Source organism: Equus quagga, chromosome 6 (genome assembly GCF_021613505.1).
Source record: "Equus quagga isolate Etosha38 chromosome 6, UCLA_HA_Equagga_1.0, whole genome shotgun sequence".
Taxonomy (NCBI): Eukaryota; Metazoa; Chordata; class Mammalia; order Perissodactyla; family Equidae; genus Equus; species Equus quagga.
In genome coordinates, this window is record NC_060272.1 from 8,739,079 (window position 1) to 8,811,167 (window position 72,089).

Sequence of the window (72,089 nt, forward strand, 5' to 3'; positions counted from 1 at the left end):
TTTTATCCAAATGGCCAGTCATTCAGTTCTTGAATAACCACGTTCTATCTAGAGTTTACCTTATCCTTCTGCCACAACTTCTCTTAAGTCATCAGGAATAATTTTATAACGAGACTCAGCAGCTGTCTCTCCTGTTGTAATTCTCACCCTCTCTGAAGTAGTCCCTCTTCATCTGTTGAATGTATTTAGATTTTCCGCGTTTTCATAATCTGTGTTTGAGCACTCACTCATTCTCCCTTTTTTTCCGGCTCCTGCAGCACCTCCCATCAGTATCCCTTTTGGAATGAATAGTTCATTCCAAATCTCTCTCTCTTTTTTCAATACATGTAGAAGAAATGGAGTGTAATTAGTTATAAATGTTTACGTATAAGCCAGTTATTTAATCTCCTAACACTATCTCGTATGCCTGTTATTAAATCCAACTCATTCCTGACATCGTTTATTTGTCATATGAACTATTAAGGACAGAAGAGAAATGAAGGTAATCCAAACCACGGAACCTGATTCCCACACTCCCAACACAGAAGTAGCCTGTGGGCTTTAGGCATCAGTTGACTCATTTCTAGAGCTCAAGTTCACAGGCACCAAAACAACAAGCCCCTTAGGTAGAGTCTGCATCTCTGTTTTGTACTGCGTGTTGAGGAGTGCACTTGTACCTCTGCCTTTGGTACGAAGGAGCATGTTAATTGTCAACCAGCAACAAGGCACAGGAGCACTGCATGAGAGGATGTGCTCTCTCTGAGTCATGCTGCTTTCAAGTGAAATGGCACTGATTTAAATCCGCATGGCAAACTTGCCTGAGCTAAAATTTGACCAGAACCCTAGGGTTAATAGCTTTGCTCTTTGAGAGAGCTCTAAGCTATTTTCATTCCAGATCACTTTTACATTTACTTAGTGCCTATCACTGAAGCCCCAAGGTGCTTTACGGACAAGAAGCTGGTATTTACTTACTCAAGTTAATGTATCTTCCCATTGCTTTCTAGCCTTTGTATGTTATCAGGTAACAAGGAAAAAATATATACATATGTAAATGGCCATTTTAATTTCTAAAATAGAAAGAATGAGGGGATATAACCCAAAGCCTAGAATTCTTGAAAAAGATAATTACAATAGTAGTTCCATTTAAAATCTCACGAGAATCCTTCTGTGTCTATTATTCCACTATTTTAATCCACTATTATTCCACTTAAAATAAAATAAAATAAAATCAGGAGAAACCAACCAGTGAGTAATAGCAATGTGTGCTGGGTGTGCAAGTCACTTAGGGACCACATGCACATGATAAATTAATTGAGGCCAAGAGATGTGAGCTTCTAACTTTTTAGAAGCCTTGATCAATAGCAATTATGGAGTGTGTCAATGACTGTGAGTCACTTAGGATGCTCTCTGTTACAAGTGAGAGAAAACCCAACTCAACTTTGCCCAAGCAAAACACAATACTTTATTGGCTTGTATAACTAAAAGTTCAGGAGTAGATCTTCAAGTGGGGCTAATTTAAGGGCTCAAGATCATCACCAGAATATGGTTGATCTCCTTTTACATTTATTTGTTAATTTTCACCTGTGTGAGCTCTATTTTTAGGCTCCAGCACCTACCTATGAGGAGTGCTGCTTTCCCAGTGTCCCTAACTAAAACCCCAGAATGCAGTCATAGAGTCCCTGATAAGCCTACTTTGTGAAGGTGCCCCCCTCAGAACCAATCGTGGTGGCCAGAGACATGCAACGTGATGATTCTCAGACTAGATCATGTCTCCAAGTCTATGAGAATGATGTCCTCTAGAGTCTTGAAGTTCACAGCTGCCTCCATCTCCTGAGGCTGGGCTGTAGTCAGCCTGACGTAAGCAGGAAGATGGTGCTTACCCCAAGCAGTATACAGGTTTTCTCTTGCCCTGAGAAGATTACTGCTGGGGCCAGAAAAACATCAGCATTCATTATAGACAATACTTAATGAAATATACTGCTACCTTCTAGCTCAGTTGGGCCTCAATTGGTTGCCATTCCTACTTCATAGAAATTAAAACAGTGACACATTCTTTGAGCACTAACTATAAACTGGGTCCTGTGTTAAGTAATTTATTGAGGTTTTTCTGATTTATTTCTCATAGCAATCCTGTGAGGTAATTGTAATTATTATTCCTTTTTAGAGCTGAGGAAACTGAAATACAAAAAATTTAAGTAATGTGCACAAGGTCACATAACTAGTGAAGGGAAAAATAAGTTTGAACACAAGTCTGTCTGACTCCAGAGCCTGCATCTGTGCTTATAAAGAAGAAATAGAGAAAGTTGGTTGAAAACATGGATTCAAATCTAATTTCCACCACTAAGTAGCTATACTTTTTTAAATCCTCCACCTAGGTTTTGGATATTTTCCCTTATAGCTAATGTCTAAATACTTAAAATTATGTTCCTGGCATGGCAGGCACCTTCAGAAACTTGTGATTAAAATTCATCATTAGTACTCTAATTTCTATCAGTCTCTTTTTGCAAGGAAGGCATGTTAATTACTGTAGGGAGTTTTATTTAAGTAAACCAACCTCCACTTCCAGCTCTTTCCCTGGAATCCTTTTTCCTTTTCTCTAGTTTAGCTTGGCTCATTTGCGCCGGGCTTCTTTAATGCCGTATCTTCAGTGCCTAACATACTGCCTGGTACTGAATACAACTATGTTCTGACTGTTCCACATCTCCCCTTGGTCAGGCCCAACTCTCCCAGCTGTAGTAGTAGAGTTAAGGACAAAGATCCCGGCAGGTCTAGACTCAGGCCTCTTCAAGGCACCAAGAGAGTGAGAGTCTGCCTTTTCCTAGTGCCTGGTTCCTTCCAGTTAGTGATTTCAACATGTGCAACTGGAGAGACAATTTGAAAATGCAGTCACATGATTAAATATTACCTACACTGACTTGATCAGATTCAGAGGGAGAAACAAAAGCTCAGCACCATCCAAACACAATGGCTCACGCTCATGCCTTTGTCCACAGCACAACTTCTCCTAAATTCTTTGCTGACCTTTGAAGGTGGAGCTAACTAACTCTGTGTAGATCTGTCTCAAATCGCTATCCACCTCATTTGCATGTAGTTGTCATATCATTGGGGTGGTGAAAGTCCCCACTTTAGCTTCAGTTGGATACTCTGCTCTAATTGCTCATGATTTAACTGAATTCTTAGCTCACTTCACTTTTGTGGTCTAAGATATTCTATTTATGCTAAGATTCCTTCATACCATACTCTTCCAATATAATATATTTCTTCTCTGATTCATTGATAATGCCTGTTGAACAGATTATGTTTGTTGACTGATTGAAAAGCAAATTAAAGAATCAAGTGACTATATGCAAGAGGAACATAAAAAATAAACAGGATTAGGACAATGACTTGAGACTCTGTTTATTAAGCAAGTGATTATTGGGCATTTTGTATGCAGTAGTAGATAACTAATATACCATCAAAACATAGTAGTGGACAAGGTATAAACAGCCTCTTCCTTCATGTTCTTGGTTCAACCATATGATATTACTGATATTCTACAGTTTTTGATCTGCATAAATGTCATTTTTATTTGTTTCAGCTCATAATAAGGGGTACTGATATCTAAACAGACGAGTGCAAAATGGAGTGACTCAGGAAGAGGTAATCACATTGAATGATTCATAAACAATATTTTAAGGTCCTGAGTGGCTCCCTAACTAAAGCTTAATTTAATTTAATCGGGCTCAGTTTCATAAGGAAGCAGGAAAGAAGGCAAGAGTCATAGCAGGGAGTGGTATCAAAACTATAAAGTCTAGGTATAAAAATGCATTTGCTAGTATATGGTTAAATCTGTAATGTCAATACTAAATTTGACATAGAACTTAGTGAAAGTGCAGCATCTCTCTCCTGTCAGTTTTAAGAAAATAAAGAATTTATTTATTAACTTTAATGCAAGGGGTTCTGAAGCAATTTAGCACACAGGTAATTGAAAATAAACATATTGCCTATTACTATTTCCAATATTTGACTTTTTGTCCAATCTAAATTTGGCAATGCAATGCTGACACATCTGACAATAAAGGAGAGTTGCTTTTGCTGCTTTGTTTTAGTTTTTCACAAACAAGTTTCTATGTGGACCTGAATCTTTACAAGGTGAAGTCTATTCGGTCGCAGGTAGGAAATATGTTTGACCTGAAGCAAACCGAGTTTTCAGAAGTACACCATTTTACATTACTGCCCAACTGCTTAATAAAACAGCTTTTGCCTAGTCAAGCCATAGTTCCTTTTCTAGAAGATGAGAATATTCCTCTAGAATTACCTCTGAAGAACAAGTTGGGGAAAAGCAAACAAGAAAATTATCCTTCTAGACTAAAAAGGGAAGGAAATATATAATCCACTTTGAATTGTCTCATAAATAAACGCATATTTTTCTATCTCATTTAATAACTATAAAGTCATCTGATAAGGTCATCCTTCCTTCATCTTTCCTTGTCATCTCTTTAAATGATAATAATTCTAGGATTATTGCTGCTTCATCGTTCAGTGAAAGTAAATTCATGAAGTCAATAATTATTCACAAATAATTTTTCTACATAATTCTCATACTTTTTCATACCCTTTGTTTCTAATTTATATTTACATCAAAAATTTATAAAGTTACTAATTTAGAAATAATTAACTGCGACTTTTTATTTTAGGGAACATAAACGAGGATGCACTTTTCCACAGAGCCTTTCCCACATTCTTTTAACAACCAAATAATTCCCAATTTTCTGGTGTGTAAATTCAATGTGATCAGTACAAATAAACAAACTGACAAGATTTGGGCAGTTGAAACCCATTGTTTTACAACGTCTTTGTTTAAAATCTCTCATAATTCATCCTCAGAAATGGCCTTCCTAGTAATTAGTTACCTTTAATGTCTTCATTTTCATTTAAATGTTCAATGATCAGGATAATTAGAATTAATTTGGGATTGTCATTTTATGGAAATCGAGCTTCTGCCACTTATCATGAGCATCCTGCAGGCAGTGTTAGCAGACAAATATGTGACTCCTTCACTTCACACACTGGGTTATAGTCTTTGGTTAAAGTGGTAACAGTAGGACCTGGCCTGATTCCAGTTTAAATTCATGCCATTTTTGATAAAGGATTGTGGGCAGTCAAGCTGGGAGCCTTGCCTGTTGTCGATGGCATTCCGTGTGTAACTCAGTTCTCCCTGACTAACACAGGAAACTTTTCTGTCTCCATTTATCTGGGAATTTTACAGCCTGAGACTGATCCCACAGCTAGAACAAAGGAACCCTCTCTGAATTAAGGTGGAACAAATGCCAATCCTAACCTTTTAAAAGACTTTGGATGGAATTCAGGAGAGCAAAGTTCAAGAAGCTTAGTACCAGAAAACCTATGAAGAAGAGAGTGTACCAGTGAATTTTCAAACTGCAAGAGACTTTTTGCATTAGTTGGTCTAGGGTTCTTCAGCCACAAAAAAGATAAATTTTTATTGTCATCCACATTCATTCCCTGCCACATAATGCTAGAGTTTTTCCGTCATTTTTCCATCGTCCTCTCCCTCACTCCTAGGAAATATTTAGATAAGGTAAGTGATTTACTTGAGCACAAATCTCGGGTGAGAAATAATGAACAAATGATCTAGATTTGTCAAATACTTTATTATTTAAGGCTGCACTGTGAAACGGCACCAGAATTAGAACCTGTTCTTCTGTGAAGCCAACTCTTTCCCTACCACACTTTAAACTTGATCTTTATTCTATATCTTCTCAGGAAGGAATATTATATTACCCATATCTATACAACTGTAAATTATGATCAATAATAAGATACTTTACAATTATATAGGAAAAGAAATGCTTGTGCTCAATAACTCCAATTGCTATGAGTTTGGAGAAATAAGATAAAAGGCCAAAATGCACTAGCTTAAAAAAACATTTTATTTTGCCTATGATTTTGTGGGCCAGGAAGCGAGGAAGGGCTTGGCTGGGCAGAGCTGGAGTTTCTCTTGTGGGTACAGTCAGACACTGGCTGGGATTGCAATCATGCAAATTAGACTGGACATCCAAGGTGGGTTGTTCACGTGGCTGGCAGTTAATGCTGGCTGTTGGCAGGGAGCTCAGCTGGGATGCCTTTGTAGCGTGACAGTCTGAGGGTACTAGAACATCTTATAGTACTTGGCATACCTTAGAAGTAGTGACCCAAGGAAATCCAAGGTGGAAGCCATATGGCCTATTTTTAAGCAGTTTTGGAAGTTATAAAGTATGATTTCTGTTGCATTCTATTGGTTAAAAGACAGTTACTAAAGTTGGTCCAGTTTCAAGGGGAGGGTATAAATCTCATCGATCCATGGGAGGTGGATCAAAGAATTTGTGGATATGTTTTAAAAGTGTCATAGAGTGGAAAAAGCTGAGAGGCTCTGTATTCAAGAGGAAAAAGACCTTGAAATTCCCAAGGGGCATGGCTGGTGATGATGATTTAGTGCAAAGCAAGTGAATTAGAGAGGCTAGGATGACACTGGAGAAGCCCAGTGAGAAAAACCTTTGGTAATGAGCAGTGTGTGCTGCAGCCTGCCCGCACTGGCTTGCAAGAGCCAATCATCCACATGTTTTCTCAATTTCAACTCTGAGTTCACTGGTGTCGCACTGATAGCTTGAAAATGGCCACAGTGGGATATTTATGCTACAAAGAAGGCCTTTTCCCCCACCAGAGACCCAGTTGCTAGACGTTTACTGGCACACTGCTGGTAATGGGCCAACCTAGGAGCTACTTTTGGGAGAAGTATACTGTCTCACAGCAATTTTATGTGAGCTGTGGGATAGAAAACACCTCTCCTGTGAAATCTTCAGTAGAATTTGCAAGGTTCACTATTGCTTTCGGATCACTGACCTCTTTTGGGGTAACCCAAAGCGGTTCTGAATTTGAGTCAGCACTGGCTGTTGCAGATTAACACTTATTGAAGCCGAAGAAATCATGAGAAGCTTTGATAATTAGCAGAAATCACAGGGAGGCTCCAAATATCAAATTGAGAGTTTGAATTAGGTTTGTCTCCAGAGCAGGAGCAAAGCCCTGCTCAACCGCGACCTCGGTTGTACGACTGTGTCTTAATTGCTTGTTTACTGTACAATTTTACACACATTATCATGTTTTAGATGGATTATTAATAAATGAGGGGCCGGCTCCGTGGCCGAGCGGTTAAGTTCTCGCGCTCCTCTGTGGCGGCCCAGGGTTGGGATCCTGGGCGCGGACATGGACATGGCACCGCTCATCAGGCTACGTTGAGGCGGCGTCCGGCATCCCACAACTAGAAGGACCTGCAACTAACGTATACAACTATGTACGGGGGGGGGGGGGGGGGGGTTGGGGGAGAAAAAAAAAAAAAAAAAAAAAAGAAGAAGAAGAAGAAGATTGGCAACAGTTGTTAGCTCAGGTGCCAATCTTTAAAAAAATAAAAATAAATGAAAATATTTAAATATTTTGTTTGGAATTGGAGAAATCACTTAATTTCTCTGATCTTCAGATTCCTCATCTCTAGAAATTAGCTAAAAGGATCTTTCCATAGTGTTGTTTCAGTAGGTACTGTGAGATCAAAAAAAGAAAAAAGAGATCAATATTAGCCGTGAATTTAGCGAATGTTGCCCAGTGTGGACGGTCACGTTCAGGTTTATAACGAGCTGGTGCTGATGGAAAATAAGCCATGATTAGCCACACACAGATGCTGCGGGGATGGGGGGGAAAGGTTACTCACGAAGGTCTACGCTCAGTATGAAAAAAAGGCAAGAGCCATAGTCTTGGGTTTTGGAAGAAAGTAGCTTTCACTAATGCCCCGCTTCTGCCTCAGCTCTGTTGCTCCTTGCCTCAAGATTTGTTCTCTCCGATTCAACCCAAGCCCGGAAAGATATCAAGGTGGCCTGTGAGATGGGGTAAGAAGTTATTTTTCATTTGTACAATAAAATTAAGGTTTTTACCTGAGTGTGGACGTGAGTAGAAATGGGATGTTTTGATAGCATCCCTCAAAGCAGTCCATTAGGGAACGTTTTAGAATATAAAGAAAATTCTCTTAGAACTAAATAGATTTCATTTTATGTCATATATAGGCCGGAATAAAATTGTGAATGAGTTCAGAATTGACATTGTAAATGAAAAATGTTTATTCCTAGTCAATTTGAGTGTGGGTCTTCATTACAGTTCATTTGAAATCAAGTTTTGGTAGAATTTGTTGATATTAAAAATAAATACCAAGAAAAAACATTTGTTTAAGTATTCCGATGTTTTATTTTTTTTGTAACAATGACAATTTGACTTTTTTCCCACATTTTTTAAGTTTGAAGTAAAGAAGCTTTATGACTATTTTCAGAGGGGAAACGAGCTTATTTATCATTGGCAACAGCTTATTTGTCGTGTTTTTTACTGTCATAAAATAATACAGTTTTTGAAAATACAGACATGTATGAAAAAAGAAAAAAAAATCACACATCTCCCACCATCAAACAACGACAGCTAATATTTTCTCATGCTGCTTCTATTTTCTATACACCCTAGATTTAGTCAAATAGATGAGTAAATGGATGAGTAGAAAAACTGATAGATTGATAGACATATAGAATATAAGTGTATAGAGGATGACAGAGTCAGGTTGTGCTGATAATTCTGTATATATGATTTTGTATTCTTTTCAACTCCAAATTAGAGAGATATATTTTCATGTTACACAAATTTTATGATTATTACTTTCAGTGAATTATATAGTCCCATGAAAATTTTACCATAATTGACTTGACTGTTTGTTCCTGCATTACTGTACATTTAGCTTTAATTTCAAAAATTTATCTGACATAATTATGTTGCAATAAAAATTTGGAGGTATTTAGGATTATTTTTTAGGATAGATTACCACTTGTGGAATTTTTCAGTGAAAAGGCATTCAAGAATTTTAAATGAACTTAATATAGTACTGCTTTATTTTTAACTATGCATTTATGGATAAGTTATTTTACTTTTCTAAGCCTACATATCACTGTAAGTATAAGAAGAATCATAATGTCTGCCTTGAAGATTGATTGAAATGATATATCAATTAATTTAAGTCAATATATTGATAATGCCAAAATAATTGATTACAGTTATTTATCTTCATTATTGTTATCATTATCCTGGATCTTGAAGCAACATCACCAAAGTGGTTAAAAAATGTTTGGATAAATCTAGATTCATGGAAGCAATGGGTGAAAACGCCTTCCCCAGCACTACCAAGATACTGTTTTCTAGATCACAACTAGAAAGCACTGGCTATATTTCCTTTTCAAAATCTTTTCTATCCCTTTCACTTTGTGCCAGAGTTATAGATGAGATTTCAATTTTTTATAGTATTCCTAGACTTCATAACTATCAAAATTCAGTGCAAACGATCATTCCTTCTCACCTAGGACCTTTAGCATGTGCTGAGCTCTGAGAAGGAAAACTCTAGAACAAAACTGCTTGAAAAAATTCTCACATACCGGGTAGTCACAGGTAAGGCCAACTTCACCATTAGTTGATTCGCCAGTTCCATAATGTCTGCAAGATCCCATCATTTCATTTCATCTTCAGTGTTGACTGCATCTTCAGGCTGGTAGGAAGATGACTGCGGCAATTTAAGGCATCACATTTAGTAACAAGAACCAAAGGCAGGAGCACAGCTGTGACAGAGGAAAGATGGCCGCAAATTTCCATCACCTCTGGGGTCTGACTTGATCAAGGCTCAAGATTTTCTCCGTCCTCTTCAGCTTCTCTCAATCTACCTGTTTCTTTTCCTCCAGACGTGTTTGCTACAGCAGAATCTCATTACGAATAAATGACCACAGTACTTCCTGGAAGACTCATCTCCCTTCACACTCTATCCCATAATTTCCCTCTTCATCTTTAGACAAATTGACAAAACAATTCTCTAGACTTCCTTTGTTCACTTCTTCACCATTCATCCCATTCTTATCCCCAATAGGAATCACTTATATCCCAATAATTTCATTAAAAATGCACAAGAAAATGTTATTAGTGTGCTTTCTCATTATTACATTCATTGACAATTTCTGTTGCTTATTTTATGGGCCTGCTCTTCTGCATTTGACCACACTTTTTAAACTGTCTTCTCCTTTCTGCTCTCTTAAAATCTCTATTCCCCTTGGATTTCTGACTGTTTTTTTCCAATTTTTAAAAAAGATTTTTTCTTTTTTTGGTTATCCATTCTCTAAACATCTTGTAAATGCTAGATTTTCCTGAAGTTTCATCATGGTCCTTCCTTCTTTTCTCCCCTTCAGAGATCTCATTTGCTCCCATGTCTTAAACTGCTATTTGCAAAATGAAAACTGCTGTGTGTCTATGTCCAGTGACTCTCTTTTCCTTCCAATGGAATCCTACTTAAAACTGCTTGCTATGCTATCTCTGCCTCCATGTCGTCCCACTGGTATTTCAAATTCTACGTCCCCACATTGAACTAATCCTTTTTCCCCTTGATCCCCCTTCCCCTTCTCCTGCATCCTCTGTCTCAGCATACTGGCCTTGCCCTTAACTTAACCCATGCGCTTCCTTAGGCTTGGAATGAGCTCTGCTCTCTTAAACACACCAAGCCCTACCTCGTTGTAGTGTACTCATCGCTTAAAATGTTGCTTAGATGTGACCTCCTCTGAGTTCTGATGTAACTGAGATGGAGTGGGGGTGGTTGGCATGAATGTTTTCAAAAGACTCTCCAGATCATTTCAGAATCCCTTTACTCTCCCATCAACACATGCCTTTCAACAGCCAACTTTCTTGCTAGAAATCATTGCTTTCGGCTTTTCTTTTCTCTACCCAATAAGTTGTATTGAATGAATGAATTAATGAATGAAGAAATAAGGGAAAGAGCAAGCAAATTGCATGACTCATTTTTTCTATGAACTGTGTTTTATTATTGATAGCAGTCTTATAATATAGTTAAGGAATTTAAAAGAAATGAAATTCTGCTTATTACTATAAAGGGCAAGCACAAAGTCATTATGTTTACACACTCAACAAGTGTGTATGAATTAATTAAAAAAGAGAATTTCTTATTTTAGATAATTATGAAAGCTCCAGTTTGTTTTAAAAGGGAAGGAACAATTGAGAATAATAAACCTTTGTTCTACTCTTGATAATAGTGAGGAAGGAGTTTTAAAAGTAGTGAGTTGGTTTCAGGCTGAAATTAGAGAATTACCTACTGGAAAAATATCTTGCAGGTATCCTACAAAAACCATCTACTGTGAGATAAACAAAGTCTAAAGATCAATGACTCCATTTTCCTACACAAAGAAAGGAGACTTAGAGATGAATTACCTTAGATTCTGACTCAGAAACCACCATTGTGTAAAGTGTATGAAGGCGTACTTTTTCCACAAACAAAATATTTGGGTCATTGCCCTAATGGGGAAGTAATTGTTTATAGTAACTGGTTGAAACAAGTTATTTTCCTTGCATAAAATATCTTCATATCTCTAAAATTTCCACAGGACAAAATGAAAATTAAACTAAATAAACACTAAGGTTACTTGCAAATTATGAAACTCTACGAATTTGAAAATATTTATCAAGCCCTTATGCACAATGGTCAAAGCACCTATCTTTCAGTATAATGTGCTGTTTATGCCTTCTAGCATTCTGAGCAAACATATAAAATCCCTGAGGGATTTTCACTATCACTAACAAAGAAGTTAATGAAACCTACCACAAATAGCATCACACAATTCTTTCAAATTAGCTCCAATTCCTTAAAATCAATTATGCAGTCTTCACCAGGATATAAAGTTAAGTTGCTGCACTTTAATAAAAAAGATGAGTTCTATTTTAAAATTACATTGAAGTATATACGTCAGGCTTTAAAAAGTTGAGTTCAATGTTCCATTCATTACTATGTTTAGCTTATAAAGGTACTCAGTAAATGTTAATATCAGATAAATAATGAATGGATGAAATATATATACATGTATACATTTTTGTTTCCTACCTACCTAACCAATTTTAACAGGTCGGTGAGTTTGTGAATACCAGCTTTTGAGTACCAGCTTTCACTCTTCTTCATACTGAGCTTACTTAATTGGGCTATGTAAGTTTTGTATATATTATTGTATATATGTAAACATTTTTATATAAATTTTGTACAAGTTGAAAGAAAATTTTATTGAGAGAATTCTTTGTCTCAAAACAGAATCCATTTAAACTGGAAAAAACATGAATGTTTATTGCTTTTTAATGAAAGACTCAAGAATAAACTGGACAAGTTCTTTCTCTAGTTGGGAAGTGCCAGAAAACTGCTTTCTATGAAAAAATAAGAGGTTAACATTGGCAACAAGGTTGGCAGCCGATGCTGCTTCAGGTACCAATGAAACAGTCAATAGACATGTGGAGCCTGAGGTCTGGTAAAAATAAAAACATTTAAATCCAGACTTTAGTCATTTCCGCCCCCTGATTTATATTTTCTTGGTCATTTGCAGGCGAGCCGATGGGCGAAGTGGAAGAGATGGCACATGTATGGCTGTGGCTGATTGTACACAATCAGAGTGATTATGTGGAAATCAATCAGAATTTTCTCCTTAGAACGTACTTGTGCTGACATAATGAGTGACATTTGAGCTAAGTTTTATTCACCATCTTATCTTCTCCTTTCACAGAGATCTTTTATCTCCCTTAATGTTACTCTGTCCCTCTTGTTTTTCTGAACCTCCTTAAAAATAGGGGACAATTCCACACATCTTATTTTGAGTCTTAAAGTTATTTACTAATGTATCCAGAAAATAATGCAATCTTATATATTAGGTTTTTTTAAAAAATAATATATAATAGAAAAACAGGAGTTAGGTACCACCAGTTCTTTTAGACATTGGTTGGTAAAATGTGATGAAATAAGAGACGTATTGCTAGAATTCACATGTGAAAGAAACTCTCAGTCAACTACAGTTTTCTTAAAATTATTTTGCAGTTTGGAGGACATTTTTAAACTCCAGTTTCAATGTTGTGACTTGTAGTAGGAAGAATTCTAGGAAGACCCCAATGATCCAGACCTCTCCATTTAACCTCTTAAGTGTGGGTGGGACTTATAATTTGCTTCTAGCAATAGAATATGACAAAGGTGATCGAATGTGATGAGTTATATGCAAAGGTAAAGAAATTTTGCAGAAGTAATTAAACTTCCTAGTCGGTTGATTTTAAGTTGAACAAAAGGGAGGTTTTCCTCACTAGGTCTGACCTCATCAGGTAAGTCTTGGAAAGAGGTCAGAGACCATTAAAGTGTGAGAGATAGGAAGCAGCAGAGGCTCTCTCTTCTGCTGGCCCTGAAGAAGCAGCTTATTATGCATTCGAAAGCTGAAAGGAATGAATTGTGCCAATCACTGAGAGGCAAGCTCATCATCACAGCCCTGGCTAATACCTTGATTTTGGCCTATGAGGTGAGATCTGAACAGAGGATTCAGCCTGGACTTGTGGCTCATGGAAACTTAAACAGCAAATGCATGTTGTTGAAAGCTGCTAAGACTGTGACAATTTGTTAACAAAATAGAGAATTAATGCATTACTTTTTAAAATTTCTTATTTTTAGGGATGAACAACTTCATTCGTTCATACATTCATACACAAGTTAACTCCATCTGGATATGCTACCTGCCCATTAGCTACTTGGTAGCCTTCTCTGTTATTAGATCTCCTGTCATGGTATTGCAGTGCCTATGTTCAAGTAACCATTATTTTACTTAATAATGTCCCCAAAGCACAAGAGTAGTGATGCCAGTGATTCAGATATGCCAAAGAGAATCTGTAAAGTGCTTTCTTTAAGTGAAAATGTGAAAGTTCTTGACTTGATAAAGAAAAAGAAAATCAAATACTGAGGTTGCTAAGATCTACCGTAACTTTTATTACAGTAGATCATTATAATTGTTCTATTCTATTATTAGTTATTGTTGTTAATCGTTTACCATGCCTAACTTATGAATTAAACATTATCATAGGTATGTATGTATAGGAAAAAACAGTAGACATAGAATTCAGTACTATCCGCAGTTTCAGGCATCCACTAGGGGTCTTGGAAGTTATCCTCTCTGGGAAAGGGAGATGTACGGCATTTGCTTTAGGAGGCCTTTGGCCACCGTGTAAGCACTTTGACTACCCTGAGGCTACCATGTTGTGAGGAAGCCCAAACAAGCTCATGTGGAGAGGCCCTGAGACTACATCAAGATACAGAGATGCCCCACCAGGTGCACCTGCTCTAGCATTGCTCCCTTCTGCCCGCCATACCTGGTTTCAGCCACCATTGAAATGCCATCACGTGAAAGATTGTGAGCTGGAGCCACCAAGCCAAGAACCTCTTCCTAGTTCTGGATCCACACAAACCCTGAGATATGAGCAAGTTATTATTTGTTTTAAACCACTAAGTTTTGGGAGTGATTATCTATGTAGCAATAGATAACCTGAAAAGGGCTGTTCTTGCTCACATTGAAAATTTTTGAGTGCTTAACAATATAAGTATGTAGCTTGCTTGCCTACAGTGGTGTCTGGATCACAGCTGCAGTGGTTATTTAAAAGATCCATCACTGGCTGAAGCCTGTTGCTTACTATGACACCTAGATGAACTAACATGTGTTGGCCTTGACACAATGCTAGACACATTGAAGACAGCCAAGAAATATTTGTTCCTTTCTATCTTTGGCTTATCTTAAACCACCAACTGGTTTATTCTCTTTTCGATTAACTTTGTACATAAACGAAGAAAAGCAAAATATCACAGGGTATATTTGAAGGCATAAAAATTCTTAGATGCAAAGGTCAAGTGACTATTAAGTATGCTGTTATTTCCTCCACATGACACTAAGCATATTTTATATCTCAAAAAGTTAAGTTTTTCACAAAGAAGAACTTTTTACTGAAATATCTCAATTTCTAGGGAGAGAAAATTATTATTTGCTGTTTTTGAAGGCTATAATCTCTTTAGACATTATTTTTATATTGATTGACTCATAACAAAATGATTAAAAATATAGTCTCACTTATCTATATATAATTTTATATAATTTTAACTTCCATAATCAAAGATACTGGATATATTACAAAATGTCAATTTATAGTCAAACTTTATATTTGGAAGGAATTTAGACTTTATATGCTCTCAATTCATTGTTTTATATGTCATTGAGGAAATTGAAGTCCAAGATAGTAACTGAACAAAAGCCTTACATCTAGTCTGCAGTAGAACTCAAAATTTCCAGCACATTTCTCTTTTCACATGGTGGTTATCTGTCTATTTTGACTTTCTGTTTAGATATCTAGACACTATCTCTGACTCCTTTCACTAATGTGTTGAACTCTTTCTACTAACCTGCTCTTGATTTTTCTGTTGCACAATCAATTTGTACCCTGAACGTATGAGTCCTAAATTTATGAGCTGCTTGGCCAAGTAATCTAAGTTGATTAGCCTGAGTATCCCTTTTTAAGGCCAAAGTAAGTTATTTTGTATTTGGCTTGTGGTTTTTCAAAGCCAAGAAAGAGAAGAAGCCAATCTTGAATCAATGAGAATTCCAGTGGACATAGAAAATCTTTATAATCAAAACCCATTGGCTAATGAATGAGCAAACTTAGGCAGTTGACTATATTAAATATCTTGTTACAAAAAGTGTAAGGAAAAACAATACAGGGAGGAACCATGAAGCATCTAACTTATAGTAAAGATTTAAAGAAATAAGTAATATAAGGAAATCCAAGTCAAAAAATAGGTTATGGAATTCTAATAAATGTAAATATGAATAAAGTATTTTGTCAATATTCAAATAGATTTGATAAAACTCTATTTAAATTCAACAAGTTGCCCATTTTTGCCTAGCGTTTGACTATGTGTAATACGTCAAGCACTGTGATGAATGCTGGAAATGGAGATGCAAGGAACATACAACTCTTACCCTGAGAGAGGGATTCACAGTTTAGCCCTGGAGGTATGGAAGCATCTCGGTGTCAGACTGTCCTCTTCTCAAACATTCGCACTCCTCTTCCTCACCAATATCTGCCTCTATCTTTGTCCTAACTTTGGTGTACTATTTATGATTCCTTCTTCATGTACCTGCCACAACTATTTTAGGTAGTAAGGAGTATCTAAAACTTAATCTAAGGAAAACGGTATCATAGACAGCAAACCTTCCCCAGCTGTATCTATTTAGTATTCGCTTTGGCTAATATTATTGAACTTCTTTGAGACATTGGGAACTATAAAAATTACAAGAAACTACTTGGAAAAATCATTTTATAAACTATTAAGTGCTACCTGGATATATTATTTTTGTGCAGCTGTTCTTTCCTTGGAGCCTGTAAGTTTTCTTTGAATGTTACAAATAGAATTTTAAGCTATTTTTTATTAAATTAATGTAACAGGGAAAATTATGCCTCAAAAAACAAAAAGAAAATTAATTTAGTTTTTCTCTCTTTCAAGAAAACCATGTGATACACATTGAATCATCTTTATGCAAAGTTTTTTGTGATATTAGTCTTAAGTCACAAATTTAATGAACATTTTAGGGTTTAAAATTTGCTTTTCCCTTCAATGTGGTGTGAGAGCGATTTCTCTAAATAAAAGTAAACAGTGAGACGTTTTCATCAAACATTTCAGAGAATATACACTATTCTAGAAATTACAGTGTCAAAATGACCACTGGGTGGAGGTTTTGGTGAATATCCAATAATTCTTATCAATAATTGATCTAATACCACAGGTAACTTATTGTTTCTCCAAACAAATGACTTTCTTACACTTTTTGGTGAAGATAAGACTTGCTTTGCATTTTTTTTCCATAATTTTGCAACCCAAATCATACTAACACTGAAAACACTTCACCACCCATTTGTGTGCCCCTAAATTTGTTACCGTGTGGATTCCTCTTGTGGTATGGCTGGGCCCTTCGGCTGGTTACGTTCCATTTCTATCCTACTGAGGTTAGCCAAAGTTCACTTGCCTTGTCAGTTAAGTTTCTAAACCAGATGAATTATATTTTCTATAATTGAGCTAACCACAGTTAATTGCCTAATAGACTATGCCTCCACTAACTGAAAAAAGGATTAATTGCTTGGAAAAGAATGCATTATATATTTCAGTCACATCTACACAATCATGCCAGAACAAAGTGACAAATAAAGGCATTTCAGTGGTGACCAGAGCCAATCGCAACAGCAGAGACAATGCTTAAATTAGATGTGTGCTAAAATCTTTTAACTTTTTGTGGGTGTTTTCTGGGTATGGATGTAAGGAAAACGGGTTATAAATTGAACTTATTGAAACTGAATGAATTATGCATTTTTATTTTTTCCTTTCATTAAATAAGAAAACAAGTTTGGGTGATCTTTGGCAAAGGTTTATGCACAATTTAAGAAAATGGTATTTGTAAAAGAAGGCTAGATTTTTTTAAATTGTAAGATTTTACTACTAATGATTTAGTCTTTCATTTGAGAAATTTATTTCCTGATCAAGGTATAATACCAAGTCTAGTATTTTTCTAAATTTACTCTGAAAACCTGAGATGCACATAATATAATTCAATATTTGCTACAGTCATTTTTTACTAGACTTTTTTCCCCTTACATGAAGAGGTGCCAATACCTTATTTTACTAAGCCATGATAATAACGCCAATGAATTCCAAATATCATTACTTAAATATAAGTGGGAAAGGAAAAGACCAAAAACACTGAGTATATCATCTCTCCCTGCTACACTTTAATGAATTTGCTACAATAAATGGAAAGTTGAAAAATGTAATAAAAGCTTAGGTAATCCATTTAAATATAATTGATAATCAGGTCAATCTCAGAAAATCTTGAGTTGGCTGTACTCTAAAATGAATATAAGCTTTCCAATGCCCAGAAGCCATTTCAACTGTTAAATATTTAGTCAAACATTTTCTATAGCCTACAACCGTAAATGAAGAATTCAAAACCCGATGCTTTAGAAAAGGCTAGAAAAACTGAAATATACTGGCTATTCTAAAGAACTTTGAGATATTTGATAAACCAGTAAAGCACAATAAGTATTTTCATGAATAGGATCCTATTCATAATTCTAAATGAAAGAAACTGCTTATAAGGAAGAATAGTATAAGAAAAAACTGTCAAGAAAATAAACCTTGTTTGTCACCTCCAAGGTCTTGCCTTCTTTTTCTCATTGTCCCACCTCTCGATCTTCCTCTTCCTGCTTCCCCATCAATCGTAGATAAACTTAAATTGATATTGGTTACTTAGGTATTTCTGACTTGTATTAAAAGTTTAACAAGAAAAAAAAATTTTATTGGTTAAAAGAAGGCTTAAAATTTACCTGTGGATTCTAATTCCACATATTCCTCACTCTGTTTCTTTAGGATCAATGGTTAAGAGTTTTCTGAACTTGGAAATTTTAGTGCTTCTGTAATATTTTTTTCTCTTAGCTTACCATGCTTGTAGATATAGTCTAGGCAAAATGAACTACAACTACAAGGTATCTGAAGGGAGAGTCAAGAGTGACTCCAAGTCTTTTAAGAAGAACAACTGGAAATATGGACTTGCTGTTGTACTTTGCCATTCTGATAGCTTGCTCCATCACATACGTTTATCTTGTCCAAAACTCTCTAGCCGCACTTCCCTCTAGGGCCTTGGCACCTTGCTAATCCCTCCGCCTGGATGTGGTTGCCCAAGATAACTTCATCAATTCTCTCTCATCTCCTTCGAGTCCTTGCTCAAATGTCACCTTCTCAGTAAAACTTGTCTTGCCACCCTATTTTAAATTTCTCCTCCACAAATACACATCTGGTCTACCTTCCGTGATTTTTCTCCATAACACTATCCTAATCTAACATACATATTTTGCTTGATTATTTTGTTTATTACCCATCTTCCCCAGTAGAATGACAGCTCTATGAAAGCAGGAGTATCCGTCTATTTTGTTTCTATTTACAGAGCCTGAAAAGTACTTGGCATACAGTAGATGCTCAATAAATATTGATTAAATGCATGAATCAATGCAGGGAATTAGCCAAGCTGTGGACTTTACGCTGGTCTCTGAGAAGATTTGCAGGCAAGAAGAAAGATTCCTTTATGGAAAATTTTACCAGACAAAGCAAAAAGTGCTGTCATGGTGTATCATGATGAAGAGTTGTTTATCATAACTTGGGTCATGATAAAGGCTTAAGCATAAGAAACATTAAGACAGAAGTCCTAGTATCAGATCTCCAGTGAACAGACAAATTACCATGAGCCTCTTGGCATGACTCAGTTTCACTAACTGGGAGATTGGTTGGCCACACCTCAAATTGAGCTCGCTCACTGAGGGGCACTCCTCAATAGCACAGTTTAGAAGGATGAAAGCAAAATGACGATGACTCTGTTTTGCTCCCTTCTATTGAGATTTCTCTCCCATCCTTCATTCTGTTGCCATAACCTTCTTTGCTGCCCACTGCTCACTGGATAATGTCCAACCACACAACATGATGTACAAGATCATCAAGATCTGGTTCCAGCTTCTGTTGTTTTTCTTCACTCTCCCCTAAATCTCCAGTGATTCTGAACTGCTATGGTTCTCCAGACCAAGCACGCTTCCGCCAACCCCACAACTAAACGCTTTTACTTTTCTATTCTGCCTTCTCCTGCCTCGTTTCCTTGTGAATGCTGATCCAATATTTAATAACTAGTTCAAGTATTTCTTCTTTTGCAAAATCCCTGGTAAACTCCCCACCTTCCCTGAAGAATGGACTGCTCTCTCGTTAATTCCCCATTTGCTTTTATAGTTATAAAATATTTTTATTACAATCACTGGTTCACATGGCTGGTTCTTGCTTAGGCTGTGATAAGTCTGAAAGCAAGAAGAATGTTTTATTTTCTTTGTATAAGCTGAACTTGTGACATAATAACAGCCCACAAAGTTTAATGGATAACTAGTATTAACGAATCAAAATGATCAAAACTGCTAAAGCTCCTTTTAAAGAGTTGGAATTAAGGCATCAGCCATCTAGTGGTAAATTTCCTAGGAAACTGAGCATTTTCTGATGCTTGAAATCATATTTAAAAAACTCATCTCCTTTTCTACTTATGTTTGCTAGGATAAAAGCTAACTGGGAAGATTTCCCAGAGGAAAGAAGATAGCCAGCATTTTGGAGAAGGTGAAAAATGTTTTCCTAGAACAAGTAGAGGTGGCATGCAGGGCCAAGAAATGGGATGTGTGATAAAGTGGATATAAGTGTTGGTGAAATATATGAGATAGACAGCCATGGGCTTTAAGAGACTGAAGGTGCAACTGGTAGGGAGAGGCTGGTTGTTGAAGTATTTAAAACTTACAATCAAAGCTCTCCTAGTATGATGCAATGCTGGTGATTACTAATTGAGGCTGCATTTGCTCAAGGTGATTGTATAATTACACCCAAATTGAAATTCCTGATTCAGTCTAGTCATCATGCCCTAGCCGACAACACGGAAAGATAAAGGAGACGGAGGCACCACAGAACGTTTTACACTCTATGGATGTTGCAAGCTTAGCTTTTCACTTGATTCAGGCCATAACTGTTAGCCTGAATTCTCAAAACACAATCCATTTTTGGAACTGGATTAATGAAGACATTTATTTCAAAAAGAATTGTTTGTTCATTCTCATCTGAGATAGAGTTTTCCACACCTTCCTGACGGCTCGTCAATGGGAAGGCGTTCATCTCTGCTTTATCTATTGCATATCTTCAGCTAAATATGAATCAAGTGCGGAGTAGAATGAAACACATTTAGGGTTGATTAATGTAAAAATACTCTTTCATGTGCTGTAAAATGCAAGGTAACTACAAATTTTCAAATTCAATATCTTAACTCTTCCAAATATCATATTATTCATATTTGCTGAAGGACTCTTTTCTAAGTTTCTACTTTGGAACATACAGCTCAGTGGGAAGATATGTGTTTATCTGAATAAACTGGCTATAGTCCCAAATGAATATTTGTACAAATCTATTCTCAGCATTGATATTAATTTATTAGACAATTAGAATATGGCAAATGAAGTGTAGGTTGTGACTTGCCTCATATAATTTTTTGTTTCCACTCACACCTCTTCCCTCCGTACACAAAATTCCTCACGTCTGTAGGGATATCTTAGTACATATTTATGCAGATGACTTTTTTATTTATGGAAGGGGATCGCTTGTTCCCTCAGGTGGTTGTAAAGCTGCAATTTCCCTTTGACATGATACAAATTGGTTTAGAGAAAACAAATTATTCTAACGTCTTCAGAAACTGAAATGATGCTTTTGGAGCATAGTAAAAAGATAAATAAATCTAGGAGATGACAATTTTTTTCTTTTCAGCGCTAGATGGGTTTGTCGTGGATCATGCCTCTGAATTTAGGTCACTGATTTTTATCCAGAGATGATTTTTGACATGGATAAAGAAAAGGAAACCAAGAGCTACTATAAAACAGGAATTAGTTTACAATATTCTGAAATGCGTATCTACACAGACCATGAAATAAAAATACTTCGCTCTAGAAAAAGTTGTCTTTTTGATGCTGCTCTGAAAGGCAGACCAAAAATAAAATTTTTAGGAGTGAATAGTTTTTTTGATTTAGTCTTCTTCCTAGCCTAGTGTCCTATAAAAAGAGAATATTGGAGCATGGAAGAAAACACTGTTTAGGACCTTATTTCATATTTTTAAGTAAAATTTTATTGAACGTTAACATGTATACAGAAAAGTACACATATTGTAAACCATAAAAGTTCAACAGATTTTAAGTGAGCATAACCATATAACCAGCATGCCAATAAAAATGAAACATTAATAGGATATTACCAGATCCCAGAAGGCCTTCTTGTGCCCCATCCCAGAGAGAATTACTAGCCTGCCTTCTAACGCCATAGATTAGTTTTGCCCATCTTCTGAATGGAAACTCTTTCAAGTAAATATCAATTCCATTTTAGAACATCTTGCATGTGAGTGAGTTTGCATCCCCCAGTTATCAATTATTAGCAAAGAGCTATCAAGATAGAATCACAGGAAAATCAAATGCTTCAAGTCAGTTTTAACATGAGGACACTCTATGATTATTGAAAGTACCCCGGAAGTTCATTCATAATGCCACTCAGTTTATGCTTTGATGGCAGCTAAATCAGTGATTTCATAATTTTTTCCTGCACTGTTTTGGTTCAACATTAGATTTAACAGAGTAAAAACTTAAACCACTCCATAGTCCACTAACACGTAGTAAAGAAAAACGGAATATAGAGATGGGCGACGTGTTTTAAAGACTAGAAAAGAGAGAAACCATATTTAAGAATTATATGTGGTTACAGAACATTGTATAACAACATATTGAAAGAGATTCTTTCAGTCAATTCAGACACATGATGTTTACTTTTAACAATTAGTATTCTATTCTCCATAATCAAGTCCCCTGGCTTAAATTGCTTAATGAGTTCTTATTGGAAAGTGACTATTTCAGGAAAGTGTAATGGCCTTTAATCACTTCGCTAAGCTATTAGTTAGAAAGGTTGTCGGGAAATGTTTTTACTTTTGATATTAAATTAATTCAACTTCCAATTGAATGAAACAAGATGTTTGTCAATAGATAACCTCTTATGTCTTCATCCTTCTTTATGCTGTTTCTCTCTCTTCTTCATAGTGCATTATTGATGAATTTGAATAATTTCTGATTTTTCACTTGGTTAGAAGGACCTGAAAAGGAAAATAACTTCTCACTAAGCAACTACTGAGTTCTTACAGTAGATGCTATACTCACATTATCTCAATTAATTTACTTAAAAAATCATTGGGGCAAATATTAGGCCCATTTTACAATGGGAAAATTGGTGTTTAGGAAAGATATGCAATTTCTTCAGTATCATACAAGCATAACTGCTGAACAGGGAATTGAAACACTAAGGCATTTGACTCTAAATCTCTACTGAAAGATGCTTTTACCTAATATTTATGGCTAAGTATTAGATATATTATATCGTTTGATTAACTTTTATCTCTTCCAAAACAAAACGCAGTTTTAGTGTCTCCAGAGTGTAAACAGTAAATGCTCCCCAGGTTTAGGTCCTGGTATCTTCGATTATCCTCACAAGAGAATCAGCACAGGGTGTTTCAGTGCTCTCAAAGTGTAGTAATTGGACCAGCAGCAACAGCAACAACTGTGAGCTTCTTAGAAACACAAATTCATGAGCTCCACCTTGAATCTCTTAATTTCTGAGCAGGAGACCCAGAAAACGAGGTTTTAACAAGCTTTTGAGACGATTCATATACATGTTCAACTTTGAGAACCACTGACATATTTTTTAAACGCATGAATTATAGAGTCAGACTGTGTATGTCTATATCCTGATTCTGCAAAATATTAGTAATTTAGTTCATCTCTCTGAGTCTCAGTTTCTTCATTTATGAAATGTAAATTACAATAGTACCTCTATTATAGAGGTTTTTTGGGGTTTATGTAACACATAGAAAAGTGCCAGGCTCATAGTGAGAACTGTAAGTGACATAAATGTAAATATTTTGATAATACAAGTTAAAATAATTGGTATTAAAATATTCACTAAATAACAATATTTTTAAATAATTTATTTTAATAATGAAGTCTAATAAATATTGAGCTAGGAATAGGAATATTGAATAGGAATAAACATTCTTTTTGTAATCTGTCTCATCATTTAAAAAATATATGAAACAGAAAAGGAAAGCTGATAGAAAGGTTATAAATACGATACAGTAAATTACACTGTTTTATGAAGATGATTTTATACAGAATTCAAAGTAGATGCAATTAGTGCTACAAATTAGACATTGCAAATGATGATTTAATAAACACATGATTTAACAGACGAATCAAAGAAGAGAAAAAGTTTCAGATGAATTTATCTCTCCATGTGGATTTAACCTTGAGATAAGCAATTCTCAAGAGAAAGTCTGAGATGTTGTTCTTCATTCTGAAAAGTAGGACAGCGTAGAAGCTGAGAACAGTAATTGTAGAAGCAAGAGTTATCAATGAAGACAATTATTGAAGCCATGCGTATGCATTTAAATGTACGAGAATAACATTTAATGTTATTTGCTTTTCATGTACAATGCCAATTTTAATGAGTGATGCTGTGTGGTTGCATCTGGGGGGAATAATCACAATATTTGCCATGGCAAATTGGCATTGCAGATGATGCAAAAGATCTTAGCAAAGAGCAACAGATGGTGTGTAAATGCCAAAGCCATAACCATAACCTTTTTGGGGGTATATTTAAGTATCTTCATGTACACAGCATGAAGCGAGGACATCAGCTGAGAAAAACTTTCATTCTTCTAGTCCATATGCACCAGTTAATCACACATCATTAAACAGCAAGTGTGTATGTTGAAGCATGATATGTGGAGAAATGAATGGCGAAATTCAACAGACACAAATTTATTTCTCTTTATCAATTCAAAAGGAAATATAAAATAAAATGGCAACGCAATTTTTAACAACATTATACAGATAAAAAGTACTTTCCCATGCACTTTCTTCAACAATTCTCACAATGGTACAAGGAATGGATATTGCTGTTTCCCCGATTTAATTGCTAAGGAAACAAAATGTTTGAGAATTTCAATGACAAGACCACGGTTATACAGCTCTTAAGTGAGCCAGGTGGAAACGGGATACCTCCGTGGTTTTGTTCTTCTTATTGTGCCAAACCTTCTTTTAATTATTTGATTAGAATTTATATCCTAATAAAGACAAACTGGAGGGTATCTGCAATTAAGTTCAGAAATACCTGTTTTGCAATTATATCAGAAAAACAGACAGGTCTAAATCCACACTACAGAGAGAAATGATCTCATCCTTATTCTCATTTTTTTCTGGTCAAAAAGCTACTTGTCTGTTTATGGGTAGGTTCATGTTTTGGAAAGAGATAATCCTATTCTAATCACAAAAAAGAGTTAAAGCTTCCTGCCTTGAGAAGAGAGAGCACACGTGGGACTCAGCACGAGGACAGGACAAGCCTGGGGTGTTGCTCATAGCAGCACTGGTGCTGTTGAACATCATGTCTCCTTGGCAAGCAACCGATACGGGATATAGACTCTCAACCCTTGGGAGATGGGTGAAACCTCATGCTGGAACATCCTCACCCTGCTTTGGAAAGCATGGACTCCATGCAGGTAACTAGACCTTTTAGGAATCTGAAAGCCAACGCCCCTTCTCTTGGTGTCTTTCTCTTTGTATTTCTCTGAGGCCTGCATTTTTATGTCCCTGTGCCTAAGGCCTTGATTTAGGCACCTGAAGCATCCTGCAGGCCAGCCTGATGCTGCCTCTGACCTCCTGGTGCCGTTTGGTTTTGTTTGGTTACATCTCCTTGGGGAGACTGTTATGGTTGATGGGAGTGCTATGGACTGAATGTTTAGTCCCCCCAAAATCCATATGCTGAAGCTCTCATTCCCAATACAGTGATATTAGGAGATGGGGCCTTTAGGACGTGATTAGCTTTAGATGAGGTCATGAAGGTGGAGCCCTTATGAATGGGATTAATGTTCTCACAAGAAGAGACCTGAGAAATGATCTTTCTCTCTTTCCACCACATGAAGATGTAGCAAAAGGTGTCCATCTGGGAACCAGAGAGGGTTCTCACTAGGAACCAAGCATACCAACCCCTTGATCTTGGACTTTCCTCCAGGACTATGAAAAATAATTTTTTGTTTCTTATGCCACCCAGTCCATGGCATTTTTATAGTAGCCCAAACTGACTAAGACAGGGAGGGAAAACACTGTAGTGCCGGGAACCTTCTACTACCAAGCAAGCTTCCCTCATATCATGTTGCAGATAATGAGAAAAGAGGAGTAGAGATGAGGTGCAAGAAACCCTAGATCTTTTAAATTGAAAAATGATAACATGATCCACTTATATGAATGCAGCTTGTTCCACTCTACTCAGGCCGAATTACTGAACTTCTCTAAAGAACTGCAGCCTGACAGGACAGAGTGTCCTTAACCTTCTTTAAGACAAACCCTGCGGACAGGCAGGGGAGAGATGTTCCTAAGTGAGACGCCATGGGGATTTCAGGGCCGAGTGCTACCACCATCAGCACCACTCCTTCACACTGATGTCAGTCATTGGACCTGTCCTCTAACATTTCAAATCAAAGAATTCAGACATTTTCTTCTAAGAATTTTTTCAGGTCGAATGTTATGCTTTCTGAGGTCTACAAAAATTTTCTTCATTAAATTTAGCTTCGTGTGGTCTCAATTTTTACAGTAACAGCTTTGAGTTAACACATTCTTGCCAAAGAGCAAATTAACCTAGTTTGATCACAAAGTTTGGTTATTCTTAATTCCGATGCTAAGGGAATCCAATGCTTTTTCTTATTAGTGATCAATTAATCCTGTTGATTGTGAGGAGTAGTCTAGGAGGAATTTTAAGAAAGTTTTAATCAGATTTTACTTTGTACGCAACTTAGTTGGTATCTTAATAGCTGTATTGTAAATTCAATGTGTGTCCTGGACTCTTATAATGATCAGATTGCAATATTAAAGAAACGGCAACGTCTAAAGTTAAACCCAGATCTTTGCAACTCTAAAGCCCACGTTCTTAGCTACTGCCTTCCTACGCTGATTTGCCAACGTGAATTCTGGGAATTCTGAAAAGAGTTGTCATTTGTTACATCAGTTTGAAATATTCACATTATGAGTTTCTGGAATTACATGTTCTTTTGTGTAGGCAGAGAGAGTAAATCATGGAGCTTAGAGTCAAACATATTTGTATTGAATTCCTACTTGTGCTGCTTACAGGTGTGAACCTGGAGTATAACTCAGTAATCCCAACTGTGAAGGGTGTGCAAACAAGCTCATCGCAGACAAGTGCTGGAAAATTAGATAACAGACAGTACCTGAAACTTTCAGCCCAATGCCTACACCAAGAGCTGACAAAAACTGATTTTCATTTTTTTCTTATTATGTTTATACTTATGCAGAAAGGTAAAGTCTTCTAGTTATTTCCACCGAAAACAAAACAAAAGATGAAAAGTACACACATGTTGCTCTTGCTCAGTCTGGTCTAACTCAGGTTATACTGATGTTGTCCATTTGTGTGGAACCACAACCACAACTGGTCTACATGGAGTTAGTCCTGTTCCCTTGATTCCAGAGTCCCTTCCCCACTGTCTAATTTCTTTAAGTTATAGCACAATTCTTCCAGTAGACTGTAATAAAAACTTTGAAATGATATTTTGCTGGTTTTTTCTTCTGCCTTATTGTTTTCCATTTTAGTGCCAAGTCTTTATTTTAAGCAGAATGTCTCTTTTAATCCCACCCCTCCAAAATCTATTCACTGACTTTCCTGCCTCTTTGTCCGTCAACACACAGTTCAAATAACACTTCCTTCACCGTTCTTTCCTTTAACAAGCAATTTTTTAGCATCAACACTGTTATCTTTTGTTGGCATCTAGCAATATGCAGATTCCCAAAGGATTCACACTCTGTGAGTCTTCCTGTGTCCCAACCCCTGGTTGTCCTCCTAACTCCTTCTCAATAACTTCAATTTCACACCTCTCTGCCACCCAGTCTCCTGGCCACACCTGGTACCTTGTTAACACCTGGAAGTTCTCCATCTCTGAACTATAAAAGATCAATATCTGCAACCAGTAAATCACATCATGTGTTTCTCAGTTTTTTTATTCCCCAATGCCCTTATGCAACTTCAAACTTTGTTTTTTTCTTCTTGCTACTTCTTTTTTCTTTATTCAGCCAGCCCCACAATTTGATCCATTTCCTCACAGCATTCTTAGGAACATTCCATCCCCCTCCTGCAAAGCAGCTCCTTTCTTCCTCAGCCACACAGTTGTAAATCTCTTGAAAAATACACAATGTAGTTTCAGGGTTCCTAGGCCCACGTTGTTAAAGAGAGCTGAATAATAGAAAGCAACCATGCAGATTGGGGAGCACAAGATACCCAGATTTCCATCTCCAGCTGGCCTCTCATGGTTCTGCCTTAGCTATGGAATACAGACCAATATCCTTAGCGTTGTTCTAGTTTGTGCTTATTTCTCCAGACTTTTCTGCTACAGTTTTTCTCCACACATTCTGTTTTCTAGCCATCCCCTGGACAAGTCATTTTGTCTCTGCATCCTCTGCCTGCCTGTAACTCCCTTCTCCACTTTGTTCACCTGCCAGACTTTTTCTCGTGCTTCAGCACTCAATCGAACATCCTCTGTGCGATCTTAAGCTTTTCTCTTTGACTGTGGTAGAGAGCCTCTCTCTGGGCTCTAATACTTTCAAGTGCATATCAAAATTTAGAGCATGGCTGCATGGTCTGGGAATACATAGGTTTCAGAGTACTAAGCATTAGAGACCTAGGTGTGGTAGGTATTCAGTAAGTTGGCGGATATATTGAGGGCGTTGTAAGAGATAGAGATGGAATAGCTCCAGTGTTTTGAAATGCAAGTCTTGTGAACTAAAATGAACTTCGTAAATGCAAATTCAAATTCAAGTCTGTAGGCAGATAATACACATTTGTTTACTTACCTTCACAAATCTTTATTGAGTTTTAAATAAATTCTTGAAAAACAGCAAGCATGTGGGAGTTAAGATGGAAGTAGGAAGCCACATCTGAAGTGTGTGTGAGAGACTGAAGCAGAGGAAGTGAGGTCTGATCTTCTAAGTGGGGCCCCAGAGAGATGTGGGGTTCCTAGCCCCAGGGAAGCAGACAGAATTGGGTGAATTGTCGAAGGGAAACGATTGAAAAGTTGTGCCCATCAGTCTAGTCAATATGTCCATCTCCGAAGAGAGCACCTTGGAGTTGAGAGCCAGTCCAGTCCTAGAGAGTTGTTGGTGCTAGTGACCAAGTGAACAGTCTGAAGAGAGTCCGGCTGCCAGTGCATCTGTTGGACCCCAAAGTAAAATTCTCCTTGCTTTTGATCAGTTGGTAGAGGAAGGGGACAGTTCGTCAGCCTGCTGTACGTGTGACCTGACTTAGGTTCATTGTGTTCGTTCCAATTATTAGGTCATTTTTACACATGTTGTCAGCCTCCTGTCTGCAGTGGTAGGTGAGACCTAGTGGCCTCTTTTCTTATAGTCTTAGACCTCATTCTGCTCTACATGCAGACATGGATTATCAAGCAGGGACAAAATCAATTGTACTATAGTTAATGCAGTTGTCATCTCTGCTTTTTATGTTTTGTAATTGCACATGGTATAAAATGTTTACTCAAGCTAGAGGACAACAGATTCCAAGAACACAATTTAGCTAAATATGTGCTCAGATAATTGTACCCAAATCATTGAATCAGCAGCTAGATACAAAGCCATTGAGAATCCAACCTTGGGGACCATCACCAATTGTTCAGGTTCCTGAACTTGCTGGGTCCTTATAACATGTTCCTGAAATGGGAAAGTGTGTATGCAATATTTCCAGGCAATCCACATAGTTTGAACATTAGCATTTAATTAGCTAAAATACATTCCAGTTTATTAATTATGTTATTAAACCAAACCTCATCAGAGATGAAAATAGATGGCATGTTTTTGCCACTTCTGGTTCCAGGCTTCTGATTAGAAGAATTCCCTGGGATGTGTGTTCCTGATCTGATCAACTAGGACCCCAGAGTACATCTTAAAATTAATATTTAGTTGAAAATTATGAAATTTACTTTTTTAGGTGAAAGAATGTCAAATAGTGGCAGGTCATATGGTTCATACTTACATATATGTTGCCTATAATGAAGTTTTGGATGTAAGTCTAAAACAACATAAGAGACTCTATCAGCTCCACTGTTCCGGTTATCTATCGCTGAATAACAATTAACATCAACACGTACAACTTAAAACAGCAATCATTTTATCATAGCTCAAGATTTTGTGATTCAGAATTTTGAGAGATATCCCCTCATTATGTGGTAACTGAGGACATTATGTTTTATTCAGCTGACAAGTGAAGTCCTTTGTGTAAGGGAGGAAGACATTTCCTCTACCCACTGTGTGTCCTTCTGGCCAGACAATGAATTAAATTCACATGAGACAGAATAACAGAAGAAAATTAAACAAAGCTTTATAACATGTATACATGGGAGAGACACTGAAAAACTGAGCAACTCTCCAAAATGGCAGAGATTCTCATCTTGAATGCCCTCCTCAGCTAAAGGCAGAGGAGGATGTTGGGGTAGGGAGAGTCAGTTATGGGAGATTACCAGAAAAGCACAGTAAACAAGAGTAGGGTTATTATGCAGATTTAAATCCTTGACTTCTGCATTGACGACAGTTTCTAGAGATAAAGTCATCCCTCCTTCCTGGTACAGAGTGGGAGACACCTTTACAGATGGAGATTTCCTTTGCAAATGTAAATGTCTCTTAACAAAGGGTAAGTGAATTCTACTTTTCAGAGTTTCTGTCATGTCTGCAGTTTTTTAAAAGTAACCAGCCCAAAATAATCCTCATGCCGTAGAGACGTATCTTAGGGTGGCCAATGCCAGTCCCCCACATTTGTAAGGTTCAGTTTAGCTGCTTGCACACATCTGGCACCTGTAAGAATGGCTAGAATGCTGTGCTCAGAGGCACTGTTGACCAGTGTCCATGAGTGGCTTGTCCAGTATGGAGATCTAAAAGAGGTCAGACTTGACTTCCAGCATGGCAGCCAAGGATTCTGAGAGTTCTTCAAAAGAGAGAAAGTAGAAGTTGCCATTTCCTCAAGGCCTGGGCACAGAAACTGGCACAGCTTTACCTCTACCATATTCTGTCTGCCAAACCCTGGCACGAAGTTTGCTCATATCAATGGAAGCGACAATGGTGGACTCATCTTCCTCTCACACTCTGCTGCAAATGTATCAATCTTCACGTTCCATCTCTCTTCCAAGGGCTTGTCTTTCCTTAGGTTTCATGCTATTTTCTTTCCCTGAAATCTTAGCTTTCTGAGATATCAAGAATGAATATGATTTTATAGTATGTCTAACTTTTTCTTACTATTAGCTTGCTACTAACTTACTTTCAAATTCTGCATCCTAGGTGGAAGTAGAACTCCCTGGCTTTAGAATTCACATCAGCAATTCTGGACCCTAGACTTACTGAGGAACGGTGTCTGCAAAATGCTTAGAGAAAATGATTGTGAACCTAAAATTCTAGGAATTCCTTATTTAGCCAAATTATCATTCTAAAAATATCAGAACAAGAAATGACAGTTTTAGATTTACAAGAACTAAGTAAATTCTCTTTACATAATTTCTGAAGAGAAGTTTGAGAATGTACCTCAGCAAAACAAGGGGGTAAAAACAAAATGGGAATATATGGGGACCCAAGAAATAGTGGCTGTAACCCAGGAGATAGGAAGTTTCAGAATAACTTTCAGGAAACCCAGAAGTCAGTTGGCTCAGATTAGAATAATTGATCATATATTAAGAGGAATATCTGAAACAAAGCAAACAAAATATAGCAGGACTTAGAGGGTGATTAGGGTCATTTTATTTTTTGATCTGAGTTTTTAATGTTGAAAATAACTTGGCTAAAAAATGGCACATTAAGTGTACTTCTATTGTTATTACATACCACTTTTTACACTACCCTACACTTTATGGACTTGTTTTATCTTCCCAACCAGACAGCAAGTTACCTATTCATCTTCTTATTAATGTTAACTTAGTATAAAGTCTCTTTTGATGGTAAAGAAATGTAGCCCATATTTTGACTAAGCATATGATTTTATTGGCATGCTCTTTTAGGAAATAAGATACACAGTTAAAATTGGTACAAGTCGTATACTGCAAATTAAAATTTTTTTCTCCCCTATCCAAAAATTGGATTTTCAAGCATGTATTTTAATTTTATGATCATTAAAAATATTGGAAATGTTTTTTAACTGAATGTGAATTAAGGCTTTGATATTAGAATGCTGTTCGTTTGCCAATAGCAGTCTAAAACAGTAGAAATATATTTGTTGATGAAAATAATCCGTAACCAATCTATAAATGAAAATTTTGGTTAGTTTATTCTGAGGCAAAATGCAAGGACCATGGCCTGGGGCATTCCTTCTCCAAGGAAGGAAGGGCACCAAAAAAGTAGGCTGTACAGAGTGGTTATATACCCTCAAAGAGGATGTTTCACATATGATTGAAATGTCCCTTTTACAATAGTCCCAAGACTGCTGAGTCAGCATAGCGATTGATGGACACAGCACGCAGTAGGTCTGCTGTCTCAGTGGACACAGCAGGGTGTGGAGTCTGTTGTCTCCAGATGAGTGGTCACAGATGAGCACAGCAACCAGTTCCTAGTCTAGGGAGAGAAGGTTATCCTTAAGTAAATGTTAAAGTAGGGGAAGCTGCACCTTTATCTTAAGGGCCTTTTTCTTGTCTTTGGGACACAGGAAATGTTCAAAGCAGATATACAATGCATGTTCAATGGCCATGTCAGGCCCTTAAGGAAAAACAAAGTCATGCTGAATTTGCTTTTCACCAAATGGCTTCCTCATATACTCCAATCTATCCTATTGCTGGCCATTTATATGTCATATTTAATTTAGTAAGATACGCAACACGACTCATCAGAATATGTATGTTGCTTAAAGTCATTCTGATCGCTAGCCAAAATATAACCAAATTTAAAATTATCCTATAGATCTAAACAGTGAATAAACTAGACCGAATTAGCGTAATTACAATCAACATTAATGAGGGCAGGTGGATAACTGTGTGGCTCCAGTACAGATACTCTGAGAGGACACAGCAGCGTATAAGTAGTATTACGATTGAGGATGCGTAAACTGAACCAAATCTTTAGAGAAGATCACCCAAACCCAAAATGAAGAACACTTATTTTTAAAATTTCTTCAAATGTGTCAATGCCATGAAAGACAAATAAAAGGCTGAGGACTCATTTCAAGTTTAAGGGAGATTCAAAGAGACATTATAACCAATGCAATATGTGATGAAATATGTGGTATAAAGGATGTTATTGGATCAATTTGCAAATTGGATCAATTTGGACTATGGATAGTAGATCAAAGTGTTCTATCAATGTTACATTTCCTGAAATGATAACAATACTGACCTCAAGAAACAGAATGTCCTTGTTCTTACGACATTTACTACACTAGAGCGTTAAGAAGGATAGGGGCATTCTATCAGCAATGTGCTTTCAAATGCTGAGTGTGTGAGAGTAGAAAGACACACATACACACACACAGCACATGGAAATGCTGAAACAATCTGGGAAAAGGGTTTATGGGAGCTCTTTGTACTATTCTTGCAATTTTTCTGTGAGCTTGAAATTATCTCCAAGTAAAAGTTTAAAAATGTTACCTCAGGGAAGTTTGGCATCACACTATTTTAGGTCAATACTCATTTCCACATCTCCCTTTATTTATTGAAATATGCATGAGCACGCTGGCTTCTCACTCAGAGCTTCACCTCCCTACCTTAATTATGTACTTAGTAGGGGTAATCATGGGTGCCCGGTTTAAGTGATCTTGAGAAATGCACAATTCTAAGTACTAAACAGTTGCCTTTTAAAATGTTACATTTCATCAAGTCACACTGATTTGTGATGGCTTTGAACTATTCATAGTCCTTTAGAAAACTTAAAACAAAACACTCTTCTGAGTTCATACATAGTTAAACTAAGGAAACTAAGAAGATTTATGTCTTGGAGATTTATTTTATCACACAAGTCACTAGATTTCAGAAAATAATTATAAAATTGACAGAAATGATCATTATAAGTTTTATACAGATTTTTAGAGAAGATGTCTATAGAAAGGATTGAAAACAATAAAATGTTATTGGCTTGGAATTTGTGTACAATCTGCCCCTTAAATGCTGACTCTTTTCCAAACACCTGAGCACAAGGCATCCAAATTAACAAAATAGTGCTTTCCTGGCTAGAGGAGAAGTCTTTCTCTCTTGCTTCCCCTCCCCTCTTACTTACTTCTGAGGTCTCAATACCGACAGAAGACTAAAATTCATCTGCACTCCACTTAATATGTGTAACCAGCTGTGAATTTATTTTTTGATGCTGCCACATGAAAAAAGTTTTTTCTTTCCTGAGCTATAGGTGTTAATTGGTATCTTTGTATCTTGCTAATTAAGTTCTAGCAACACCTTTTCCCTCTTCCTCGTTTGCATTTAATGAGCTCCCTTGTTGTATTAATTTGTTAGATAATTAGATAAAACAAAAAAGTTGAGTTTCTTTAGGAATGGCTTTGGAAAGTACACCTTAAATATTCAAGGACTTATAAAAATGTATACATTACAAGAAAAAAAAAATCAGCTCAGGAAGAAATGTATTTACTGTTACCCTACAGACTCATACCGACACTTTTAATAATGTGATCATTAAGGTGTATATAAGAAAAGAAAAGATTGAGTCAAAAGCCCAGGCAATAGCAATTATTTTGGTGTAAGCAAAACAGAATAACATATGGTCCAACATGATGTGCATACCAGAAACCTTTGCAATATTTAGGCACAACAAACAAATTATCATTTAAGCAATGTGCCCTCTGGACTCTAATTACCATTTTTATTTGCATGTTCATTTTCTTTTAAAATTCTTTTTAAGCCATTGGCCAGGCATTATTATCATTTTTTGCTATGTTTGAGGATGCCAGAATTTACAAAGAATGGAAAAATCATTGACATACATTGAAAGTGATCATTGTTTAATATTACAATACTTTCAGTTCCTCAGCAGTCAGGGAATTTGGAAATCATTCTGAGTGAGAACATCCAGATGTTACTGATTCCATTCTCCTGCTCCTACTCAAACTGCCTCAGACTGATAGCTTTCTAACTTGTCCAATATCTACAGAAAAGTCAATGACATCTATTGCTATATTTTCGTCTTTGGTTGAGCAATGGATTCCATTGGACTGGCGTATTCTAGCTGACATTCAGCATCAAAAATTCACATCTCTTAAAATATCTGTCAATTCTTAAGGTGGACCAAACATCCAAAGATCAAAATATTGTTACATCAAAATATGGGTGTTAAGACTATACAGATAGGCATAAGTCCAATCAACATTGAAATTGTATTTAGTGAGCAACAAAAGATACTTTAAAACCGAAAGTCTTCATAATATGCAATCCTTCAGGTATTCTTCAATAGATATAATGACAGAAATGTCTACCTTTTCTGCCCAGTTTTGCTAATACAGAGCATCCCAGCTGGGATTAGCACATCTTAATAAAAAGCCTTAAAAAGTGAAATAACTAATCCCCCAGGAGAGGATCCTGCCAATGCCTCCTAAAGGAGTCGTACTAATATTTCCAGGCTGTCCACATTATACCAATATTTTGCTTATGATAGAAACAGGTTTGTAGAGAGGTGGTGAGCTTGAAAGCAAGATCAGTTTATCTCTGCTTGATCTTTTGGTGAAATTCATTGGAGTAAAAACTCTTTCCAGGGTCCTTTGTAGCTCAGGAATTAGAAAAGAGAGTTATTCTCCCCTGTATTCTAGAAGAACCAAAATTGAGTAATTGACAAAGCACCTTAAACTTCCATTGCTCTTGCTTTTGCTCTGCCCCAAATGCTAACTTAAATCCCTCATGACTATTACAAGTATAAAGGGAACAGAAGACCCAGAGAGGCAGTTGGAGACAGAGATAGCAGAGCTGTGAGAAGATTGTTTGCAGAAAATATTCTTCCCATGTGTGGACTTGGCCTTTGAAGCAAAGAATTACAACAGGAAATTAGGAATAGGCTGGCGCAGCCTCATAAACAAGTACAAAATTGTGTCAGCACACCAAAATATTTCACTAGACTGCCCTTCCCTAGGAGGTTCGCAGGTGGTATAATAAATGAAATCAGCAATCCTTCCTACATGTCTAGCATGTATGATTACTTTGGCTCAGTCGACCATTAGTTATTTGTAAGCTGGGGCATAAATACAGACACTAGTTGAATATTTACGTACAGCTCCAGAATCCACCTTCATTAATTTGTCTACATATGGGGACTATGGCTATGGAGGGAAAGGAAACTATTTACTCCGGGAGCTCTTAATGTGATGCCTTAAACGTGAATGTGCTGTTGGTGCGGGGCGTCCTGGAGCTCTTGGTAGATGCTGAGTCTCGATGGACTGTTCTATCATTTTCTCTCTTCCTACAAATGAAAATAAAACTGAAAATCTCCCTTTAACATTTTGCAAATTGTGATGCTGCCAGACTCATCCTATAAGAAATTCCCTAAGTTTTTATCCAGACATAATATTTTTTTATTAGCTCACTTGTAGCAAGTCTCTCCTCAGAGCTCAACTAAACGTGATACTAAATGTCCTTTTGCCTTTGTAGAAGAATAACAATCTGAGATTTTGTTTTCCACTGGACAATAAAATTAAGCAGTTATTGAATTTATACTGTCATTAGAGAGCCATTGTTACTGTTCTTTTAACAAAAGAAAATACTCAAAGAATAAACAAACATAAAAATTAACACAGAGAAGAATCTCATTTATGTGCAATTTTTTCTGGATACTAGGTTTGGAATGTATTCATAGAAAATGGCCTCAACGTCAAAGATTCAATGCTATAGGAAAAAGCTGTCATCAAAAGCACTCTGATTTTCGACTTTCTTTTCATTGATTGGATAAAGTCTACAGACTCCATTCTCCTTTTGTATAAAGAATAATTATAGTGATTTGTCAGAGTAAAGTACTTGAAAAGCATTTCCTAAAATTTTGTAGAGGATCTTCTTAAAATTTTCTTCCACTCTGAATCTTTCACAGTATGTGTCAGTCCTGAGATATTTTTCCCAGGCTTAGATTAGTTTTCTAAATCACTCAGTTTTCTTTGAGCCAAAGTGATGCAGCAGCTGAATTATATAACGAATTTTGCTTTTATTCTCTTGAGTCTCCCAGGAAGGGACACTAAGATTTTATAGTATTTAAGGGTGAAGAAATGAAGTGGTGTCTCAAACTACCACCTCACAAAGAGGTAAATTCAGAATCAGAACATAATATATCTGACCAAGACCTCAGAATTGATTAAATCCAGTAGATTTGCCAACAGAGGTGTATTCTAGAATTACCTGGAGAGTTGCCTTAAAGATTCCTTGGCTCCGTTCTTGAACTTCTAGGTGTTATAAACACCAGTGAATCTCCACTAATCTAGTATGATCCATTAATTTTAAGAAGAGGCTACTTTTTCAGTTTGAGTCAGTTATCCAAAGTTAAATGTCCTTTAATGGTAGGGAGGGATCTGCTTTTTGAATGCCTAATCCAATACTTTTTAAAATGTGCTAAGAGGAACTGACATGAAATATGTTTCTTATTGCTTTCCTGCATAAGGTTAGTCAAATAAGATATTTAGGATATTTAGCAAAATAGGATATTTTCTAAAGTTATAGACTATTTAAATATCCTTAAAATTACAAAATATTTATTATATTTCTGTCTTCCATAGTAATGTTATTAAAATGAAATGAGGCGGTATATCAAGCACTTACTGTAATTACTGGGGAATCTTAGGCTTCTAGGATATCCATCTCATATTTGTTAGAAGAAATAGTAATACTTTTTACATATGATTTTCATTTATAAGATGAAAGGTTAGCTTTTACTAGTCTCATTACGCAAAATCGAGGAATAATAGAGAAAAATGAATAGTTTGAAAACATTTATTTGGAACATATTAGTGAACTCTTAAAAAAATTTTCAGTTGTGTGTGTGAGAGACAGAAAGACAGACTTCGCTGAAATGCAAAATGGTCTTAGAAAATTTCATGGAATAAAAGTAAAGTGGCAGTTTGTCACTTTTCCAGATGGGATAGTATTGCTGTAGCTCAGATCATGAAGGTTGACATTGAACCGTTCCAAAGGAAAAACATCATGTCAATCCAGCCCGAAGTTAACTCCAGAACGCAGGATCAATGATGGGTGTTGTGATTAGCTTCTTGAAAGAAAGAGATATTGGGGATCACAATAAGGGTGTGTCTTGATTACAAAGTTCCCAATATGAGACTATTCTGAAACAAATATGAGGGTTATATAAGTTGTGGCAACTGCGTGATAAGCTAGATATCCATGTTAGCTAGAAATATTTTTGGCTACAAGTAGCAAATATGCCAAGAGAGTGTGATTTAAACAAGTTATGTGTTTATTTTTCTCCTGGAAGAATGAATCTGAAGTTAAGAAGTCCAGGGCTGGTTTCTCAATCCGTTTTCTTTCACCTTTTGATGTTCCTCTATTATAGGGGCTTGAAAGTAACATAATTAAATGCCCTATTGCCCAGCCCTTAGCACTAGAGGCATCATCACATCATTACAGCTTTACGATGATTGGATCCACGTAATATGTAATATGGCTTGGAGAAAAAAAATTGTGAAGGAAAGGAGATGACCTTCGAAAACATTGATATTGTAGTTTAAGGTAATAAGAGACAAAACTAGATAATGGCCGACAGAATGAAGAAGGCCTCTCAAACCAGGCAATTTGAAACAGCTAAATACTTCTTTCTGCTTTTTTTGAAAATTATTAATTAGTTATAAGGGGATAGTCAGTCTACGAAATGTAACCCAGAACTTATAGCTTTGAGTCTTTATCAAATATTGCCACAATAATGCTGCATAATCATCTATCCCAAAATTTCATGAGTTAAAACCAGAAACATTTGTTCTCAAGCTCTTCATTCTGTAGTTGACTGAGTTTTGGCTACTCTTGACTTGGCTCAGCTGGGTGGGTGGATCTGCTTCAGGCTGCAAGATGGCTGAGCTTGGCTCATCACGTCTCATTCTGAAGCACAGACTGAAGTGATGGGAGCAAATCAATTCACAGTATGCTCTTCTAATGCAGTGACAGAAGCTCAGGGCAAGCTGACGACGTGAGCACACTTGAGTAAGTCGAAAGATGAGGATTGGCGAAGTACACGCACCCATGATGTAGCCATGGCAAGGCTGCTGACGCGTAATGATATCACAATGGAGCATTGGAAACTCCATGTTATTCACATAAAATGATTAAATACAAAGGCCTACTTAAAACCTAAGCTATCTGTCTTAAATGAGAATGTATGCAAGAATGGAAAAGAAAATTGCTTTGATGATTAGGAGTGTTTTCCAGGTAGAAGAGAATAAAGAAACAACCACCCCAAGCTGGACCAATGTCTCCCAGGACAGGCTGGAGAGCGAGGATTCTACTAACCAGGGGAGAACAGAGGGAACTGAGATGGGTTCAGTAGCCTGGCTCCTCTTGGTTGAGGACTTTGCTGATCTCCAATGGAAATACAATCATAATTATCACAAAAGCCACATATTCTGAATTAATTGTGATTTGATATATAATCGGTTCTTAACTTTTTGTTGTTTATCTAGCATTTTGTTTAGATCTTAACACTTATCTGCATGTATCATAAGGCCGTTTTGTCTGTGTGAGAGGAAGATTGGCCTTGAGCTAACATCTGTGCCAATCTTCCTCTATTTTATATGGGAGGCCGCCACAGCATGGCTTGACCAGTGGTGCTAGGTCTGCGCCCAGGATCTGAACCTGTGAACCCCAGGCCGTCATAAGGCTTTTTTTAACGACATTTTTTCTCACTAACTTAGAAAGAGTAGTGTTGTTGTTCTTATATACAGTAAATATTTAGTATCAATATTTAGTTTACTGTTAGTATCTTCAGAGGTACTAAAGCTAAAAGATTCTCTTCATGTTTTGCCACCATGTCTGAATTGACACAAAGGTATTTCCTGGTATTTTTCTTGTCCTCTGTCTGACAAAGAATTCCACTCACTGATGGCGCTGGACTACAAGAAATTTAGAAAATGATTTACTTTTATAAAGATGACATGAATCTTAAGCTAGAGTTTCCTATATTGTAAATTAGGGAATTTAAGTTACATGAAATTATATAAAATTGTAATTTTTTCTTAATATCATCGTTTTTCTAACATTCAGATATTCCCCCACTTTTTAGACTCTTGAATTCTATTACATTGTTTTCAATTCATGAACTACTTTTTAAACGTTGCATTCTTTTTTTTTTTTAACATTTTATTTTTTTTTTCCTTTTTCTTCCCAAAGCCCCCTGGTACATAGTTGTATATTCTTCGTTGTGGGTCCTTCTAGTTGTGGCATGTGGGACGCTGCCTCAGTGTGGCTTGATGAGCAGTGCCATGTCCGCGCCCAGAATTCGAACCAACGAAACACTGGGCCGCCTACAGCGGAGCGTGCGAACTTAACCACTCGGCCACAGGGCCAGCCCCAAAACGTTGCATTCTTATATCTATTTCCTTGTCAGGGAAACTGAGCCTTTATTTACAGTGTGTGGATGCTCTAGCAGCTGGTTCAAAGAATGATTCAGTAATAATAATCACATCTGTTATATGATTTAAAGGTGAGGCACTGAATCACTGAAGAGTTAAGTCACTTCATTTGTCCAATCTAGTTTCTAAAGTTTGTATCAGAGTGTATTACGTTTCAAAGGGACAGCAAAGAGAATCTACTGTAACCTCCCGTTAAAATCGGGACTTTCCTCACCTGCATTCCTGAATGAGCTGAAGGATAAAGCTCTAGTGATATTCTCCTTAAATATACTGATTAGAAAGAAGTCTGAGTGACATGTGTAAGGAACAATGTTAAATGTGAAAAAGGATGTGACTCGGATGGGAAAAGAAAGTCACGTCAATTGAAAGTATAAAATTTCGTGGAGGAAATCTACCAGAGCAAAAGTAGCTCTCAGAATGAAGAGTAAAGTAAATGTAATTACCTAAAACACATCACAAAATAAAACCAATGGAATGGCTGATGCTAAGAATGGAAGGGGAATTAAGCCCAGATAATTTCTATTAATTATGTAGAAAACTTGATAATAATCATTTATCACTTGAGCAGCATGCTCAGTTAAATAATTCTACTTTAAAAAATTCAGTGACTTACGCAGAAAAGGACATAGGGTGTATACGGAAGCCATAAAACTTTTATTATCAAAGTGACGTTACTATGAGAAATTACCAGGAAGGATTTATTCAATTGTTCATAGAAAGTGTAGATATCCCAGGGAATTGACTTCTTGAACTTCTGGGTTTTTGTTGGTTTTACTGTTTACTATTCTAAATTGGGGAAAAATGATTTATTATTCACTTATTTTTTTCTGAGATGTCAATATGAAACTATCTTATTAAACAATAAGTAAATTTTGTTCTGATTTATGCAACTACAATGCTTGGTAAAGAGAAAATGACCTTAAAAATGGAATTAGATTTTGTTGACATGGTCTGGTCATCTTACTAAGATATTTGCCTTTTTCTGCATTCATGATAACCACTCTTACTCTGATTATTTTCATATTGCTGTGTTCCTGCCAGTAGAACACTTAAATAAAGAGAAACAGAGATTTCAGGGGAAACGTAATATTCTGTAGTTTTTTAGTGCAAATTTCCTCTTCAGTCAGTGCGTGCTCAGCTGGAAGAAATAATTTGTCAAATATTCTTCCCCACCAAATAGTGGTGATATCCCTTAAAAGAATTTTGCACTAAAAACATCCATTAGTTTTGTGCTGACAGCACAAGTCAATCCCAAAGTCATTGGACCCTGAATCACTCTGAGGAGTACAGTCGGAAGGAACAAGACAAATTTATTTTTGCAATATCATCCATCAGTCTAATAGCAAAGCAGGTGCTTCAGTTTTAATGAGGGTAGTTTCCGTCCAGCTATCTGCTTTTTTCTCTTTGATGTTGGTTTTGTAGCAAGGCTGGCTCTCCTCATGTATCTAAAATGGGGGCTACCACCTTCTAAAGGCATGTGCTTCTTCACTGGCATCCACCGGGAGAGAGTGAATATATTTTCCTCAGTATCTTTGATTGGGAAAATTAGTGATTGGACAGCTTCTGATTGAACAGTTTAGGTCACTTGCACACCCTTGAACCAATCACTGTGGCCAAGGAAAAACAATATGCTAACTGGTTCACCTAGGATCCTATGATTGGAGATAGTTCTGCTTCGACACAAAGATCTCAAGTGGGGTGGATTGGCTCCCTGAAAGAAATTAACCTAATGCTGCTACAAGACAGGGAGATGCATACTGAGATGCAAACAATAAAAACATCATAATTATAAATCAGCTCTGCTGGCTCCAGGTACCCTCCTTTTTTGTTTCACTGTGTCAGAAAATCTAATTCACAGCTCTCTCAATAAATACATTTCCTTTTGATGAAAGCTACTGGCAACATAACCAACAAAGTAGCTATGCCCAAGTTGTCCTCTGTTGAACCTTTAGCCATATTCATTTCTAAAGCTAGAGTTAACATTCTCTCTATTTCTTTGCCTCCCCACATGTCAAATATTTCTTGAGCTCCGAGCATGCCTTAGGAAATATGGACACGAACAGATTTGTAGAATGTAGTTCCCATGCAGCATTAATAGCCTCACTAACTTTTGAAGGATGAATGGGGATCATCCATCCAGACAGTGGGAGATGAAGTGGGAGTAAAGAGCAATTCAACCAAAAAGAATAAAACAGCATGATATTTTTCAAAGAACTGCAAGTTGCTCCATTGCTTGACCTGAATATGAGGGGACAAGATGAGGCAACGGTTGGTAGGAACTAGATCTTGATGGGTCTTATATTACCCAAGTAAAGGCTGGAGATATATTTTATCAGGAGTGGAGCACCACTAAAAAGAATTTTCATAGGAAACCAGCATTATTGTTTTCATCCATATAGAATTCATTTTGGCAACTGTGTGGCACATCACCCAGGAATAGAAAGAACATCAGTGAGGCAGTATGGAGGCTATTTTCAAATTCCAAATGACGAAGTCCAAACCAAGGAGGCAGAAGTAGGTTTGGTGAGCTACAAACAGATTCAGATGCTCTTTAAGAAACAGATTCTATAGGACTTGGGCGAGAATTAAATATAGTGGATGAGAAAATGAGAAGTAGGAGAGCATCATCTCATTTTCATGTTTAGTATCTCGATGTACGGTAGGAAAGCGCGTTAATAAAATCAGACTGTACTTGAGGGAAAAGGCTTGGCAAAGCACTGAGTCTCATTTAAAATATGTTAAATTTGAGGTGTGTGAGGCATTTATGTGGGGAGGTCTAAGAGGCAGCTTAATATGTTTGTTTGGAGCCCTGTAGAAGAAGAGGGTGTGACATATCTGCTTGAGGGTCATCAGCACATTTGTAGCAGTCAAAACGATGAGAATGAATGAGATCACCATAGCAGGGTGTTTTGAATAAGTAAGCGAATAGAAGACATTTGGATAGTGCTCAATATTTAAGGAATGAATTAAAGATAAGGAGTTAGTCAAGGAGCTGGAGAATAAAAGGTCAGGAAAACAGAAGAGAAATCAGGAGAGCAGTATCTGGTGGAAACCAAGGGAAAAGTGTATTTGAGGATAAGAAAGTGGTCAGTGGAAGAATATACTGACCAGACACCAAGAAGATAAGCAACTGTGTATTTGTGAGATGCTGCCAAGGCCATTTCTAGATTGCATACAACAGCTTAACATCTGAAATCAAAACTTCTTTTGAAAGTAGCACTCTTACCTGAGCATTTTCTTTTTCATTTTTTTTTAAAAGATGATTTATTGATTCTTAGAATCACGCAATATTGCAACTGGAATTTCTTCAGAGACCTCCAAGTTTCATCCCTGATTTTCACATATCAAAATTCTGAGGTGCAGAGTATGTCAGAACCTACTCAAGGTTGTAGAGTTGACTGGCAACTGTGTCAGGACTAGAATTCCATTATTTTGACTTCAGTTCATCTCCAGAATCTGTAATAACTTACCCTGCAAACATAAATGATGTTTTTATTTTTTAAAGCAGATAAACATTTTTACATCAAGTCCTCCATCTTTTGATCTCTTCATTCTTATCAGTTATCAATTCTTCCAGACAGCCCTCTTTTTTCTTCACAGCCTGGCTATCATGAATACCAATCACTTCTCTCCTGTCAACACAATTGATTCCATCACCTTTTGTCCTTCACTTCTACCTGACCCTGAAACCTACAGGAATAATCCGATGTCTCTCCTTTTGGTTTCCACACCTATGTTTCTGAACACAATGCTGCAGTTATGTAAATTGATTCTAATCCTATTTCTTGCCATCTAAATCCTTGAGTCCACAGTGCTGTGAAGAAAATATTTTCCCAAACTTGATAAGAGTTTGCTATGATTTTCCTATGTGGTTATACCTTCTCTAATTTTTTAAGTCCATTCCTAAACTCTCCTTTCCTGAGATTCAGAATGCACATCACCTGCTAACTCACAGTGATAGTAAACACTGTGGGCTAGAAACACTCTTGACTGTGTTCCCGTCACTTACAAACATGCCTAGAATCATCCAATTTATATCCTCTCTTTCCTTCCATTTTATCTCATTTTACACCATTCAAAGTTGATCCATGTTAATGTCTCACACTGCTTTAGGAATCTTGCTTCATCAGCCTTTGCCCTTCCTTTCTAGATCACCAACATCTCACACTCTGCTTGGTCTTTTCCTGGAGTCAGTAACTATAAGTTTTATTTTTTTTTAAATGTAAATTTCTACAATTTTACGTTAGCTCTGAGTTATCACTCTTCCCTTTTTCTATTCTTTCTTTCTCACCTTCTCCTACTTCTTCTTTTTCTTCATTTTGTTTTTCTTCTGAAAGGCAACACTTCATTCTCATTGTCCCAACTTTCTCCTTTCCAAATCTCTCCTCAATTTACTGAAATCCACTACAAAGACAGCCATTTTCCTTGTTAAGTCCAAGTTGGTATACGGTCACAGATGCTCACTTGGCAAAGTAACTTTGATCTGCAACTATCAGATAAGACTTTGACAGTAGTGAGATCAGTCAAAATCAATGGTTGTTAACTCTGCACATTAAAATTATCTGGAGTTAAAAATATTTACTGATGTTCAAGCCCCACATGACCAATTAAACGATAATCTCTCTTGGGTGGAGTCCAAGAATTAGTGTTTTTAGAAATCTCTCCATTCCATTCTCATGTGCAGTAAAAGTGGAAAGCTTATGATCCAAACATTGACACAGAATAAAGTCAGGAGAAAAACCATAAGCGTTCCCAAGCAGAGAACTACATGAAGTTCAATAAATGACACCAAAGAGCAAAGGGGAAAGAGAACTTAAAGAGACTGAATTGTGCATGAAAATGCACTGGTAATAAAGTTTGGAAGTAAGAATGAGGAGAAAAGACCAAGTAACATTTTCTTTTGGCTCAAAAATGAGGGGAATCTACAGGAAGAAAAATGTTCTCAAAGAAGAACCAAATTTCAGTCAATGTGGAGTGGTAGGGATCGTTTTATAAAGTTTAAAAACGTAAAACAGTTCCTTCACGTTGGAACAGATTCTAGAGGTCACAAATAAAAATAGTGAATGGGAGCTAGTCTGTAATGAAAAGATGATCACAAAAGAGAAACATAGGCATGTATAGTGATCAAAGTCTCAGAGACCAGAAGGTGATGCGTAGGGACAGTACAGTTTTGACCTTCATATTTCTCTTCACTGGCACCCACTGTTTCCTATATTCTAATCCAGATGTTACTCTATTATAGAAGCTGAAAGACATTTAAATTCCCTCTTCCATCATGGAAAAGGACAGATCGCCAAGGAGGAACTGGGAATTGTATGGAGAACTCCAGATAACACGGTAGGGAGAGCAGTAAAGGCCACGAGTAGTTGCCTGTGCAAATCTTGTCATCAGTCATCAGAAACAAACCTCCACAAAATAATTTTGACAAACACCTGTTACAAAAAGATAGAATTTAGGTAATTATATAAGTATGAACTAAGAATTTCCAACATAACATTGCTGATACTTTCAATCTGTGTGTGTGTGTAGATGAGTTTATGACAAGAACGGGCGATTCAAAAGGTACAGTACCAGCAGAACCTGGAAAGGGAATTTAGAATGCTCCTGAACAGAACTTTTCTTGCTCATATCTGCCAAAGTGCTTTTCCAGAGTTCTTGGTAAGATATCACGGAAAGTTGTGTTCATAACTCCACCAGATAGTGTTCACCATGAACATATATAGATTGGACCTAAATAATTGTAACAGTTAGTATGTGCAGAGTCTATACATCAGATATTGTGCTAAGGGCTTTATAAGGAATTGTTAAATTAGTATTATAATAATATATCTAAAACTTTCATTTCATAGTAGGATAATTCACCCTATTTAATGTCTTTATAATTTTTGTATAATCCTGAATTAAAGAACCTTTTGAGATGTCATTAATGATGCCTAGTTTCACTAAGTATCATTACTATCTGAGCCTCTCAGTCGAAAGGCTTATGTTCATAATAAGCTAAGACTTGTTAGTAACATTGCTTTCCGACTGTTGCTTTAACAACATTTATTTTGGGACGAGATGTGCTATATATGACAGTTGTGTTTTGGGAACTGATTGAGGGTGACAGGAATTAATTGACTACAAGCTTTCAAATAGAATTTTTATGTTAGAGATTAAGAAATTGAAATTGTGAGACACCACAGTGTATACTAATGCCATGTGTTGGTGGAGTATCACCTCTTATGGAAATTTTCCAGCAGGTTTAATGAAAGAGTTAGGTTTTTGAGCTATATCTTAATAGATCAGAAATTTTCAATGCGAGTAACATGGGAAAAGAGATCTTAGGTGAAGTATAAGAATTAAAAAATATTTAGGAGAGTTCCAGTAGCCTGGCTTTGTTGGAATAGAGCTTTCACAGAGGCAAGAGTGAATGTTAAAGTCAGAAAGTGGTTGAATAATGAATTGCAGTGTCTCTAATATAAGACCGAGCAATTTGAGCTTTGCAGGCAACGGGGACTTCTCAAAGACCCTGAGAAGTGACTCAGCAGAAGCAAAGTGGTATTTCAGCACTGAAACACTCTCAGTACCAGCCTGAAGGGTGCATGAAGGATGCAGGGAAGGTCCCAGTCAGCTCTTGCAGGTGTCTTCGCCTTGTGTACTAGTTTAGCGTGCTGGCATGCGGCTGACCGTGAGGCAGCTCGAGAGGCCTGACTGGACACTTCTGAGCAAGTCCATGAGGGAGTGAAGGAGCATAAAAGAAAGCCAAAGGTGACTCCCAAGATTTTTATTCAGAATAAGTGACAGAGACCTGAGGCCGTTAAAAGAAGAAGAAGAAAGGTCACACTTAGTGTAACTAAATTCTCCTATGCAGAAAAATAATAGTTTTGGTAGTTTATCAAGTACTAAATATATTAAGAGACTTCTCTGAGCTTTCTGAAATCTTCCATTCCTGCTCTTATTGATTTTACTGCTTGGGAAGACGACATGAACCAACACAGAACTTCACTGTATTATATGTGTGATGTGGCCCATTTTTCAAATAGCTGATACAAAACTTTAATAAATGGCTTCAGATGAGGAGGACTCAACATCTAGATTTTACTATTTAAAGGCATGCATTAGTGTAGCTTCTCAGCTCATTTGAATATTTTTTTCACTTTTTCTCATGCTCATTATATCACAACTACATTCCTGCTATTTCGTATAACTCAACCTCAGTTTCGAACATCATGATTTAAATACTCATAAAATGTCACTAAAGAAACCTTGAAGCTGTAGGTAACGCAATGATCAGTGTCCTCCAACTCAAGATAATATATGAATAGTTGTCTGCCCACTAAATTCCTCTTAGGAGTTTAAAACTCAGTGCAAATTTTTAAAATGAAGTAAAATATAGCTGCTGCTTGATCTACATTGGTTACTAACCATCTGTATTGTAAATGCTGATAAATTATAAATTGCACCTATGAAACGTGCTGAATTAACATTTGAAACAGTTTGGGAGTCTTCTTCTCACTCTGGCTCACTCTGCCAGGCAGCCGTGGATGCTTTTGTGAATTGCCTTTGTGTGGACCTGGAATTGGCCACCCCGAGCTACGTCTCTTTGGCATGATGATTATTTGAGGCTGGTTACTTTGTAGACAGGAAAGCAACTGAAAAGTAGAATTTACTTACCCTTTGTAAGAGATATTTACATTGTAAAGGAACTCTCCATCTGTAAAGATATCTCCCTCTGCACCAGGAAGAAGCGGAGATGACCTTGTCTCTAGAAACTCTTAATCAATGGGGAAGGCAAGGACTTAAATCTGCATTTTATTGTGCTAGTCTGGTACCCTCCTGGAACTGACTTCCCTCCCCCTCCAACGCTGGCATTTCTTTAAGGATTAAGCATCTTTTCTTAGGCTAGGAACTGATTGCTGCGTTCACCTGTGACCACCCAGCTCAAGACAATAGACTTGCCTCCTGCTACGCCCTCCAAGATAGCAGACCCACTACCTGCTGTGTCCATCAAGTGCTGTGCCGACAGGGCAATCTTGTGACTATTGTGGGAGGGACATTTCAATCATATGTGAAACACCCTGTTTGGGGGTATATAACCACTCTGTGCACCCCACTTCTTTGGTGCCCTTTCTTCCTTCGGGAAGAAAGGCCCCGAGTCATGGTCCTCATAAAGCTTTGTTTAATTTTCTCTTGCTATTCTGTCTCATGTGAATTTAATTCCTTCTCCGGCCAGACGAACCCACATTCGGTAGAGGAAATGTCTTCCTCCCCACACCTTCTTTACCTGCACTTCTGCTCATCAAATAACTCTCTATAATACTCAGTTTTTGTGTCTTCTATTTTCAATATAGGGCTAAAGTTGTCAGGAGATTGGTTAATTTTTATAGTTTTGATTCTCATTTGTAGCCTTCATCAACGTAAGTCAGTTTTGAACAACTTTGTGTCTTGAGGTTGTTTAATACACGTTTCTGACACGAGAGAGTCTGAAATCTGACACATTCCCACTAGCCCAAATCTGACAGAATGAAACACAACACATACACACATAACTGGAGGGTCAAAGGACCAAAAGTGAACATTTTTAGCCATCTTGGCCTACCAAGCCTCTAACAAGGTACGAATCTGAGCTTTCCTCTTTGGAAGCCAGTATTAATTAAGGAAACACCAGCTGCTTTAACATATTAAGTGCCATATTCTCAGTGAATTAACGTAATAAAATTTATTTCTTGTTCATGTCAAATGGTCAAGTATCCTTCAGGAGCTTAGAATTCCATAATATCTCTGTTCTTTTATATAAGCTCTATAAGATCTCCATTGCATTACTTGATATATATTTCTGGGTGTCTCCTTAATGCCGGAATTAAAATAAGGGAAAGTTTAAGAGATATAGGGAGGTACTGGAATCATCTTCAAATAAGAGATGTATCCATCAGTTTGCACAGATTATCCTCAAATCTCAGTGGCTTATAACAATAAATGCTTCTTTCCCATTCATGGGATATGTTGACTACTGATCCACTAAGACTTTGATCCTTGTGTCTTCTTTACTCTTGGATCCAGGTTGAAACAGCCCGCCTATTTTAGACACTGGAGTTCTGGAAAAATATAGGAGAAACAAAAGAACCACTTGATGAGTCTTGAAGGAATGTACATCATTGCTGCTAACATTTCCTTGTCCAAAGCAAGTGACATGGTCAAGCCTGATGTCATCAGAGTAAGAACTGTGGGCTTCCTACAGGACAAGGGAGCAAATACATTGAATCCATCATACAACCAACTGCAATGGATTCAACTAAATAAGATATTTTTTAAATCTCTGTTACTTAAACATACATGACTCTATGCAATGGAGGGGCTTTTTTTGTATTATTTGTAATTTTAATATATAAAAACATTTAACAAGAGTCTCACAATAAAATTTTACTTTGTTCTCTTAGTTATTATGGAAATCTCAGCAGTCTTGCAATGATCTTTATTTTTCTGGAACTCTTGAATAATGGTAGTGAAGTCTATTTCAGATCTACAACTTTCAGAGTTTTGAAGTCAGGGAGGAAAAATATAACAAAATAAATACAACCTTTATCTAAAATCAAAGAAATTTGGGGAGAAACTCAAGCACATTTTATTTAGTGCTTTTATTGATTTTGGTGTTTTGGGGACATGAAATGTGTGACATGGGTGTTTGTTTCCTCATTAAAGATTCACGCTGTCAATACCTTCCAGACGGCATTCTCAGAGATGGTAATTTCTGAGCCTGGTGTCATGCCCCCCGTACTAATCACTTTGAAGAGGATATCTCAACCCTTTCTTCACCAAGAAAACAAGAAATTTTCAACTTCCCACCTGCCCTCTCACAAATCATCCTTTCTCCATACTGTTAATATTGATTCTATAGCAATCCATCTACCCCTGTCTTCGAAGGGTCATTGTGTTAGTAGTTTAACCATCTCTCTCATTTATCTGCAGCTTCTCCCTTCTCCTATGATCATGTCAATGACATCCCCATCCTGAAAGCAGGAACAAAAACTTCTCTTGAAGCTCTGCATCAGTAAATACTTTTGGCTCTGAGGACCATATGGTTCCTATCGCCCTACTCAGCTGTCCCATCATGGAGAAAACAGCCACGACAACATACAAATGAATGTGCATGGCTACTTCCAATACAACTTCATTCACAGGAACAGGTGGCCCTGTGGGCCCTTGTTTGTTGACTCCTCCTCCATGTTCTTCCAGTTTCTCTACTAAACCACTTCTTTTAGCTTTCTTTTTTGGTGAACCTTCTTGGAAAAAGATTGTAATTCTCATGGTTTCCAGGTTCTCACCTGTTTCCAGCTTCTGAACTCTGCACCCCGACCTCCACACCCAGTTTTCTGAAGGTTTCCTGACAAGAGTGACTTTCTTATTGAGTAAACATGGAGTACCCTTCAGTCTGGCCTTGGCCATTTTTAACTTCTCCTCTTTGGATTCTGTGAAACTGCATACTCTTGGTTTTCCTCTACTTTGTGATGTTTCTTCTCAGTATCTCTGTGGTAAAGAATTAACTGTAGGTGACTAAAAACAACCAACAGTGACTAAAACAAACAAACAAACAGGATTATTTTTTCACCAGTCTTGAAATCTGGAATTGAGAAGTTCAGGGCTGGGGCAGCTACTTGACAATGCTGTCAGAGATCTAGGTAATTTCCGTCTTTCTGCTCCAACCTCTTTATCATTTTGCTTTTGTTCTGATGTTTGTTGCCCTGTGGCAATTCTGCAGGATTGATATGCTATGGACAGTCCTCCTGTCTATATCCAAGACAGAAAGGAAGAGACAAAACAGTAAAAGCTTCCTCTGTTCCCCTTAACTGGGAAAGAAAAAGTCTTCCTAAGAATGATTGCAGTAGATTCTCCTTAGATGTCACTGGCTTCAGTTATGACAGGCCTGATATGACAGGCCTGAACTTTGACACTTGTAGGTGAAAGCGAAGTTGAGAAGATTATTATTTTTAGCCAAGTGTATTGCCTCTTTTTTCACTAGGAAATTTGTTTTTCATTAGGAAGAAAGAGTTGAATGGATATTGGTTAAACAATTAACATTGTCTACCACCGTGACCTTTGCATGATATTTTTTCCTCTGATAACTCCACAAGTATTGGTGTTCCAGAAATTTGTCCTTTGACCTCTCATGCTGCTAAATCCGCATGCTATTCCTGGGCAGTCTCATATACTATTGTGGATTTAAGCATAATAAACATGCTCCTGATGTTCAAATATTTTTGGCTAAGATTTTAGTATCCTATGTGTGCCTTCCAAGGAGGTTCTCCTTCTGACTTGCCTACATGGTTTTCAAACAGAAGATATTCTAAATGGAATGCCTCCTCTTTAACCTGCTATTCCTCATGTATCCCCATCTGGGTTGTAACACTGTAAAACCAATCAACCATGAAACTCAGCTTTCACCCCCTTCAACTCCTACACTGCCAAGTCCCATTTATGCAGTCTCTTGATCTTCCTTGAGGTTATTAGCTCCTTTTCATACCTACTGTCATTCTCATGACCAGTTTCTTGGTTAAGACTTATATCATTTCTCACTCTGTCAATTGAGGAATAAGTTCTTACTGTTTTGTCTTGCTTCCTATTAATACTGCCATCAGAATAATCCTTCTAAAGTACAAATCATCTCCTAGTTTAAAGCTCAGCACAGCTTGTCATAAGTAACAGCAAGTAACCCAGTCCATCCCTACATTTTCTTATCTACTCCACTGTGCTACTGATATTTCCAAATCCTTCTCTCTTTCCAGACCCATTCTTACAACTCGATTTGGTCTCCTGGACATATTTACCTGATGTCCACTAGACATTTCAAACTTCAAAACTGAACTCGTTACCTGTAAACAGCTTCCGAGTCTACAGTTGGCCCTGAATTCTCTGTTTTAGTAGAAGATTCACCAACCATTCAGTTTCTCACAGAAGCTTCATAGTAGTCATCTTTGATTTTTCCCTTGCGTCACCACCAAACACCCCCTTCATTTCTAACAAGACACAAAGTGCTATTGATTCAGTGCTCTTAATACATTTTAAATGCGCTCACTGCTCTTTATCCTGACTGCCACAACCCTCTTTCAGGTCATTTGCCTAGAATATAATCAACGTGTTTCAACTTTTTCCATCGTTCTTTTTTAAATCTATTCTAGAGGTTTTCACTTTCTACAATGGAACTAACATCATGTCGTTCACTTGGTTAATTAATTTAATGTCTTCCCCTTGCCCTCCAAGTGAAGTCTAAATTTCTTATCATAACTTACAAAGTTCTGCCCGACCTGGCCCCACAACTCCCATCACAGATAATGCTCCAAATTCTCCCCATCTCAAATCCCCCCACATCAGCATACTCACTGGATGCTCAGTATATTCACTGCCATGGTCATAGTTTCCTAGTTTTCTTCACTGTAATTGCCAGATTACTTGTCTGAATCCCACACTTCTCCATGAAATTGTGAGCCCATGATCTGTATCATGACCTCCACTGTTTTTCCCATGCCTACCTCTGTGTTCAGCAATTATGCTCTTTCTAACAGTGGATGGTCCGGCAGAATGCCACCTGTGCTCAGTTTTCTAGTCTCATCCCCCATCTTCACAGGTTGCTCACTGATATTTTCTTTTCCCAAAGAGGATATTTGCTTTGTGGTTTCAGGTCTTTGCTTATTGTGTTCTCTTTGTCTGTAAATCTGTTTTCTGGACTGCTTGGAGAATTGTCACTTTTCAAAATAGAAGACATCTGCCATGTCTGAGTAAGAGCTTTAAGGGCTGTTATATGGTTTTGCTATCACACTTTTCCCTTTTGCCCCAAGAAACATATGTTTTAAATAAAGGCTGCACTTTCAATCTGGATTCTAGAGTGAAAAGGCATGAGGAGCAAAACCATAGCCAACCCACAGCAGAAATGCAAAATCAATGAGAAATAAATGATTGTTTCAGGCCTCTGAGATTTGGAGGTTATTTCGTAGCGTATCCTAACCTAGGGAAAACTGACAAAAACAGACGATGATATTTGCATAATTAAATTAAACCTCCATCTAGTCTCCTAGCCTTCTATCAATGCAGGCTAGCAGGAAATGTTAGCATATTTCCACAGAAAGAAAGAAAAAGAAGAGAAAGCTGTATCACTATGCTCTCCTTAGATACTGAGTGAGTTATGAGCCTGATTCCTTCCTGTGTGATTCCTATTAGCTTCAATATTGCAGAAGTCTCTTCAACTAAAATAAAAGTAAAAAATGAAAGCCACTCTAAATCCTACTCATCATTCCATTTACCATGTGCCTATTGTTTATCAACTGTTTATAAGGAGCTGTACCAAAAGAGTTTTCATCTCTCCATTTCCATTGTGTCAGCTCCCACGGACTCCTCAACCTTCTTCACTTGTGTTTCCACCCTGGCTGTGGACTGAAATGGTTTTTAATGTGCTTAGTGACATACATGTCCATAAAGCAATGGACACTTTTTTGGTCCTCAGTTCACTATAAGACCCATTGACATTTAACTTTTCAGACCATCCAGCCTTTCATAAAATATTACTAACTTTTGCTTCACTGGCCACTATTTCATCTTTCTCTCTGCCTCTGTTCCGGATTGGTCTCTACCCTTAAATGTTGTTCCTTCACAAATTAATATTTCACTAAATGAATATGCAACATTTTTACTTGGAGTTCTCAAGATATATCTCCAAGACAAATCTCACGATTTTTCCCCCATGGATGGAAATCTCTCCCTATGAATTAGTTTTCAGTTGGAGAACTTCATATAGTCATAGACAAGGTGCTCTTTTGTGTCTGACTTCTTTCACTCAGCGTAATGTTTTTGAGAATCATCTATGTTGTGTCAGTTGTTTGCTCTTGTTTGTTGTTGATTAACAGTTCGTTGTATGAACATACCCATTCTAGGCTATACTTGATAAAATTCTATAAAAATTCATGCACAATTTTTTTTGTGGACACATTTTCATTTCTCTTGGAGAAATATGTAGCAGTAGAATTTTGGGGTCATGCAGTATGTATATATTTAACTACATTAGAAAATGCAAAACTTTCTCTAAGTGGCTGTTGTCACAGTCTGAGATTTTACCCTACTCACACCTAGTAAGTTAGCCTTTTAATGTTTTGTGGATGTAGGCAGAATACAGGAGACTTCTGGGTTAGAGGAAAATGACTTTATCATCTATGGTACAGCAAGCCACATGAACATCATGTTTGTATTGCTTTCTCTTATCCCCAAGTCCCACAGGGGTGACACAGAGGACCAAGATAAATGCCTGGACATTACTGGAGAGGAAGAATTATTTGAGAAACTTTCCATTTTAGGGTAAACAGTAAGAAAGCTTGCACTTTGCCCTGCCTGAAAACAGTTCACCATCCCTCAAAGTTGCTTTTTGCAAATATAATCATAAGAAATGGTCTGGATAAAGAAAGTGGTGAGGCCTCGCATTCTTGGCGTACCCAGAAAATGTGTAGCAGTAGGAGAAACCCAAGGATGACTCTCTCCCAACAGTTGTATAATTTTATACTTCCACGAGCAATGTAAGAAAACTCTTTTTTTTTTTTTTTTTCCTGAGGGAGATTAGCCCAGAGCTAACATCCATGCCAGTCTTCCTCTATTTCATATGTGGGTTGCTGCCACAGCATGGCTGACAAGTCCTGTAGGTCGATGCCCAGGATCTGAACCTGCAGCCCAAGGCCACCGAAGCAGAGCGTGCCAAACTTAACTGCTAGGCCACAGGGCTGGCCCCCAAGGAAACTCTTTAATTTTCTAGTAGGTGAGTACTGATTTGAATTTCCTTGATGAATAATGATGTTGAACATCTTTTTATGTACTTTTTGGCCATTCATATCTCTTCTTCTGCAATGTGTCTTTTCAAAAATTATTTTTTAACTTTTTTAAATTGGGATTTTGTCTTTTTATTTTTGAGTTATAAGTATTCTTTACATATTGTGGACATATGTCTTTTATCAGATATACACATTGCAAATATTTTTCTCTCAGTCTGTGCCTTCTCTTTTCATATTTCAGTGGTCTCTTTTGAAGAACAGGATTTTCATCTGGATGAAATGCAATGTTTTATCCTTTAAGCTTAGTGCTTTTGTGTACTATCTAAGAAACGTTTGCCTGGACCAAGGGTCTGAATTTTTTTCCTGCATTTTCTTCCAGAAGTTTTATGATATAGTTTTGACATTTTTATCTATGCTTAATTTTGAGTATTTTTTGTGTGGTATGAGGTAGGACTGGAGTTCATACTTTCTGTATGGATATCCAGTTGTTCTGCCACTATTTATGAAAAAGACTGCTCTGGGGGCAGGCCCAGTGGTGCAGCAGTTAAGATCACACATTCCACTTCGATGGCCCGGGGTTTGCCAGTTCAGATCCCCGGTGTGGACATAGGCACCACTTCGCAAGCCATGCTGTGGTAGGCGTCCCACATATAATAAAGTGGAGGAAGATGGGAACAGATGTTAGCTCAGGGCCAGTTTTCCTCAGAGAGTAAGAGCAAAAGAGGAGGCTTAGCAGCAGATGTTAGCTCAGGGTTAATCTTCCTCAAAAAAATAAAAAAATAAAAAGACTGCTCTGTTCCTGCTCTTTCTCCATTGAATTACCTTTGTCCATTCCCCCAGTGAGTTCTGATTTTATCAAAAATTAAATACCAAGGATCATCTGGTCTCTGTTACCTAAAAGCTGCACTCAGGCTGCTCAGCTTCCTCGGGTCATGCGTCCTCTATAAAATAGCGACAGTGTCACCTGCCCTTTGGAGGAAGCGTGAGGATTCAATGCGACCATCCACGTGAAGAATTTAATGTTGGGCAGGGATGGTTTGCTAAATAAATGTCAAGTATTGTCAGTATGAGGATCAACTGAGGAAAGGTAAAAGCATGCACCACATCAAAGGGGCCAATACAGGCCAGATTCCTCCTTTCTTTCCCTTCCATGGCACTTTGAACGTGAGGAAACGGGTCTCCGCGCAAGCGCCCACCATCACGGGCTACTTATACAAATTCAAGTCTCGTCATGACTCGGGCTTTAGCTGTTTTACAAAATGTAAAAATTACTGAGATAATAGTTATTTACCAAACAATTTTGCTTATAGAAATTTTAAATTCTGTCATCAAAAGACCCACGAGTCTCTCAGTTTTGAAGAATTTAGCATCCCATTTTTTTTCCCATATTAGAAAAAAGGCTGTAATTTGACTACAGAATAAACCATTGACTATATCGTTCAAAAAATGCGAGATTATATTTTAAAGAGTTACTCAGTCCACGGTGCCACAAAGATACACCAAAGGCACAGTTTTATCAAAGATGCTAAGGAAAAAAGCGAGGTGGGCGGTTTAACCAAGCCAAATACCAAATGTGAGTTTTCATACAAAGAACCTTGTCTAAGCAATTTCATTTGAAAATGCACATTCATTTAACTGAATTTAAATCAAACCACGATTTTTTTCCCCCTAGGAATAATATAGAGTGTGGAAATGCTTTCCTATGCAGGAAGGTTTTTGATTCATTTTGCTGAGCTTTAGGAAATGTAGCTTAGCGGTTACCTATGGCGTGAACAAATTCAGCAGTCTGCCACGTACGGCAATCGTGATGCCGCTACATCCGAGTGCATTGGCTGCCGTTTAGCCAATTACACCCCTATCGTCAATGTACAGCACTTAGAGCAGGCTGGCAGTTCACAAAAGCGCAACAGACGTCACACAGTCTGCGTATGAGTCTAGCCACTTCCTGATACGCTTGAAGAAAGGATCACTCTCTCAGACTCACCTGGAATGCAAAGGGACAGGGCAGGCTGTCCCCTGGCTTCCCTTACCGTTTCCTCTCCTACAGCCCCACTGGAATTCCTGCTGATGACTATCTAATGCAAATTGCCCCACACCTTTCCCTTGGAGACTAAGGGGGAAGCTGACCAATGCTTTAACACACCTCACCCTTACTTCGGTGGGTGGTAAAATTGCTCTGATTTTGTCTGAGAATGGAAGCCCCCAAAGCCTCAGAAAAACATCTGGATGTAATCCCTCTCCTTCCAAAGACATCCTAGAATGGGACAGCTACATCTCATGCCCCATGTAAGTGGGTCGTCTAGGTGCTGGGCTTTCTGTCATCATCCCAGTTAGTGATACACAGAGTTGGTGGGGTCCAGACACATACCCAAGTCAACTGTCTGACAAGAGGCCTTCATCTGGGGTTTTCTTGCCAAATATTTTTGTTGGAGCTTCAGCCTGTTGCTTGTCCACACGTTTCATTTCTAGATGGAATCACTGAAAGGACCAGACTCTCTCTGATTCTTTTAGGATGTGGCAACATCAAGAGAGATGACACAGTCCATAGGCTTGAGGAGGTTATAACCTGTGATGGGAAGACAGGAATAAAAAAAGAAGTTTTAGTTTTATGAGAGTGATACGTAAAATATAGTGACAGGGAAACGGAAGGAATAAAACGCTATCATAAGTTGGTGTGAAGACATTTTCTCAGAGGAGGTGACCTGAGTCTAAGAAACAAGAAAATGATCTGAGAGACAACAAAGAGAAGGGCATTCTGGGAGACAGAAGGAACAGAAACTGTTAACAAAGGCAGGGAATCGTGGATGTCTGGATACTAGGAAATAGGGAACAATGGGGTAGGACGTGGGATGTAGGTAAGTGATGACATGAGCCAGCTCAGGCTGCCATAACACAAGACCATAGATTGGGTGGTCTTAACACAGACATTCATTTTCTCACAGTTCTGGAGACTGGAATTTCCAGATCAAGGTTCAGGAGGATTCGATTTTTGGTGAGGGTTCTCTTCCTGGGTTGCAAAAGGCCACCTTTTCCCTATGTCTCCACATGGCTTTTCCTCTGTATGTGTGCTCACAGGAAGAGAGAGAGAGAGAGCTTTCTGATGTGTCTTCTTAGAAGGACACTAATACTATAGGATGAGGGTCCCACACTTATGACCTCATTTAACTTTAGTTACTTCCCTAGAGGCCCTATTTCCAAGTATCCAAGTACAGACACACTAGACATATGGCGAGTGGTAAACTTGGAAGGTTAGTAAGGTAGGAAATGGGTTGAAATGGCTGCTCTTATATGCCATGCTAAGTGGTTTGAAACTTACCCAGCATGATAGGCATAATTTTGATCGCTATGACCTTTACCTTCTGGTGTCACATTCATGGTTGTGGTATGTGCATAGCAGATGGTGCTTTGCAGGTGTAACTAATCTTACTAATAAACTTACCTTAAAATAGACATGATCCTGGATACTGCAGATGGGCCCAATGTTATTTCAGGAGCCTTTAAAAGCAGATGTGAAGTGCAGAGAGATAAAGGAGAAGAGAAATCCAGAGATATCTGAAGTGTGGGAGGACTCGACATGCCATTGATGGCTTGGAAAATGGAGGGGGCCACAGGTAAAGGAATCCAGGTGGCTTCTAAAAGCTGATAACGACCCAGGGCCAACAGCCAGAGAGGATACAGGATCTTCAGTCATACCGTCACAGTTCTACATTCTGCCAACAATCTTAATGATCTTGAAAGCAGATTGTTCCCAGAGTTTCCCAATGAGAGCCCAGCATGTTGATGCCTTGATTTCAGTCTCATGAGACTCTGAGCAGAAGGCCCAATCTAGCCCACCCAGACTTCTGAACTACAGAATTGTGAGATAATAAATGGGGGTTATTTTAAGCCATTTAGTGTGTTATTTAATTTTTTATGCAGCAATAGAAAACTAACACACCTCTAAATGAGTAAGATTAATTACACAGATTACTCAGTCTGTAAAGGGAGAGTTACTGAAAGCTCTAGACAAGGCAATGGTACGATCAGTTTCACGTTTTCAAAGGTTGCCTTTGTTGTCAATATGGAGAACAAATTGGACCAAGGAAGGTGATGTCATGATAGAGACAGAACACCTCTGCCGTGACGCACGTGAGAGGTGACAGTCCCAGAGGTATCAAGGAGGTAGCACCAACCTGATTGCACACTGATTAACCATGAAGGACAGTAAGAGAGAAGGATGGGTCAAGTGCTCCTATGTGGGCAACCAGGAGGATGAGTGACATTCAGAGAAGAGTAGATAGCTGCTTGTCAGTAAAGGAGACAACCTCAGGGTAGTCATATTGGGCTTGAAGTGTCTGCGAGACCACAGATTGGTTGTGCTTGATGGACAGGCCAATATGTAGGGCTTGAACTTGGGGAATGATGAAGGCTGGAGATATACATTTGGCTGTAATCCTGAGAAAAGTGATTGTTGAAGTTACTAATTGATAATAAAGTAGTAGATAATGTAAAACGTTTAGAGTGCAAAGAGAAGAGGGTTAGAGGAAGTGCCCCGGGAAACATCCACAGTTAAGGGGCGGAGGGAGGACAAGCAGCTGCGAGACCAACCAGAATAAGCAAAAAAGCAAATGAGGGATTGCAGTGTCAGGGAAAGAAAGAAAGCAATTTTAGCAATGTTTGATTCTGGAAAGTTGTAAAGCAACATGTGAAATAAGAAGAACTTATAGAATTTGACGGCAAGATCTTTGATAATTGTTTCTCAGTTACTGTCAGTAGAGACAGAAGAAAAAAATTTGCAATGATATTTAAAAGAATGACCCGGAGGAGAGTGGCTGATAGAGTCTTTGCAGATGATGATGATGATGATGGACTATGATCAACTATGATTACTATTATTTAGAGGAGAGGAAGTAAAAGAAAGGGAAGAAAATAATTTATTAAGAAGAGTGAGATATAGTTTTGTTTATATGCTGAGGAGAAGCCAGGTGAGGAGGAGTGGTTATAGCTAAAGCAGAAAAAAGGAGCAAAGTTTTGAGTGGGAGGTGATAGTGGGGTGAGAGAGAAGCTCAGGAGCATACGTGGGGATGGTTGGTGTGGCAGAGTGGCCATAAATTGATTTCCATTTCTCTTTGGACTCTCTCTCCCCAAGCTAGACTCCTTTCTCACAGCTCGAGTCAGTTAAATGTGGTCATGTGACTGAGTTCCAGCCATGAAGATGACATGGCATTTTAGGGCAAAAGCTTTTATGAAGTGGGTGTGCCCCATGCTCTCCCCTCTGCCTGCTGGATGCAAAAGCCACAGCCATAGAGATGAGCCATACCACAGAAGGAAACCAAGTCTCTTCATATTGTTGGAATGCTATTTGAGCTGAAACACACTTCTGTTGCTTTACAGCCTTCATTCATATCTTAGTCTGTTTATTTCTGCCGTCTAGGCCTCCATACGCATTACACGTATGAAAAGAGCTGGGGCTAGAGGAAAGGAGAAGAGAAATCACATATATTTGTAAATTTGTTAGTGGGAATCAGGAAGGTGAGATGGATTTCAATTTTCTTAATGAAGTGGATGGAAATAGCATCTTCTGACCCCATGGAGTGGAGGTCTGGAGGTGGGGTGTAGGGTACACTCAACTCAGAGGGGCTTTGGTGGAACAAGAATTGTGAGGCTTGGCAGGGAAGCAGGCTCGAGATAGGATTGCACACTGGGTTCAAATTTCCAAGCCAATGCTGACTGTTTAGCAAAACTCAGACACTAAAAATTTGTAGTGACTCCACGTCTCAATATTGTTTGTACGGGGAATGCATGCTATGAGTGTGGGAAGCTAGAATAAACAGATTTTCTTAAGGATTTTTGTTTATGGGATTAGTACATAGCTTCAGCCACCAAGCCTGTGTTCTTCTTTCTAAGAAAACCTATGCCAAGGTTGTATACTTCAAGGAAGCTTATCCTGAGTCACTTTTTAATAGTTACCTTGGATATATGCAGGTCTGTCCGTAACCTCACAGTGACAGTTGTCATCTCCAAAAAGGAAAGCTCGTGTGGGATAGACATGAGCTCATAATAAAGGACTCGATCCAGGCCAGGATCTTTTCCTGTCTCCAATTGCATTTATCAGTCAGAAAGTAATATTAATTACACAGATTATTCAGTCTATAAATGTTTGTCAACCATCAGTGGCATGATGACCATGTTGAGGGAACTTGCTAAGTTTAATATCAGAATACTTCCATTCTTTGAGTTTGGAGAGGCAGCATTTTTAAAGATATAAACACTGAAACCCATGAAGAATGGGTTCAGTATGATGGAATCCATACAGAATTTGTTCAAAATGCCCATAATGAAAGCAATTAGGATATTCTAAGTTACAATCAATCACATAAACTCATTAAAAAACCCAAGTACTCCACCATTTAAAAATCTGTGAAATTGATAAAATGGAACTCTAGCACTTATTTGTTAGGAATTATGCAGTGTGCTTCATTATCACACACCAGATTATTCTCGCTATAGTACTGTTTCTGTTAAAACCTGCATATGCCAATTATCCAGGATACTTCCAGAACATTTTGAAGGCGGTACATAAATTATTTCCAAATCTGTGTTAAATTGCAAGTCCACAATTTAGTTAGGTATATTGGGGAGTAGAAACAATAGATTGTTTTATTTTAATAACAAACTTCAAGCAGGCGAGAGGCATTGTGTAAACAAAGGTTAAACTTTGTGAAGCATTTGTTCATTTGCAAGATTTCATTACATTTCTCTAAATTTTAATTCTCTCATCAAGTCTTATTGTTTCTGGCAATATGGGAAACTCCATACTCTAACTGATTGTTCCACTAAAAAAAGGCCTAATGTCATGGAAAATATGTGTTTTATAAATGAATCAATGCCCGAGAAGGAAAGAATTTTCATTTGAAAACTAAGTAGAGAAAGAAACTAGAAAAGGAAGTAAAATTCTAAAACATGCTTGACCTTGAGGAAATTTGCCAAAAATGTTGTTTCAAATTGGCTTGCACAGCCTCTCAGAATGCAAGAAATAGGAGAGAACCTTCAGGGCCCGACAAGGTGGAATTCTATTCAGGAAAGGACCCTTAATAAGTTGGAACCATCACGAGGCTAAATCTTTAGTGTAACTGTGCATTGAAACTAAAGTCAACCCATTTGTCCAGGTGACACAAAGTACACATGCTGTCCTTAAACTTGGTATTGCATGGAAAGTAAACACATGAACACACACGTATGTACACACACACACACATACCTCCCGGAAATCCTAGAGAGTCAAGACAAAGAAAAGCTGGACCTCACCTTCACACTCTCTGCATGATAAAAAGTAAAATAAAAATAGCATAAAGAGCCAGCCTCGACAGCCTAGTGGTTAAAGTTCTGTGAGTTCTGCTCCTGCAGCCTGGGTTCCATTCCCGGGTGAAGAACCACACCACTTGTCTGTCAGTTGCCATGCTGTGGCCACTGCTCACATAGAAGAACTAGAAGGATTTACAACTAGGATATACAACTATGTACTTGGGCTTTGGGAAGGGGAAAATAAGAAGAGGAAGATTGACAACAGATATTAGCTCAGGGTGAATCTTTAAAAACAAAATAAAACAAAACAAAAAATATAAGACAAAAACCCAGAGTTTATTTTAAAGTTAATTTAGTACAGCAAAAGCAATATGAATCCTCTTCAGAGTATTTCACCTTCATTCCTGAACTCAAAGAATTCATTCAGAGAAAATGAGCACTCATAGTCAAAGTTCACTAAAGAAAGAAGAATCATGAGTGAGAACTTGCAAAAACAAAGGACATTGAAAATAAAGCCACTAAAAAAAAAAAAGAAATTACTGCAATCACACAGAGAATACAAATATATATAAAAATGCATATAATATGTTTTAAAAAACAAAAGACAAGTTTGAAAATATATCACGGAAAAAGAAAAAATGAAGAATAAACACGCTTATTTTAAAAAGAACCAAGTGGAACACCTAGCTGTAAGAGAACAGATGGAATTGGGTGTGACAGCAGATAAGGCACAGCTGAGAGGCTTAGTGAAGAAATTTTCTAGAATGCAGCACAAACAATGAAATGAGAAATATGAAGGAGAACCTAACATACATAGAAGAAGGGGTGTAAAGGGTTAATCTGCCTCTCACTAGAGTTCCAAAAGCAGAAGAGAGATAAATATTATACAGATTATATCTGAGAACTGGTGAATGACAATAATCAATATATTCAAGAAAACCTATGAATCTTAAGCAGGATAGTTAAAGAAAAATTCACATCTTGACACATTATAGTAAAATTGCAGAACAGCAAAGAAAGAGAATATCTTAAAAATAATTGGTGAGGAAAGACAGGTTGATGTCAAGAGAGTGGCAATTATCCTGACTGTTAACTTGAAAAGAGGTTTCCAGAACAGGCTTCCTGACCTTACGCTCAATATCCATGTGGAGAGTATGGAGGAAGAGTGCCATCTCTCCTCGGAGAGATTGTAGATGTGCCACAAGCCCCTACCCTTTTCCCCTCCCCATCAAAGAACTCGATGTGTGTCCCTGGACCTAAGGGACATGGAAGTATTGGAATTACTCTGGAAAGTAAAAAGACCAAAGTAGTAAAGACCCCTCCCCATGGTTGGGGTCTCAAGGAGCCCCAAGTGTTTCCTGGAGAATTCAGCATGAAACTTCCCATTGTTTTCAGAGGAATCACACAGTTTACAAGGGGGCAAGTCAATAAGATCATCAATGCCTCCTAACACCTCCCAATTCAGTCCTGCAGGAGCCACAGTCTTGTTGGGGTGTTGGGGAAAGGGACAGAAGCCTCAGACTTAAAAATAGGAAAGTTTACTGCTTGCCCACTGGATTGACCAAATGTGGGAAGAGAATTTTAAACACATACTGGTGTTATGATTCTTACAGAGTTCAAAGAATTGTAATTAACAAAATAAGGTGATGCTTGGTAATAAAAGTAACTAGAGGACTTTTCATTACTGAGAGTGAGCAGCTAAGTTGTGGGATCCACTATGTATTTCATTCAGTAACAGAGACTTGCCCCTCAAAGGCAGGCGCAGAAAAGGAGTCAGTGCAAGGAAGTGAGTAAGTTGATTTCTGATTGTATCTTTGCTCATTTATCAAGGTAAATAAATATTAAGAAAATTATTAATTTAATATCGAGTAGTTAAACCAACGTTCAAGGAGTTTATTAGATGATAGTTTTGGAAATAGAGTTTTAATTATCCAGTTATTATATTGAATGCCTTCTAGCTTTACTATTCTAAAAAGAATGCTTTCATGTAAACTAAATAAAGATAATTCAGTTCCAACCACTTGGCCAACTAAACACACTCTGTAGCTTGCGGGGAGGAGGGTAGGAAATGGAGAAATTAAAAGCAAGGGCTTCTCACCGAGGTATGTCAAATCCTATTAGGCCAGGTAATTTCCTTGGCTGGAAATGGGACAGGGCTCCTATTGTCATGTCTGCTTTGGCTGAAATCTTTTATATAGCCTCCGTGTCTGTTTCATTTGCAGGTAATTCTATTCCTGTTTCCACATTTGCTGTGCTGCATCATTTTTGTCCTAAGACAAAGACACTACGATGTGCATAGTAAATATTCAAAATTCCTACAATGGTGTTTTAGCTATTTCTACACTTAATGTTTCTAGTTATTGTTGATAGCATCTCAGTAAGCTTTCAAAAATGTATTCCTCCCCCATAGAGAAGGGTGTTCCTTTGAAATTTGATTGCCTACAAAGCTTGACATGAGGTTTATTTTCCTTGTGAAATAAGCCATTTGACCTGGAATGCATACACATCCAGCGGAAACTTGAAGGAAATAAGTCAACGTTGGCTTATGTTTAAATATCACACATTTCTGTTCTAATGCCGGTAGGTTAGATGTAAGGTTCAGTGATTAAACACATTATTAGTGATACTTTGCACAGATAGTGCACTTACAGTTCACAAGAGAAAGTCACACAAGTCATCTCATGGGTTTACCACAATTATCCTGGCTCAACAGATATGAGCATGCCAGCATCAGAGTTGGAAAGAGAGACACATGCTGGTTAAAGGATTCGGCCCGGATCATTCAGTCTGTGAGAACACCTGCTCAAAAATATTATACTTAAGGAATATTCAAAATGGGCATGGCACACGGAGGTCATTGAGACCATCCTCCCAAGGGATGCAGGACACCTCCCAAATGCATTTCCATCAAATGGTTAAGGGGTCCCTTTGTTCATCTCCTTTGGGCTCCAGGAGCTTGATTGTTGAAGTGTCATCATCCAACATCTAGTTGAGGGCTTTTCCTACTACACCGCATAGCGTCCCTTACTTTCGTTTGCTTGTTTCCTTGCTATTTTTTGTTTTTTAAAAATTGCCTGGATCACAATATAACTCTTAAAATTTTGCTGTTTTATACTTAAACGCTCCCAGAAAATGAATAATGACGTGGTTGGTAGGAAAATCTTGCTAGCAAAACCCAAAAGGTTAATAACTGAGAAAATAAGGCACTCAAAACAGAAGGTCACATGGCTGGAAGTTCGAGAAGAGTAGACCAAGTAGATATGGATATATTCTGCGTTGATCAGAAATATAAGAAGACATTTAGGCTAGAGTTCTTGAAAGAATTCAAAGGAAAAGTAAAAATACTGCCTTGTAAGTTAGAAAGGTAAAGCTCAGTTATAAACTTGACAGGTAAGGGACAAGCAGTACAGTGTCAGCATAAACAATTACAAGCACGATGGTTTTGTGTTGTTCACCTGCGTCTGTTGAGTCAAATAATTTGTCCAAAAGCTTTGCCTCACTCATTCATCAAAATGGCAGCACCTTCTGGGTGAAATCAGAGAGGTTCTGCCTTCTTATGGAAGAGTGTAAGGGAGATGATTGTAGACCAAGGGACAGGGCAAAGGCTATATTAGTTGAACAACTAATTGGATTTAGGGGAGTGGTTCCACTCCTCAAAACTTCTGCCACTTTTGGGTTCCTTTTGTGTTTGTGGAAGTTTCATGAAGCAGCATTTTCATCTGTGGTTAGCCATTCAGAGTTCGGGGGTGGGCTCAGGGTTGGATAAAATGTCCCTCAGGTCTGCTTCAGCTGTGAAATTCTATGAGATTTTTTGAGCACTTTTATCTTAAAAAGAACTGCTGTTGAAATTCTATTTTAAAGCACTTGATTTTTGCTTTCTCGTATAAAAGAATAATGTGCTATACATTAAAATTTGTAATATCATTATTGTGGAAACAAAAGATAAAAAATTAACAATAACTCCTTTCCTTGCAATTTCTAAGAATCTTGACTCGGCTTATGCTTACTTTTTATATTACCTTTATTGTTTTATTTCCTACGAAGAGAGTAATCCAAGTTATCTATTAATATGTCTATTTTTTTATCTTAAAAACCTGTGGATTGTTGGAAAAGGAGTACTTTTAATTTTCCACTTAATAAATAATAAGCTTAGTAATTCTAAAATCTCAAATAGTATATTGTTACAGCACTAGTGAAAAGGGTAAAGGTAGAAAAACTTCTTTTTACCAAAACAATTGTGGGAAATTTTATCGTGCTCCAATTATTCTTCTGTCGTGCATTGTTCCCTCAGAGACATAGTGGCCACAACCATTTCATTTTCTGACTTATTAAGCGGTCTGAGGGTGAAGCAAGTTTCAGTTCCAGGTTATGGTTGTAATTACTAACTGCAAAAATCCCTATTGCCTTTCATTAAGCAGTTATAATATTTAATTGGGACTCCAGGGTGTCTGCCCACTGCACAGGACCACGCATAATTATCTGTACACAGAAAGGAACACTGAGGATGCTTTTCACAATGAAACATTATCAAAAAATTACATTTTTAGTTTGAGTTTTGACTTTAATCTTCTCTGTGATTAAATACACATCTCTGCATTTTTCTGCAAACAAGGACATTAAGCTAAATAAAAGAATTATAAAGTGCAGAAGAAAAAAACCTTTGCGCTGTAACATAAATGAATAAATCTAGGCTGCATTAACCAACTACACTGTGTCTTTCTGTTCTAACGGCCGTGTGAGGAAGACGAGCAGGTGGCCCGGTGGTCACACACTGCCCGCTTAGCTCGAGGTGGCCCAGTGGTCACACACTGCCCGCTTAGCTCGTCTGTGTCGGCTCCTTGGTGAGCTTGAGGGTGTTTGGATCAGAGAATAAAATGTCTGGGTGGCCTTTGCCCCAGCCTTTCGCTCCCACCACTTTGCTTCTGGCAGAGTACTTATCTCTTTGACCACTGGGAAACTACTAAAAAGAGAGAAACTTGAAAGGAATTGGAACATTCTGTGCAAATCTCTTTGAAAGCTGCCACCTTCCAGGTTAGCTTTTAAGTTAAGTCCAAGATGTTACGAAGCTGCAAATAAAGGAAAACTTGCACCCTGAATCATCACTTGCTAATAGTTCCCTCGTGGGAAATGGAAATCTGGAATTCTAGGGAAAAAATGGGATGATGGTGTTCAAACTTAATCATGTGATTCCTATACATGTCCTTGTAAACTATGAAAGCAAGCCACAGGAAACTCCTGAAATTATTGCGGCAGAAAGAAAATGATCCCCCTCGGAATCTAAGGCAAGTGAAATTATTGTTATAGTTTAAGAATTTTCCTCCACTTTATATTTGGAAAGTGCTTTATAAAATTTATATTATGTATTCTCAGCCTGCCTGAAAGATATGAAGAAGGTAAACATTTTTATTGTTTTACTTGTTATTTATCTTTATAAACAGCGTTCTTGCTTTGTTGTAATTACAAACATCTATTTCCACAGGGATGGAAAGATTCCACTCTGCTGCCTCAGGCAGGGGCAACTGTCAATACAAAATAGGGCCTGGCTGAGCCACTTTAGCTCTTTAGTCAACACATTCAGTTTTAAGAAAAAAAATCAGTTGATATTTGAGGTGTAAATTCAGATCTTTATCAAATACTTAAGAATTGTAATTGTGGGAGCTTCCTATGGGAAACAAGAAAAAGGTATGTAACTAAAGTTTCAGAATTTACACGTCTCACTGGGAGCTACTCTTGCAGGCGTAACTCTGCATAAGTGTACACAATTTGCAAATAATCCCAGCTAACATTCAATAACCTCTAACCACGGGTCAGGGATTGTGTCTGACCCAGCATATGAAGAGGAACTAGAGAGACCAAACGGCCGCACAGGTGGGAGCCTGCTGGGGATGCAGAAATTTCCTTCCTCTGATTCATTGAAATACAGTGCTTTAATTTGACTCGTACATATGCTCCAGGACATCAAGATACAGGTGAAAAGCTCTTCTCTCTCCCCTGTACAGTTTGTTAGGCAACAATTTTAGTGCTATGTAAGTGGATTCTTAATCACAAACATTAAAAACCATCTCTGGCCAATTTTAGTGGAAAAGGATTTTATTGAAAGGATATTGGGTTTCACAAATCTCTAGGAAGGCCAGAGAAACAGATTCTGCACGTGACAGAGAGACAGAAGACCAGGGGCAAAAACCAGCCAAAATTCAAACTTCAGGACAATGAGGGTACCAGTTCAGCTACTGATGATCCTCAGCTGGTGTTCCAGCCTGGAAACTGCCCTCTTTGAGGAGTCTTGGTTGCCCTGCTTCCCAGCACTGCTAGCTTGGTGGCAGAGCCTAGGGTGCATGCAACGGCTGTAACTGGGGCATCCATAGTAGGAGGAAGGGGGTTCCAATGCAGGGATGTTCAGTGTATATTTTCCTCCCATCAGTGAAGATGGTGAGGGGAGGGTTGTAGGTTTTCTTAACTTATATGCCAAATATATGCATGGGCTCAGGTGAAAGAAAAATGTGTCGCAGCTGAGAGCTAAAGAAGTTCTTTGATCACCCATGCCAAAGGAAATGATTTCTCAGGGAAAGAAGTGAGCTTGGTCCATGAGATCTATCCTCCAGTCTTTCCAGCTTCCTAGAGATGTAAGTTGTTACTGGTTTCTGATATGTCTTTTTTCAGAGGCCATTACTCATACTGTATTTTATGATGTATGTCTGATGCATCATTCAAACATTGTTCAGCCGTGTTAACTGAGTCTCCAGAGGCAGGTCTCCTGAGAGTTGTCAATTGAGTTTATTCTCCAACTGAGTCAAATTTCAGAGAGGCATTATTGAAATGAAAAATTTCCAAGAGAGGGATTTTTTTTATTGTAGTAAGAACATTTAACATGAGATTTAACCTCTAATGAATTTTTAAGTGCACAGTACAGTATTGTTATCTGTAGGGACAATGTTGTTCAGCAGATGTCTAGAACATATTCATGTTGCATAACTAAAACTTTATACTGATGAAAAGCGACTCCAGGTTTCTCCCTCCTCCCAGCCCTTGGGGCAGTATGGATGAAGCTGGAGGACATTTTGCTAAGTGAGATAAGACAGTCATGGAAGGACAGATCCTGCATAATTCCCCTTATATGCCTTATCTAAAAGAGTCAAGCCCGTAGAAAGAGACAATGAGATTTTTATTTGTAAAGAATCTCCCCTTCTTTTCAAGAAAAACTTTTTGAGAGAGATTTGCTTTAGTTGGTCACAATTATAAGCCACTGAGAATTCCCCAATATAGCATATCATTGAAGTCATAGTGTGTGCATAAGTGTTGGATTGACGCTACGAAAATATGAGCGGTGAGATGCTATATGAAAAAGAGGAAGTATGACAGTGAAGCCCTTGCAACATTTTTAAAAAAAGCTTTACCCTGGGTGAGATCCTTGGACCAACCTATTTCAACTTTGAAAGATATTTTAATATATAAAAATGTTTAATACAAGAAAAATAAACACATTGCATTGTGCTACTCTCCACAAGATTAAGAATTTAGCATATCTAGTTAAGTATTATAAAATTAATTCTTACCATCTATATCTAAATTTAAAGTTAATTTAGGAACTTTCTGGAAATGTGACCTATTTCTATCTTTTAAATTAGTATGTTTATGTCTATTTTAAACAGAATGATTGCCTGTCACTTGGCAGTTTTAATATAAGACATTCAAATGCTCTGCAATTATCAAGTAAAAGTTTATACTAAAATACTAGCAATCTGCTTAATCTTTCAACAAATGTTATTATTTATGATGAACAAAAGTTAATCACAAAAACTTAGATTTAATGCTATTTCTTCACAATTATGGATGAGAAATAACCGAAAATGCAACCTTTATTTATTTTGGAACAGTAGTTTTGAAGCAGAGTAATCCTAGGAATATATTTAGCAACAAGAAGAAACCAATTTCAATAGCATGCTGATTTCATTCTGTTTGAGTATAAATAATAGAAATAACAATGGCAATGTATTATTATGTAGAACTCTTTAATTTTCAGACTTAGTATATCTCTTTTTTCCTCCCTACTATTCCTATGAATTATTCAGGGACGGTATTACTTTCACTTTACAAATGGGATGATTGAGAACTCAACAAATTATGTAATTTATCTCAGGACAGAGGGCTGATTAGCGGTAGAGGTATTACCAAAAACCTCAAGATTACTTGGGATATTCCTTTTCAATTCTGAGAAGTTTGGGAATTTACACCCCTCACTGGGATCCACTGTTGAGGATGTAGGTCTCAGGCTTTCATGGAGAGTTTATCCTGATTATAGAGATCTCTTGTTAAAAGAGGTTTTAATAAAATAATTTTAAGCTATTTCCAGGTAGTCCCTTCCTGCTCAGGGCTCCCAGAGTCACACGTGATGAGAACACGAAACCAAAGGAGAGTCCTTGCCCTCCTCCTGCTCTGGGTCTCTTTACCTTAAAGGAAACCTAATTACTCACTAAGTGTGGAATCATTGGAGTGGGGAAGGCAAGCTGGGGTCACATTAGGTCCAGTGCTAAACAGAACTAGGTGATTATTACAGTTCCATTTTGAAGGCCAACAGTTTTCAATTTATGTCAAGGAACACTTACAGAACAGCCACTATGTGCCAGTAACTATCTTAGACACGTTGTGTGCTTAAATATCTAAACCAGAGCTTTCCAGACTTCTTGGTATCATGGTGCAGATCGAAGGTGATAAGGTTGGCACAGTACACATGGATTAGTTGATGGATTGAGGGGGCCAGTGGAGGATGAAGGATCAGGATTTCTGTACCAGCTGCACCAGCAACCAGCCAGAGGGCTGTGCTCCAAGTCTATGCCCTTGACGCTCAAAAGTGTGGTCTGCCAATGAGCAGTAGCAGCACATGGGAGGCTGTCAGAAATACACAATCTCAGCCCCACCCGAGACCTGATGAATCGAAATCTGTACTTTAACAAAATCCTGCATGATCCTTCTGCACATTGATGTTTTAGAAACACTGTTTTAATCAGTCGTGTTCAAATTGTGCTCCCAGGACTCGGGCTCTAGTGAATTACTGGGAGATTCCAAAATGTACCCAAGTGTGAGAAGCAGTGGGGAGATTTTAAAAATACTGATGCCTGGTCCCATCCACAGAGATTCTGTTTTGAGTGGTTCGAGGTGTTTTTAAATCACCCCAGGAGTGTCTTATAAGTGGCAATGTTTGGGAACCAACACTCTAAGCAAAGCTGGGAGCAGGCTGTTAGTCCCCTTTTACAGGTGTGAAAACTGAGAGGCAGAGACACAAAAAAGACTAAGGAGACTCAATTTGTGGATGGTAGAGTCGGGCTTAGAGTTCAGACCCCAAATTCACTTATTCTATCTAAAAAGTGGTCTGTGCTATTATTTTCTTCAGCTTTCCGAGCATTTCAATAAAATTAGTATTAATTAAATATGTGTTTTCCAGGAGATGTCTCAATGGAGAAAAAAAGAGAATCTATTGCTGGCTAGTATAATAGAGCTACAGTCCCTCAATAAAAATGTTGAAAGAAAACAAAAACAAAAATATTTTATATAGCAATTCTTGTTATGGTTGTTCTAAAGACATTAAAATAATTCTAGTCTTTGTTTCATCACTTTTAATTTAAGACGACTACATTAAAAATTTTGTTCTAGTCATCCATGTATGTACATTTAATGTTAGATTATCTCTTGCCTTTCTCATAAATGATCTGTATAAATTATGTAAAAATCAATCCTAAAGATCTGAACCCAGCCTTTCAAAGGCCATTTATCTATTTTAAACACATTTTTTAAAACTAATTTCTAAAAGTCCAATTTCACATGCGAACCAAATTAGAGAGGTTAAT